Below are 72,089 nucleotides of genomic sequence, written 5' to 3' on the forward strand. Positions count from 1 at the left end.
GCTAATGATCGCGAGTGCCCGGACGATATATGGATGAGCACTTCCTGTTTGACAAGTCACTTCCTGTTGGCAATCTGCCGATCGGCCACCAGATGGCGCTCTTGAACCGCTAGAGAATTTAGTGGAGCTCAGCTGTACATCTCAGGTCCCCGGAGGAGAAATCTGATTTCGATCACAGATTTTTGAAATATTGACATCAAAGACGAGTTACGGCGTCTTCGGCAGAATGAGCATGGCTAGGAATGACGTCTAAACACGTCATCGGCGATTAAAGTGTTAACAAGCATAATTTAATGTTGCCCAGTTGTAGCCTGTTAAGGGGCAATACATATCAAAAGTTCCAAAACATCAATTGAGTTTGTATTTGTATGATCCACTATATAAACATAGTAATTATAATATCTACATACATGGCATTTGATTGGAGGCTAGTCTCACTTTGTGCCACAGCAACATTAAAATTGTTTAGATTTGTGTACGTTGTTTGTTAAAAATGTACTTGAAAGTAACGCAATAGTTACTTTCTGAAGTAACTAGTTACTTTTATATATTGTAACTGAGTAAGTAATTTAGTTACTTTTTGGAAGAAGTAACTAGTAACTGTACTAGTTACTTTTTTAAAGTAACTTGCCCAACACTGGTGATAACTAATGGGGATCTGTCCCGGTCAACACCACCATTCCTCCCAGGTGTCACCCTCCTCATTCACTTCCATTCATTAAAACAGCTTGAGTGCCAGCCTCTGTGTCCTATTTACCCCCTTGAGTGCCATCACCCACTTCAATGATAGCGCTCTCATATTTGTGAACGCATAAACGACATCTTAAATTATGGCTATGTGTCTAATCTGGCCGTCGCTTATCAATGACTTGTTTGCAGTCAACATTGTCGAAACGGATTGTTTTTTAATCGGTTAATTTCCGTTTTATACCATTTTGAAAAACGCTTGTTTCTTGAAACTTCCAGAAGATTTCAGAAGATTCTGTGATAAACACCCTTTACTGTAATACACAAAACACGTTGTAATTTTTCGGCCTATTTATGAATCGTTTTCAAATAAACGCTAGATTATCAATAGTATATGTGTATTTATGCACGCTATAGAAGCGGGCTGAAAAATCGATTCTCTTATTTCCTGATCGCACAGACACACACACACACACACACACACACAAACACACACACACACACACACACACACACACACACACACACACACACACACACACACACACACACACACACACACACACACACACACACACACACACCACGTTGATATCTCTGTGAAAGAAGCTCTGATTATCCTAAGATTGGTAAAATAGATTCCTTCCCTCAGATCAGATGTTCTCCAAAAAGATTATTCCAATTCCTGATCGCCATTCCAAATATCGATCGCGTTTATTGATCCAACACTGGGTGGTCGAAACACAGATTCCACGCTGTTCTGATGGTCCAGAATGAATCCGATCGTCTCGGGTGACTTGCCTGAAAAGCAAAAAGGTGGAAGTAGGATTTCTTTTCCCCCATGCGTTTCATTCAGTCTAATCCAAAGGGGTGCAGTACCACAGGGAGAGATGATAGGGGGCGGTGTTTTCCCAATAGACTCAGAGAGACTTCCAGTGGTAACAGGAGGCTAGATTGATGAAATATGAATGGAAATCGCTAATAAAAAAAACTATTAAAAACGAGATCTCTCGTTGGCTGGCACTCAACGGTTGGCATGTACTAACAAGATATCTCGTTGTTGGCACTGAAAGTGTTAAGAGGACAAGTCTAAATATCATTATGTCTTTAAATAGTCGTATAAACGAATAAAACAGACGGTTCTGAGTTAAAAGTCAATGTTTATTTTTACATTTGAAGTATTTGTACGTACATTTACAGGATTTTAACAAAAAGCCAACAGAAGTTAACATGGAGTTTGAATATCCTGGGGGCGTAGTCTTTTACCAACGCACTTGCAGTTCCGCGTTCGGGTTCCGCAATCTGATTGGCCAGTGACGTTTCTCTCAGAGCCAATCGCGTTACGCCTAGTTACGCCTAGTTACGCCTAGTTCTATCACTGGTTAAGCTTGGCGACTCCTTCGAAGTTGGTTAAGGTTAGAGTTTGGAATCCGGGCTGGTGGTCTATCGCCCTACTCTAAGACAAACTCTAACCTTAACCAACTTCGAAAGAGTCGCCAAGCTTAACCAGTGATAGAACTAGGCGTCACGCGATTGGCTCTGAGAGAAACGTCACTGGCCAATCAGATCGCGGAAAACTGCAAGTGCCTTGGTAAAAGACTACACTCGTTCTGATCTTGGGTTCTCCCAACACCCCCCCCCCCCCCCCCATAACACTTGACAATAAAGACCTTTCTGATTCTGATTCTTAATAAAACTCTAGTAACTGAAAATTCAGTCTGACTGATGGCCGAACTGATTTGAAATGACATTTCATTTTGAAAGAAGTGTTATGGGGGGGGGGGGGGGGGGGGATAATGAGGCGGTTTAGGGTATTTAATGTGAAAACCCAGAGAATGACAAAGAAGGCAGGTAGTGAATTGCTGGAGTGAGAGAAGACAGGCGGTGAAGTGTGTCCATGCGGTCCCGGGATAGTGCAGGCTGGTGAGGTAGATAGGTGGGGGTGCAGGCCGGAGGGGTGAGATCCTACACACAGGAGAACAAGGATAAATACGAAGCAGAGTACTGAGCATACAGATATCACAATGAGTAACAGTAATCGTGTATCAGGTAACTTGAGGTCGAGAGAAGGTCCTACTACCAAGGCAGGTGAAAACAACACTCTGACCAGGGGTGCAGGCCTCTTATCCTGGCTCTGTGATGATGTGATGGTTCACAGGTGTGTAGGCCAGCCCGCGTCTATTCGAAGCCCAAACAACTCCTGCTTCCGCGTTCGAGTTTTGCGCTCTCTGATTGGCCACTGACCTACGGTATTACGCCCCCCCCCCCCCCCCCCCCTTATCTACGCCAGTTCTGCACGCCCAACTCTACGCCTGCTCGCTAGTCCTGCCTCTACTAACAGCCTGCATTATCCAATTCATATCAATCGAAATAACGTATTGTTTTCATCTCTCTATATTAACGGCTCGCTAGTTCTGCTTCTACTAACAGCCTGCATTAATGTGATTCCATCAACACAACATAAATGTTCAAAACACGACAAGACCGTTTGCATCACTTCCCACAGTTCTCGGCACTTTTTCTACCGGTAGTGCGGTAGTTGTTGCCACGGTTGGTATTGGGTATTTGGGTGAATACTTCATTGGCGGGGAAGAAGAACACTGATAGCGGGGTGTGGACCGTCCCGCGATCCCCAGACCACCGCCCGCGAGCCCCAGACCACCGTCCCGCGAGCCAATGAAGTATTCACCCAAAGACCCAATACCGACGTGGCAACAACTACCGCACTACCGGTAGAATAAGTGCCGAGAACCGTGGGAAGTGATGCAAACGGTCTTGTCGTGTTTTGAACATTTATGTTGTGTTGATGGAATCACGTTAATATAGAGAGATGAAAACAATACGTTATTTCGATTGATATGAATTGGATAATGCAGGCTGTTAGTAGAGGCAGAACTAGCGAGCCGTTAATATAGAGATATGAAAACAATACGTTATTTCGATTGATATGAATTGGATAATGCATGGCTGTTAGTAGAGGCAGGACTAGCGAGCAGGTGTAGAGTTGGGCGTGCAGAACTGGCGTAGTAGATAAGGGGGGCGTAATACCGTAGGTCAGTGGCCAATCAGAGCGCAAAACTCGAACGCGGAAGCAGGAGTTGTTTGGGCTTCGAATAGACGTGGCCAGCCCAGGTAGGCAGGCTGATGGTGAAGGAACATGGAGAGACCCATATAAGGTAGTATAGGGACCTGCTGACAGACAGGGGACAGAAAGGCCCTGGCTGTGGCTGAAAACACCAAGTCGTTTTCACATACAAGGAATTTGATTTGGTTGTTTTTGGTGCAACATTGACTGGCAGACAATTATGGTAGAATAAGAAATAAAAAGGTGGAATCAAATAAAATGGAATATAAACTAAATGAACATAGAAGCACCATAGAATAGAATTATACAATTAAAATTTAAAAAATAATAATAAATAAATAGTAATAGGCCAGGGCTGTACAATACCAGTTACATAATACCCGTCACATAATAATTATGCATCTATCATTTATTACTGCTACGTATTGCTGATTAAGATCCCCGCTTATCACCACGGTAACAGCTATTCTTCCTGGGTGATCCATCCTGTATCTATCCTGCGTTAGCAGGCCTACCGTATCGCCTGTTCTCTCCACCAATGTAAAGTTCAGCTGCATGAGCGGCATCACAGACACCGGCGCTAATAATAGAAACCTACCCTGGAGCTGAACGCAGCAACACAAAGTGCACAACTCTCACTCAACCGCTTCCTTCTGACATCAGAGAAGAGAATAAGAATAAAATATTTCTAATCATTTTCATTTTTGTTTTGTTTTTAGGGTATTATGATTTGGGAGTCCTTGGGATTGACGTTTGACTGGGAACCAGTGTGTGTGCGTGTGTGTGTGTGTGTGTGTGTGTGTGTGTGTGTGTGTGTGTGTGTGTGTGTGTGTGTGTGTGTGTGTGTGTGTGTGTGTGTGTGTGTGTGTGTGTGTGTGTGTGTGTGTGTGTGTGTGTGTGTGTGTGTGTGTGTGTGTGTGTGTGTGTGTGCGTGTGTTTGTGCGTGTGCATGCGCGCGTGTGTGTGTGACCGACCAGTGCTTCTTAAACAGGAGGAGTTCCAGGGGGTCCCCCCCTGCAAAATAGAGCCAATAGCAATATGATAGACAAGATAAGATATTCCTTTATTGATCCCCTTGGGGAAATTCCGGCATCATAACAGCATACGGGAGGAGAGGTACAGGTACGGGCAGGGTAATAGAATAAATATAAAATATAGGCAATACAATTAAATCTGGATATAAAAAAATATTAGAAAAAATAAACAGTGTAAACAATATAATTAACTCTGAATATACAAATATGAGAAAAATGAACAGTATAAACAAAGGTGCAGATGAGGGTCTGTATGCCCTATCGGCTTTATTATATGTTACAATAAATATAGGCAATAAAGAATTTTAGTCTGAATATATAAGTAAAAGTAAACAGTATTGTGGAGGAATACCTTTGTTTGTCCTAACAATAGCTTGAATCTCACACCTAGAGAGCCAATGACCCCAACCCCCCCCAACCCCCTCCATTCTCTATCCACAAGAAAGCTAGATTCCCTTCTCCACCTCAGTGTCTCATAACTGGCCAGGTTGAGGGGACTCTTCCCAACCAAGCTTTAATCTACATGTATATAAGTGTTTCACTACTAAACCTATATTGATCATGAAGATCTGTCTACTCTACGACATAATTTAGTCCAGTTCCAACATAGTATACACAAGGTGTATGCTGATGAGAGAATGTACAGACTGGAGGTGGGCAGTTCCTGACTCATCCAGGTTAAAGATCCGAATCTTTGGACAAGGTCTCCATTGTTTATTGTTTATTAAAAGGATCCCCATTAGCTGATGCCTTCCTGGGGTCCGAAGTCCCACATATCAATATATACACATTGTTAGAACTCTGTAACAGGTGGGCTCAAATGCACAGGGCATTTATTAAGAGGGGGAAAAAACTTGCGGAATGTGTGTGCGTCTTTTAGCATGGGGGGCGGATGACAGTGGCCGGTGGAAAGCACTGGGGGTAGTGAGCTGTGGATGACACAGAGATAAAAACAAGAATAAGCCTTCACAGGGGAAAAAAACAGCACACAGGAAAACACGACGACAATGTATTCAGGGAAATACTACGGTAAGAGAATTCACACCATATACAAGAAAAAACATCATTACGAGAAGTAATATAGAGGATACTTGCCAGGCCATTCTTAACACATTGGGCGCCATGCATTGTGCCCATCATTATACCCTCTCTGCCACCGCTGTAAGCCTATGGAGATGTTTACCTTCTTTGCAGGGCTATAACTTTTTAAATATTATAGCTATATCTGCATTACTATGGCCCATTCAACATCGGGTATCTATCGTTCTGGATGTGGGAACGTTATATTTTTTTCATTCATACATTGTTGTGTTAATACCGTCGAGAATATAAGTATGTTTTTAAGCTTTTCTGCTGTAATTCCAAAAACGCTAGTTATAGGCCCTGAAGCATTATGATAGATTATCGATTGGCGTTTCTTTTCTATACACGCTATATTAAACAATTCAAATGGATATGATCGGTATGCATTATGCTTCATCGTGCGTGAAGGAAAGGGGGGGGGGGGGGGGGGGTCGTTTATAATTCCTTGATCGTCAGTACCGTTCGCCGATGAGACTGGAGGAAAAAGATCCCAATTATTTGACATCGATCTGCTAGATCCATTTCCGGTTTGTATGACGCAATAAACGCCGAAATCATATTGATTATTGCGTTTCGAAGGCGATCCAAATGCACTCGAGTGTGTATATTGATCCACGCCACAATATATCTCTGGTGGAGGAATTACCTCGATGCACCGATCGCCACTTCCGGTTTGACGTGAGTGTAACTCGCCCGACCATCCACCAGGCGGCGGTATTGAGGCGTTGAAACATCAGAACAGGGTCCGGCTGCGATCCGGAGGGAGGCTGGATGAATTATGAATGCCATGGTGAAAAAATTAAATATTGATCCCAAACACGTGATACGCCGCTGTTGGCATTCAACGCATGGCGGGCAATAACGATTTACGCCGTTTATGGCGCACAATGTGTTAAGGAATATCTGACACTGATGAACGGAGACCCAGGTATCTTGTAGTGTAGAGTAGGGGTGTAACGGTATGTGTATTCGTCCTGAGACTTCACGGTACAGACCTCACGGTTCGGTACATCCAGCCATACGGCGAATACGTCACTAGTTGAAACTAGGGTTGCACATTTTACAAATGTATGCTCAATATCTACTTTACTTTACACTGGCTTACTTTGATCTTTAACATTTAGATGATGAATACAATGTTGAAGCTTGTAAAGGTATGATGACAAGCCGGCAGAACAAATTAACAACCGCGCACTCTGCACTGGGCTGTTTCTCCTCATCGCCCCTCCCCTCCCCTTTACCATAGGTGTCCCTGAAGCAAAACCATGACTGAATGATATGATGCTATGATGCTATGATGATGATGATGATGATGATGATGATGATGATGATGATGATGATGATGATGATGATGGTGATGATGATAATGCATACTTTTTGTAAACAAAACAACAACAAACTATAGTTATCTATCATTATTATAATTGTTAGATAACAGACACAAATAGGCTTATAGGCTACTTTACCTAATCGGGGGGGGGCGGGGACTCAGTGACTCAAGTGGCCCAAGTAAACCGGATCACTTTAGTGAGTGACTCGGACTAACCCGAGTCTATACAATTAACCGGACTTAACACCACTAGTACAGACTGAGATAATACATAGAGGTTGATCATAGGTTTAACTTTCTACTGTTATCTCTGCTACAGAATTCTGGACTAAATCACATCCAACAACAAACATCTTGTCAGATGTGGGGGGGGGGTCCCTGAGACTAAATCTAATCAAATAGGGTTAGACCACCTCGTTGCCAGGCCACACACACTGCAATGTCAACCGACGCCTAAAATGGGACAAGTGGAAAGGCTCTGTCTGGCAAACCCCACATTGGGCAATTTAGATGTAAGCCAGAAAAGATTACATCTCTAGATCTATTACAAGACCACTTTTGCATAGTCTGGCATTACAATGAGAGACCTAGAAGAAGTAATACAAAACAATCTATTATTCTCTCTAGTTCTTGGCATTGTATTGTTGTGTGTTGCATCACAAGCACTGATGTTGCACTTAATGTCCCCACGATTGCACGTAATGCTTTAATTGTAATTCCAACTATTAACTTTGAATTGAACTATGACCAGCGGTTTGTGAATCATGACTCACTGTTTTGCCGCATTAACAAAAGGACAATGATGTTTCACTCCCGTCTCACCTCTCTCCACATGAAGCGAGCTGGTGTCACATTCACTTAGGGGGCAAGTCTAAATCTTTTTAATTTTTTATTTATTTACACAGGCAAGCAAGTAAGAACTAATTATTATATGCAAAAGCAGCCTGACCAAAAAGCAAAGGCCTTTTCAGGGAAAGGTGGAAGGTTGCAACAAAAACAAGGTTATGTGTACATGCATACAAGTAAATAAAATAAAAATATTACAGTAGCAATAGTATACAAGGAAAATTACAATAAATAAGGGAGAGAGAAGGAAAGAGGGATAGCGAGACAGAGAAAGGGAGAGTGAGAACCAGAGGGAGAGACAAGAAAGGGGGATAAGGAAATATCACACTTCTTTAAGTAGGCCTATAAACCAATAAAACAGACAATTCAGGCTGTTAAAAGTATGTTTTGTTTCAGCATTTGAAGTATCTTGACATAAATGAACGCGATGTTAACAAAAAGAAGCTAACATAGGTTAGCGTGGCATTTGAATACCCTGGGGCCCTTGGAAGCCATTGAAAATGCATAGTCGTCAGAAGGATCCGCCCCTTCCTGACAAAAGAAGCCACCCAACTCCTCGTCCAATCAACAGTCATCTCCCGCCTCGATTACTGCAATGCACTGCGTGCTGGCCTTCCGACCACTGCCACCAAGCCTCTTCAACTTATTCAGAATGCAACCGCCCGCCTTATCTCAAACCTACCGAAGCCAGCCCATGTCAATGTCACCCCACTTCTTAGAGACCTGCACTGGCTCCCCATTGCCGCACAAATCCGCTTCAAGGCCCTCAACCTGGCATATCGTGCGGCAAAGGGAACAGCTCCCGCCTACCTCCGGTCAATGGTCTCTAACTACACACCCTCAAGACCTCTACGCTCTGCATCTTCTGGCCGCCTCAGACCTACTCCTATCCGAGCTCAGGGAGGGTCATCAAAGAGAAGCCGCCTATTCTTAGTCCTTGCCCCACAATGGTGGAACGAACTTCCCACCACAGTTAGGACAGCCGAATCTCTACCAATTGACCTTGACCTTGTAGCACTCAACACTTTGATGAACATTGTTACTCAGCTGATAGAGTTATACCCTTCCTGCTGACTTGTCGTACAAAACTTGTAAGTCGCTTTGGATAAAAGCGTCAGCTAAATGACAAAATGTAAATGTAAATGTAGTAAAAGTTTGGCCATCAGTCAGAATTGCTAAAAAACGGAACTTTCAGAGTTGCTAGAATTGTATTACAATACCAGTGGACATATTAATTCATCCAGTTATGACTCAAGATCAATTTCAGAATATTAACATTGATTTGATATTAAAATGTTCTATGATTTAGAACTGCACTTAGGCCTAGATCAATATGCAAACCTTTTCAATTAGTTTGAGCATTTATTTATGTCTTTCCGGAGAGTTGTTTTGAGAGTCTTTTGTAGTTTTGGGACAAATCGCGCCGGGGCAAGATCAAATAAGGCACAGGCAACTTATAGGCATCGGTTTATAAAATCATGACGTCCCAGGTTGCACTTGTCATCCTAACATGTAGATTTGTGTGGATCAAAATAAAGGACTCTCTAGCATAAAGACTTGCCTCAGAGAGCGGTCCCGGTGGTTCTGTACCAGCCAGGCGTGCTCTCCTTGGCACCGAACCAATCCAATCATCCCCAAGACGGATCGACACATTTTAATCACTCCAACGTAATGATTCTGAGTGATGACCTTCTGTCCACGTTGCATTTACGTCTTGAAGGGAGCCTTATCTTCTAGAACGACAATGGCCCCCGTCCAAGGCACAAGTGGTTACCCGGTGATTTGGAGAGCATAACAATTGCAGTAGCAATATGGCCGGGGCCTTACTCGATAATCAAGATAGGGTAACGATTGTGCGCGTGTACGAGATTCTGAAATTATGCCTGAGATTGTTTTCCCAATGCTATCGCTGGATAGTGAAAATCATTTGCTGTATGTTATAATTAGTAAATGGCATTGACCTTTCCCCACAGGAGATGAGTGGACTAACACATGCCTGAAACTGCAGCCCACACCATTAAACAGTTTTTTTGTGTGTGGCTGTGACCAGAAGCTCTAAAGCTCAAAGTGGCCACATTTGTCGCTCTAGTGTGTGTGTGTTTGTGTGTATGGATGCATGCACGTATGCGGCTGCAGCTATATCAGATGTAGCTAGTACTGTACGCTTGTTTTTTTTGTTAGTTTTCATCCGTTTCCTCAGAACTTTAGAACTCAATAGCTTTCAGTGTCCAGTGGCCTTTGCAACCTTTTAATGGTTCTTAAGTACCATGAAACCCATTCAAAACCGATTTTGACCGAGGATGCCCTGGCCTCGCTTGGTGAATTCAAATATTTATTGCAGAGCTCCTGGCAGGAAGAGTGTCGTTGCTTTCTGTGATCGTGGTCCCAGATGAGTACTTCTGTAGCGCCTTGAGCCATGCACTTTTGTTGTTCTGTATCACACTAGCTCCCGCTCTGCGTCTGTTGCATATATCTCGCTTCAGCATATATACACTGAATAATTTCACAAATGTACCTTTAAATGCCAGCATTAATTTGGCCACACCCCCATCCGCTTACCTATATAAGCAGGGGTGGTGCCACACACTCATCTCCTTCTCAAATTTCATCACAAGCAACGTGTTGCTCATATGCCCACTTGACGTGGAGAAAAATATTGGCTGGAAAAGCAATGTTTACAAGGAGAGGAAGAACAAGGAGATACGTTGACATCATATCTTTATTTTCTCTCTCACTATTTTCGAGAAAATACGGCGATGTTGTCTTCGTCACTGGAGTGTCTGGAAGATGGTGATCATTCTAAAACCCTCCACCGGTTTTCGTATTGGGAGCACGCCGCTGCATGCTTCTCAACTGCAGTTCCTTGCTGTGTTGGTTGGGGTGAAACCTTTCAGGCCACAGCTGAACTGTAAGACGCGCCGCTGTTGTCTGTTAGTGCTATGGGGGCTAATTGACAATGTTTATGAAAACCGGCCCCAGGCTAGGGTCCTTTGTTCAGCCACCTAGGCGACAGAAGACCTTGGTCTGAAGACCATTGTAGTTTTAACTAGTGGGCCGCGACCATTAACACTGGTGATCCCTGTGTTTTCTGGACGAGTGGGTATCTCCCTGTCACCGTGTAGCCCCTTCTTTCATATCCAAATGAGAGTATTCCTTCACGAGGAGATATGTGCATAAGATGTTCGATAGCGGAAGATCTATGTTAAAGTCAGCTACATAGGCCAGTTTGGTATTGTTCTGATTCCGTCGGGTGTTGGTAAAATCACCGTTGTAAAGCTGTGTTGACATCTTGTTTATCTTTTCTCTTAAAAAGTGAGGAGGGTTTCAGAACGGCGGCCTGTCTGGGTGAGTGTTATATCATTGTGTACAAGTTCAGGTGATAGCTGCTTAGCTTACGGTTAGCCAGTCAGCTGTTAGCTGCGGCGTTAGCCTGCTGGGATCACTGCGTGGCCTACAGAGGTTGGGCCTACTGTTAGCCAGTCAGCTGTTAGCTGCGGCGCTAGCCTGTTGTGATCACTAGGAAACGTTAGCTTGCTGCTATCGGACAAGGCCAGCGCGAGGTAGCTCCGGCTACTCGCGCGCCGCCGTGAGCTCCCCTCTGGTCGCGTGCGCCGTTCGCTCGCCGTCTCGCGAGCAGGGGCAGTAGCGACCGACGTTTGGAGCGGCCGTTAGCTTAATGCTACTCTGTTGAACGTGCTTTGATTATAACATGTTTTACACTCTTGACTACGACGTCATCTTTGACAGGGGATGTTCGTCGATCCTGCCCTGAGCCAGGACGGCAAGGATTGCGTCAACAAAGGGGACCGTTGCGACGGGTAGAGCGGCGACGCTGCCCAGATCGAACAACACAGGATGGCTGTGTTTTCTACGGTGTCTTAAGACTGCACTTCGCTAATCTACGCTCCGGGTAGGACAAGGTTTGGCCAGACCTTATACGCGTCTTTCTGGCTTTACCTTCTATATGTTTTGTAAATAACGCTGTTTTCCAAAAACGTGTGTTGCTGCAATACATTTGGGATACGACGCAAGTTTTGTGTGAACTGTCTTGTCACTGGTAAATAGCTTCTCCGGGCAAATCGGGTTGTTGTTACAGATGTGAAAATGATCTGGTTGTTGTGTGAGAAATATCATGTGTGTTGTTATGTACCGTGTACTCACAACTAAGGGGTAACTAACCTATGAAGCTATGCTTAGTGACAAATGAGTAAAGAATTTTCTTTTCTCAGCCTGTGATGACAATGAACAGTGTGTTCACATATTAACAGGTTTTCCTGTTTTAACTGGCCGTATTAAGGGTGAAGCAGGAGGATTGTGTTTCCCCCCCGGTTCCCTGGGACTTTTTCATCCTCCTATCAGACATGTTGTTGCACTACATTGTGTCTTTTGTGTGGTAGGGATGCGATGTAACCCTTAGCTTGATTGCTGAGGTTGTGCTAAAACTGCTGGAGAAACTTTATTTTCCTAAAAGAAAAGATTGTTTGGTCGCTGTCGTGTGTGCTTAGCAAGGCCTGTGGCCGATACTAATCGAGAATTATGTATTCTCTCATTATGAAAAACGGCGTTCCTCTGTAGAGTGTTTTTGCCATTTTTTGTAGGTGATGAAGGGTTGTGTGTGTCATGTGACCTACAACTGGGTTGGACTGGCCACAGAAGCACATGTGTATGTTGGACCGGGGCTCTTAGAGAGCCCTCTCTATTCTGTGTTTTTTCCTTAGTAAAAATCAGATAGCAGGTTAGCTCATGCGCTGTGTGAAGCTGTCAAATGCTTCATAGAGCTGACTATGACTGTGTCATATTCTCTTTTTGTCATTACATCGTATCATGGGTGTGGGGTCGTAAAGGGGTGTACTGGTAACCTTTCCTCTCCCCCTTGTTTCTGTCGGTCAGGGGTACACCCCCTGTCCTTCAAGGTTCCTGTCACGTTGCGGTTCGGCACGTTACGAGGGGGGGGGGGGGGAGGGAGTTTCCTGGTTCCACGGCCTGGAATATTGGGCGTGTGCACCGCAGAAATTCCCCCGCCATAGAGTATGTCACCGTGCGCGTCTCTGTTGGTAGGACTTCCATGTGCTGTTCAGGTCCATGTGATGGATCTGTTTCGGGGGGGTGGTCAGGGCTCCTCCTCACCAAGCGCCTTTACGGGCCTTCTGTGAGTTCGGACTCCTCCTTCCATGTGAGGGAGCCTCCATCAGAGTACAGAGCCTTCCTCCTCAGATTGTCAAAGTGAGTGGACCCTCTAGAAGGTGTCCTATTCTATTGTGTATGTATTCGATTCAATTCGATTATTGAGTGTGTATGGGTTCAGTGCCTCTTCCCCGGAGAGCCCTAATTCCAATTTTTTACATGGCTCAAGGTGCAATATATTATTTTCAATCTGTACAGCTCGCGTGGGAAGTCTCTCTGGGGATCCCCGTCTCCTTCCTATGGGAGGGTGGTGGGATGTAAAAAGGTGAAAAAAATTTACCCCCGGCTGTGTAGACTGGGATACATACTGTTGGTGCTTCCTTCTTTTCTATTCAAAAAGTGTTGGAGTTAGGAAGTGTCACACCCCTCTTGTCGTTCCCCTGGGCGCCTTGGGGATTCAATGACAGGTCTAAATAGCCTGTTCATTGATGGGGGTGTGTCCTGACGCACGTATAGTGCTAGCTCACTGTAAACAGGCGACTGACTGGCACGCCTTGGTTGCTTGAGGTTAAAACAGCGTTTTTATAAAGCAACTGAGATGGGGGTTTTTCCTCTTCCGACGACCACATCCCACGACCTGGGTTGGTTATCGACGGATTCTCGTTCATGTCTGGGGGATGATGACGGAATGGATCTGAACATATGTAGAGGGGTCTCACGCCCTTGGGGTGGGCCACCAGGCGCGGTTCGCCCGAACGTCTGGGTGGCGCCTTCTTTTCATGTTAAGATCGACACGCATATCTGCCCTTTCTCCTGGAGTAGTCATGTCGGCGTGGTTAGGGCACGGGACTGGTTCTGGTCACGCTGGTCCGGATCAGTTGAACCCGTTGTCCGCCGGGGATGCAGATCTGCTGTTCTGGTACCCTGAGGGACTTGGGCTTTTTTCAGGGGGAAAAATGCCAGGTCGGTCCGGGTGTCACAGGGTTAAGCGCTATGGAGACCCTGGTTGGGTACGTTTTTTACTCAGCACTGTCGTAATGGCTTACGGCCATGCCGACCTGTACACGCTCGATCTCGTCGGATCTTGGCCGCTACACAGGTTGGTCCTGGTTAGTACTTGGTTGGGAGACCGCCTGGGAATACCAAGTACGGTGTGCTTAGGGGCTGGTTCTCCATTCTTTTTCGGTCCTCTCTCATGCATGGCGAAGAGGGGCCTGTTGGGGTGGTCTTTGACCTCCTCTGGTGACCCTGTGCTTCCCGTATCGCCAGGCCCGGTCCGAAGTAATGTTTCGTCGACCCGTAGGCCTGGGTTAACCTTTTTTTGAAAACTGAAACACTTGTACTGCGGTATAGCCGGTGTATACCCGCAGGTGTGTTTTGGAGTTTTTTCTTGAGGGGTTATAGGAACAACCACCGCATTGGGTAACACCAAGGTGGTTGATTCCCTGGTGTGTTGGAGCAGTGTCAACTCCCGGGTTCACTGTTTGAGGGTGCCCCTGCACGTTCATGACGTCTGCCAATCGTGTCAGCCTTCTCTGCCTCAACCCCTCTGGGTGGGGGTTTTTAAATGGAGGCTTGATCATGCAACACCGCCAGCTTCCGCTCCTTCCGCCGGAGCGGCTGTGTTCAGCTGTCCCCTCTGGCGCCTGTCTCGTCCGAAGTCTCCAGGCTAGGGTTGATAGCCTGTTGCCTGGTTTTTCCCCGGTGCGCTGCCTGCTTCCGTTGGTTAACCTTTTTTGTGTGCTTATGGCCATGCTGACTGCCTGTTGCAGGGTCAGTGTGCCAGGCGGTGTACTATTGGGGGCAGTGGCGGCTCGCCACTGGTGGCGCTAGGGCGCCGACCCACCTGTTAAATGAGAGAAGAAGAAAAAAAAAAAACTTTAACGAGGTTGTTTCCTCCGTTCGTTCCCGGGTGGCATGCGGGTTGTGCGTGTGTGTAGTCGTGGGGTCAAGCCACGGTCTGCTCACCCTGTGCGTTGAGTTGCTTGAGTGCCTCTTCACACGGTCGGGTCCGTCGCCCTCCCGTGAAGCCACCAATAGGGGGGGTGCCCTCCATTAGGGTGGGTCGGGGGGGCTCGGCCCTCCCTGATCTGATGGCTGTGGGGGGCCTCAGCGGGGTGTATTTGTCGAGCTTCTAGCTCCCGCTCAGCTCCTATTATGCAACAGACGCAGAGCGGGAGCTAGTGTGATACAGAACGTTAGGTTATGACTATAACCAAGTTCTGTTAACACTAGTGGACGCTCTGCGTCTAGACGCCGCTGCGGCCCTTGATTTTTCATTGTGATGAAATTTGTTGGGAAGGAGATGAGTGTGTGGCACCACCCCTGCTTATATAGGTAAGCGGATGGGGGTGTGGCCAGATGAATGCTGGCATTTAAAGGTACATTTGTGAAATTATTCAGTGTATATATGCTGAAGCGAGATATATGCAACAGACGCAGAGCGTCCACTAGTGTTTACAGAACTTGGTTATAGTCATAACCTAACATTATGTATACTCTATGTTTTTATGTTCTGTATGTACTGTATATTTTATTACTGCTGTTGTCTTGGCCAGGTCTCCCTTGCAAAAGAGATCTCGTATCTCAATGGGACTTCCTGGTTAAATAAAGGTTAAATAAAGAAAAAAAGAAAAATTATATATTCATGCGACTTGGGGGTCGATTAGAAAAAGGAGGTTAATAATAATGCAGGACCTGTTGCGGAGGTCTTTATTCGGCATGCAACGACACTCAATGTTTTAGCGGTACACACAGTGGTTAGTTTTTTTAGCACACACACCGGAACACACACGCATGCATTGTCTCTTTAGAATCGCCGATGCGATTCGTCTCTGCGATTAACCCATCCCGTCGTCCTTCCCCCCCAAGGGCAGCCGGGAGCAGACAGGCGTCAACGTGAGCTGCGCCAGGGGACCAATCCAAGTGCTCCTGTCCGTCTTCGTCAAGGATGCCACAGCGTTAGCGATCTGTTGTTGTGCATGTTTTTCCATTGGGTTTATCTTATCGGGGGGGAAACCCTTGCGAGCACGGGGAGAACATGCAAACTCCACACAGAAAGGCCTGGGAGATACCCCACCTGGGTACCTGGCATCATGGAAACCTGGTCCCCAAGCGGGAATCGAACCCTGGACCTTCTTGCTGTGAGGCGACAGTGTTAACCACTACACCACCGTGCCGCCCGTTGTTTTCCTTTCAAGAAAAGTTTACCCATTCATGGATCCGATAGTTCTTTCGCCAGAAATAATACAATGCTATGTACATTTGGTCATAGGGTGATTAGTTAATTCTGCACACAAGCCAACCGCTGCGCTGACAATACAGTCTTCAGTGACTAATGACATGCAAAGGTTCGACATTAATCCCAAGCCCTCTGTGAGGCTGCTTCACCCCATTCACCCGAGCCTCCCGAGGAAGACAATCGGGTCCGAAACCTATTAGCATGAACATGATTGATGCGTGCGGATGAACAACCCCCCCCCCCCCCCCCCCCACACTGTAAGTCGCTCTTTAAAAAAGTTTGCGCAAAGGGTCACTGTGTAATTACACGATCATAAATGACACCTGTGTTGTAGAGTACTGTAGTCACTGAGGTTGTCCACTGGAGATAGTGCTTCACAGTGATTTATGACGTCCCTGACGCCGGAGACTTTCAACTTCTCAATGTGTCCGACCGCTGGGCAGTCTGGGGTGGTGACACATGTACATAGGGCTTACAGTTGTACAGCCCTGGCCTATATTTGATTTCATAATTCTATTATATTCTTAATTTAGTCAATATTTCATTTCATTTTACTTTACTTCATTTATTGTATTATCTATCTGTTAATATCTTTAATATACCAAAAACAGATGGTAAATTAAAGACTGCATTATACTACCTTAATCCAAAGCACTTTACAGTGTACGCCTCGCATTCACCCATTCACTCGCACATTCACTCACCGACCGGAGGTGACCGCCCAAGGTGACGGCCTGCTCATCGGGAGCAGTTAGGGGTTAAGTGTCTCTTGCTCAAGGACACTTTGACGCCCTGCCGGGAGGAACCGGGAATCCTCCGATTACCTGATGACCTGAATCTACCTCCTGGGCCGCTGTCACCTCCCCTAGTAACATATTGTATGGACATACATACAGCCTACACACGGACAGACGGAGAGAGGGACAGGCTCACGGCTAACAGGATACTTTACAGAACAGACAGAAGATTAAATTAGATAATAATTTATTGTATATATGGCATCCAACCATAGTGCAAATGTAACAATGAAGTGCAATAGTAATGTACAGGAGATTAAAGTTTAAACTGGGTATAAAATATATTAATTAGTACTACTGAGTATATACCCTATGGCAGTAAGTCATACTGGCCAGCAGCTAGTAAGAGTAGGTAAGGATTATGTACAGATATAGTATCTACATATATATAAATTAGAATTATATGCAGGTACAGTATGTACATACATATGTGGAAAGATATATATATGGTAAGAATAAATATATATATACATGGTATATCATTATTGTACATACAGAGTTGTGTGATATGTTATATGCAGGTGTATAAGTAGGTATATAGAATGATTGTGTGCAGGTATATTCAGACAGATATGGACATGTAGGCAGATCAACCAAATAGCAGAGAGATTGACAGGCGGGACGACAGGAAAACAAAAAAGTCAGTCAGTGAGACAAACAGACAGAAAGACAGGCAGACAGACAGACAGACAGACAGACAGACAGACAGACAGACAGACAGACAGACAGACAGACAGACATGCAGACAGAGAGAAAAACAGGCAGACATACAGACAACAATAATACAGACAGAAATACAGGCAGACAGACAGAAAAACAGGCAGAGGACAGAAAGACGGGCATGCAAAAAGACAGGCAGACAGAAAGACAGACATACAGAAAGACAGACAGAAAGACATGCACACATACAGACAAAAAGACAGGCAGACAGACAGACAGACAGACAGACAGACAGGCAGCCTAATTGTAAAGAGAGGGATACAAACAGATGGGAAAAAAGGCAGACAGACAGACAGACAGACAGACAGACAGACAGACAGACAGACAGACAGACAGACAGACAGACAGACAGACAGACAGACAGACAGACAGACAGACAGACAGACAGACAGACAGACAGACAGACAGACAGACAGACAGACAGACAGACAGACAGACAGACAGACAGACAGACAGACAGACACACAGAAAGACACACAGAAAGACACACAGACAGAAAGGCAGGCAAACAAAGGCAAGAAGGTGGGCAGGCAGACAGGAACCTCTGCTGCTGGAGCCAGTGGGAGACGTTCTAATAGAGAAGATACCGGCTTCCTCCGGATGCATGGGGGACTCTGATAACAAGGCGGTCAGCCTCAACTAAATCAGGAAGGAGGAACGAGGGGAGAAAAGAAGAATGCTCTGCCCTCTCCTATTCAACTCTAGATTGAGTCCTGTGCCAGAGGAAGGTATTTGGAGAGAAAGAGAGAGAGAGAGAGAGAGAGAGAGAGAGAGAGAGAGAGAGAGAGAGAGAGAGAGAGAGAGAGAGAGAGAGAGAGAGAGAGAGAGAGAGAGAGAGAGAGAGAGAGAGTTCCTGCATGGGTCCCCTCTCCTTGCCTCGTGCGGACACGATGGAGCAATATTGACTTAGCCGTTGTACCAGAAACAAACTGTGTGTGATAAAAGCATTAGCTCTGCTTCCCTGGCAGGGATCCCTCTCTATTGCTTTTAGAGAGAGAGGTGATGTACTGAAGTAGCCCGTTGCAGTGTTCACAACCTGTGCACACCAACGTTTTTTATTTATTTATTTTATCCACAACAACAATGCAAACACGCTCACGTGAGCTGACCTGATGGCAGACTGCAGGGAGCTCTCCGTGGTCCTGATGGCAGAGAAAAATACTGCGTTTTCAAAAACATGCAGTGTGGACAGGGGCCACGTGGGTCATGGTGTTAGCATTTTCCCAAACACTTTTTTCAAAAGCTTTCAGTGACCTAAAACTCAGTTTTCCATCGTTTTCATGTTGATGGGAGGCAAAAATTACAAATCCATTAAAACGCATGAAAGTGATGATAATATAAACTGCAACAACTATTAACCATATTAACGATGCTGCATACTGTCTTTTCTTGAATAAAAGACAACTTAATTAAATACATTTCAATACTTTAATTTTATGGTTTCTGTGTGAAGAAATAAAATATCTAATATTTTGCACATTGCAACAGTCACATAGACAAGAGTTGTGTCCTTGGCTGGGTGAACTCAATACTCTTGGAAGCCTTGGCATGGAAACAGTATACACAGAACAGTGTTCCAGAGACATGCTTTTATTTGTCAGCTGCCTGTCTGTAAACACTTGAGTGACATTCTCTGTGGAGCCGACGTGCAGTGAATGCTTTTACAGTAAGAAACACGTTTCATAGCTAGGAGTATCATGACCATAATCCCTGTTGTGCAAAGTGATTTAAAATCCCATAGCCTAACTGTGAAGCTATTATATAGTCTACTCTATATGCTGAATACTATCTTTTCCGCAACAAAATAATGACACTAATCATGTATTTATTTGTTATGTTTGTGGAAGGCAAGGCATGAGCATTCATGCAGGCACCTGACGTTGTCTTGTATTTTATTCAGTGGTTGTCATTGTGTCCAACAGGCGTGTTTTTGAACAAATAATGATCAGTCGGAAAATGTTGATCTGCGATTATGCTTTGATTATACTTTTATTAGTAGCAGCTGTCTATATCCTGCTTTTTCCCCCACTTGATTAGTTCAGACATATAGAAACATGAGGAACACTTTCATCCACGACATATACTTTTTTCATATAAACCTACTGTGCGGATAAGTAGTCCTGCTATAGTATCTGACGTGTGTAAACATTGTTTTTGCATAATACGTTGGGATGGTTGTCTCTAATAATAATGTGAGGGCAGGCACTGGTCTGAAAGACAGTACCTTCATCGTCATCATCATCATCATCATCATCATCATCATCATCATCATCATCATCATCATCATCATCATCATCATCATCATCATCACACTAGTTAGCTTAAGTGAGTGGTTTTAATGTAGAGTGGTAATCATTGCATGTGAATGCATAAATGGACCAGATCTGGCTCTGGAGGAAAGTCATTCACACACCCCTAGGTACTAATGTGCAGTGGCGCGCTGTGGCAGGAAAGGGGCTGTTTGAGTGACACAAAGATGGTAAACATGTCTGTAACTATTACAAATAAAAGTTTGCATTTTTTTCAGAAGTGTGAAAGTGCCGGCATTTAAATTATAATTATCTAGGAAAAGTTATGAAAGGAGGAGACTGTTGGATTTATGTTGATTTAAGAGTTGGCTTATTTAATTAAAAAATCTCAACTCCCAGTGGCTTAGGCCTATGGTGCTTGTTGTGTGAATCAAATAGTTTTTCATATTCTCCTTCTTAATCTCGTTTGCATTTAATCGTGTAGGCTAAAGCATTACTAAAATAATTACATCTATTAAACATGAACTTGGTGCAGCCTTCTTTTTGTGAGCAGGCTGACTTTGTCAAAAATCCAACTTTCCCCTTGGTTGAATTCCTTGTCTGTCCCGTATTAGTAGTCTAGCTAGATAGACAGTTCATACATCTTAGTTTAGATACAAATTTTAAATTAAAAAGGGAGAGATGTTAAAACAGGCAAAACCAGGTGGTGGGGTTCAGACAGTTCATAAAACTTAGTTTAGTTAAAAGAAAGATAATCAGAGAGAGATTAAATAAATAAAACATTCAATAAAACAAAACAGGTTTGTGGATTCATGTTTTGTATTTAATACAAGTTAATTAAACCTAATTGAGATAGAATAAAGAGAGAGAGAGAAGAAAAGTACAGTATGAGGAGATTTTTTTTTAAATCAATGATATGCCAATATTAAAAAACCCTTAATAAGCCCAAGCGGTCCGGTACCCTAACCCTTTCAAAATAGCAGTCAACGTGTATATTTTCATCACTACGTTTGTTTACCAATGATTTTAAGTGTTATTAGCGAAATATGAGTGTATAAATATTTCGGCTCTTCCCGACAGAAACCTGATGAATTTGATGCGATGAAATTATGCCGCCATTTTGTTTGTAGTCCTATGAGGAGAGGATACCCAGGGCTTTCGAATTTCTTAAAACGACACTTCCCAGCTCACGCTGTCGCCAGCCCAATCATCTGACTTACAACGTGAAGCTTTTATTTTTGTATTTGTTGCCGTTATTTTCGAGATCATATCTCACGGGTGCCATAAAATAGAACCTGCAAACAGTGCTGTACATGGTTCTGAATTCATACAATACACACACCCGCTAGGCTACTACGATGAGCCTCACTCATTTAATATATAGTGCAAATTAAGTGTTCAAATTAAGGCCTCCAATATGATTAACCATTGTCTTACCTTAATGCTGCAATATGCGACGTTTCGTCTTGGCATCGTAGGCATCAATGATCTCTTCTGCTTTATCTTTGTCTATGAGATCACTTTGAATGTGAAGCAGACTCAGAGTTACCAGTCTCTCCTGGTGCATTGTTGTTCTTAGCCAGTTTTGGATGCGCCTCATTGCTGAGAAAGACTGTTCACAAGTTGCTGTGCCGATGGGCAATGACAGAGCCAAACGGAAAAGTTTTTCGTAATTTGGATCTCATCATGTTTTGAAAACAATGTACATACAGGCGCTCTAAAAAATGTCCACGATTTGATTAACTCTGACTCTCATCATGCCCTCGTAGAGCAAGCCCTTGTTTGCCAAGATAAAGCAACATCTCAACAATAGGTTGCAGTGTTTCCCCTGAAAACAAATTCAACAGCGGTGCAGTGCTGCGCACACTCTGCCGGAATCCATATTAGCGCACGCTGCCGGAGAAATAACTTAAAACTACCTTAGAATTGTTCGAGATAGGTTATTCATGTTCATGGAGTCATGTTCGTGTGAATTTGCTAGGATGTTTTTGGTGTGTCCGCTGACACTAGAAGTGCTCTGGAGGCCCAGGTAGCTGCATATTTGTACACTGCAAAAATAAGTCCAATATTGAGTAGAATTATCTTGAATTATCTTATTCCACAGATAATTTAGCTTATTTCTTTCTTTCTTTTGGTCAATTTAATCTTAAACAAGATTAAATTGACCAAAATCTGAAAAAAGCGAAATGATCTGCCAGTGGGATAAGATAATTCAAGATAATTCTACTCACTATAGACTTATTGTACCAAATACAAGATATGTTCACTTGATAAGATAATTTTTTTGCAGTGTAGTTATAATCAATGTAAATGTCAAGATTAATGACATGCCTCAACACTTGTACACTATTTGTATTGAACATAGATATAGATGATTTAATAGATAATATAAATACTAACATACTAACTGTCTAACATACACAAATCATAAAACTACAACAGCACTTTACACCTAAGAAGTCTCAGTGGCATAGGCTACATTCTGCCTTAGAGCATTTCATTTTCCTGGGCTTTTGAAAGAAAAGCTCCAGGGCTCTTTGGTAGGGGAATTCACTGGTAGGGGGCCCATTGATGCTGAGACGCATACAAGCGGCCAGATGGTCTCCCTGCAGATCGAAATCAAATAATTGCAATTTTTTTCTCCAGACCCATCGGCCACATGTAAGAGGAATCTAATGTTAATTCCAGCTCGATTGTGGATTTATTTCATTGCAATCCATCTGATCAACGTATGATGTCGTACTAAAGAAAGCCGTTACTGACAATCAAGGAATCATAAACGACCCCCCCCCCCTTTCCTTCACACATGATGGAGCATAATGTATAGTGATCATATGCATTTGAATTTTTTAATATAGTGTGTATAGGAACGAAACGCCAATCGATTATGTATAATATGCGTCGGGCCTACAGGCACGTTGGAACTATAAAACGGCAGGGGGTGCTGGGGGGTCGCCAGATGAACTTAGAAGCAGGCCAGGCCAGTGTTTCTAGTTGCACCAGCGCAATAGTTAGATAACCTAGGTGGGGACCAACCAGGAGATCACTGCAACTCAAACAAGTTGGAGAACTATCTCTCTCTCTCTCTCTCTCTCTCTCTCTCTTGCTCTCACACACTCCTGCTCCTGAACATTGGTAAAACCAAGGAGCTGATCGTGGATTATAGGAGAGGACAGCAGGAGACGCACACACCACTGATGATTAACGGGGCTACCGTGGACAGGGTGAGCAGCTTTAAGTACCTGGGGGTCCACATCTCAGAGGACCTGACATGGTCAACACACATAGACACAGTAGTAAAGAAGGCGAAACAGCGCCTCTACCACCTGAGACAGTTAAGGAAGTTCAGAGTATCGGGGAAGATACTCCAGTCCTTCTACTCAGGAGCTGTAGAGAGCATCCTGACCGGAAACATCACTGCCTGGTATGGAAACAGCACGGCACAGGACAAGAAGGCCCTACAGAGAGTGGTGCGCTCAGCCGAGCGTACCACGGGTATTGCACTACCTCCCCTGCAGGTTCTATACAACAAGAGGTGCAAATCCAGAGCCTGCAGAATAATGAAAGACCCCCACCACCCCAATAACAGCCTGTTTCAGCTGCTGAGGTCAGGCAGACGCCTGCGAACCCCAGCTACTAGGACAGAGAGGCTTAGGCTCAGCTTCTTCCCCCAGGCCATCAGAGTCCTGAACAATGAACATTGAGTACCACTGTAACACTTTAGCATGAGCGGGCACACACTCAGGCCGCACGCACCCTCACTTATTGCCAAAAGGAAAGGCCACTTTAAATTAGTATTAGCAACAGTAACAGTGTATTGCACTACTATTACTACTACTGTTAACTGTTAACTGTTACCCGTTATTGCACACATTTATTGTTACCTGCTACCTGTTATTGCACAATTTTATTGCACAAATTTTTTGTATTGGATTCTATTATATGTTGTACCAATTGCACATCGTTGCGGGCAAGACCACCCGCATTTCATTGTATATCCGTATGCCGTGACAAATAAAACTCTTGACTTGACTTGACGCACAAAGGGAGCCGCATGTGATTGGTGGAGGCGGGATCCTAAGAAAAACTGCTAATCATTGACACATGCTAGCCTGTAATAATCCCCCCCAGAAAAATGTACTTTGCATTTGATATATTGCAAATATATGCCATCACACACACTGGCATTTAAAGGGTTAGAATTATAAAATGAATATGTGGTGTTATGATCAGGGCTGAAGTTGAATAAAATATTGTATTTATCAATAAAAAAAAACAGAAAATCCTCAAAAATCTGTGTTGTTGCTAATCATACATATGCTAGCCTGTTTTTTAACAATAATTTGTGATGCCATCACAAACACTGGCATTTAAAGGGTACAAATAAAAAAAAAATGCCTGCACCAGAATGCAGGAAATGAAGTCTTTGTAACAAAAGAAATCCTAGTGGGGGACCCCCAGACCCCCTGCTTAAAAAGTGGCCTGACTGGGGCTATATTTCCTGGCCTGAATGATTTCCCCAGTCCGGCCCTGGTTAAAAGCCTCCAATGCTTATTAGTGTGTGTGCGTTTGAACGTTTGCATGTTTCAACCATACATTTCCATTTAAAATATTTTTTTTTTACCTCCTATAATAGCGGGGGTCGCGGCTCTCTGACACCGTTTTTTTTGGGTCGCGGCCTGAAAAGTTTGGGAACCCCTGGTCTAGCCTGTACCCCCCAGACATGTTGCTGGCCCCGTTAAAACAGTATCCTATCAGCCTCTCCATGGGCAGGTCGAGGCGTAAAAGTATTTTATACACAAAAACAGCGTCTCGGCTGTTGTGTCTGGGCCGGGCATTGTAAAAACCCCAAAAGAAGTTCTGAGCTTCCAAGTTGTCATCGGCGAACTGTATATTACACGAGAATTGTTCTTTTCCAGTGAGTGACATCAGTGGTTCCGTCAGCGCTCAAGCCAAAGAATGGCCTTTTGGATGCTTTGCCTCTAATTTGTCGCTGAATATCATGGGCAAACAGCTGTAAGATTTCGTTTTGGATGTTGTTGGACATCCAGTTGTCTCTCTTTTGGAGCCAATTCTTCAACTCGGGATCAGACTCGGTGCGCACTCTTTCCATCATGAGCTGCCATAACACCCCATCCCTATTTGCATCACCCCTCAGTGGAAGCCCCTGGCGCCCGAGGGGGGGTATAGGGGAACAGACTCAGAGACGACAGGTTCAGCCTCAATACCTGATGCTGAGGCTGAACCTGTCGTCTCTGTCTCTCTCTGACGTTTATCAGATTTAGTGGGACTGTCACTGGGACCGGCGGGACGTTTCGAAAATAAATCTGATATTTTTCTTTTCTGCGAGTGAGACATTCTGTGCTAGCAAAGTCTGACTACTAGCTAAAATCGACTGACTGCGCAAGCACTGTATCACAGTAGCTCAGTGGTTCGTGGCGCGTGGGAAGGGCGGGAGACGGGAGGTGAATACAATTAGTTGTTTCACCTGTCATTCAATCAGTCTGTGACAGTCTGTCATCACTCGAAAATCTACTCGGTTTTACACGTATGATTGTGTACATACAGTAGTGTAATGAATGAATGAAAACTTTATTTAACAGATTGGAGAATGGCTACAATACAGTACGGCTCAATACACACAATATTAAAATGGTGAAGTGCTTTGAGCAGGATAAACTTATAATATACAGTGTTACAGTTATACAGTTACAGTATATACAAATATATAAATACTGTCATAAAAAAAAAAAAAAAATAAAAAAAATAATATATATATATATTTTTGTGCAATAATTGAGAGGGGGTGCTGCAGCCCCCCCGCCCCCCCCCCCCCCCCGCACCCCCCCCTTGCAACGTCCCTGCGGGCCTATAACTCGCATTCTAGGAATTACTGCTCTACACTCTGAAAACATACTTATATTCACGACGGTACTAACACGACAATGTATGAATGGAAAAATATAGCGTTCCCACATCCGGAACGATAGATACCTGATGTTTTTTTTTTATCCACCTTTTCTCCCATTTTCTATTTTTCTCCCATCCCAATTTCGTATCATCCAATTCAACTCTCCCCTGTCTCGAACGCTGTTTCTTGCTTCCCACAAGCCAGCTGCAATGTGGACTAAGTCATACATAGCACGAGTCCCCTCCGATACTCGAGGTAACAGCAGTCGCATCTTTTCACCTGCGCGGTGCGATCTTTCAGCGTCAAGGGTCTGCGCTTTGGAGGGGCGCCGCCCCCATCGCTTCCTGGTTCTACTGCGCAAACGCACCAACCGACCCGTAGGAGTCGCTGTCCACACCGCCCGATCCCCACCCATCAGTTTCCCACCCCCTAATACTGCCAATGTGTATTAGTACGGACGACCAGCTAAACTGAAAGCAATGTGGAGCACTGGGCTCGAACAGGTGAACCCAGCGTCTCCAGTATTCGTGGTGAGCGCCTTGTCCACTGCACCACGTAGCCGCCCGGGGATAGATACCCGATGTTGAATGGGCCATAGTAATGTCGATATAGCTATAATATTTTTAAAGTTATATCCCTGCAAAGAAGGTGAGCCACTCCATAGGGTTACAGCACTGGCAGAGAGTGGTATAAGATTGGCAAACTGTGTGGCAGACAATGTGTTAATCACCCCCCACAGCCCAAATGAAATGATAAAAAAAAATTAAAGTATAAAAAAATGTATTATTATTATTTTTTATATATATTTTTTTAATAGTCTAGTTCATAGCAGCGGCGGTCCTAATTCATATGCATATAATGCATATAAGGGAAACACTGAGGTTGTGATCCGGTGTTATGCACAGGGGCAGCCCGGGCGCGTGAACACTTAAGGTAACCTACTTGCGTTCAGCGTGTCTCTGATTGGCCACGACGCCAACGTGACAGCGCGCTAGCTCGCCCCCTTAGCGGCAGAGGTCCCTCACGGAAATGAAATGCGGAAATGTAATGTTATGTTCGAATCGAATCGCTAGAATACACAACATATTTATCAAAACAACTACCAGATTCACTCATAACGTTATTTCGCGTGACAACACAGCCCAGCTGTCAGAAACTGTACATTGTAACGTTATGACAACACAGCACAGCTGTCAGAAACTGCCCATTGAGGGGTTTTGAATCACTGTACATCAGTGGAGGCTGCTGACTGATTAACTAGAAACTGTACATACAGAGTTAAGTGTACTGTACTGTACAATACAGAGTTAAGTGTGTACTGTACATACAGAGTGTATTGTACAATACAGAGTTAACTCTGTATGTACAGTACATACTTAACACTGTATGTACAGTACACTCTGTATGTACAGTACACAATTAACTCTGTATTGTACAGTACACTCTGTATGTACAGTACACACTTAACTCTGTATTGTACAGTACAGTACACTTAACTCTGTATGTACAGTACTCACTTAACTCTGTATGTACAGTACACACTTAACTCTGTATTGTACAGTACAGTACACTTAACTCTGTATGTACAGTACACACTTAACTATGTATGTACAGTACACTTAACTATATGTATTGTACAGTACACTCTGTATGTACAGTGCACACTTAACTCTGTATGTACAGTACACTCTTAACACTGTATGTACAGTACACTCTTAACTCTGTATGTACAGTACACTCTTACTGATTAACTAGAAACTGTACATTGTAACGCAACGTTATATAATGTTATTTCGCGTTTTTATTCATAACATTATTTCGCGTGACAACACTGTACATCAGTGGAGGCTGCTGACCAAATTTTTAGGTGAAGCACAAATTATTATATTATATTATATATTAAATATTATTTTTTTTAAATCCCCAACGCTGCAACACCCCCATTCCTCCCAGGTGTCAGGCTCCTCATTCGCTTCCATTCATTTTGGGGACCATGTTTAAATATCGGAGATGAACGTTATTTCGATTGATATGAATAGCTAGTTACATTTATATAGAGAGATGATAAATTAATTAAATGTAAAAAAAAAAGAAAAAAAATTTAAGTGATTTGAACTTGTCACCGACTGACCATAGGCTCTACAGCAAGCTGACGAACGAGTTGAGCTATCCGTCGATATTAAAACTGAGTGACGAATGTATAATTTACACTTTTTTTTGCCAATTGCCTACTTATTATTAAGCTAGGTATTGCGCGAGCGTTGCTTGATTAACCTGCGTGGTTATTATGTAGGGGGGATTACGAATGCATAATGCCGCTGCAACCTATTAATATTACCTATGCGACCTACAGTATGTGACACATTAAAGATGGTGGCTTGCGTTCTGAACGAGCGTATTCGCGAAGGAGAGCGATCTGCCGCTCTGCCGCGGGGGCGTGCTAGGCGTGGTCACGTGGGCGTCGTGGCCAATCAGAGAAACGCGGAACGAAACCCTGAACGCAAGTAGGTTAACTTAAGTGTTCACGCAGCCCGGGCAGGGCTCGCTGTGGCTGCCTGCAGGGGTGCGGTCGCTGCTGCTGGCAGCTTCTGAATTACTTTGTTTATCGTTTGCCTTGAAAAAAGACTGTGTCCATTTAGCTTTTTGAAATTTGACTCAAAATAGCGTGCTGGTGTTCACTACAAAGCGATTGGCGGGTGGAAATTCCGAATGCAGATGTTTACAAAAAATAAATGATTGGGCAGCTAAGTGGCGCAGTGGGCAAGGCGCTCGCCACTAACGCAGGAGATGCTGGGTTCGAGCCCAGCTCTCGGCGTTGCTTCCGGCTTGGCTGGTCGTTCATACTAATACAATTGGCAGTATTAGGGGGTGGGAAAGCCAGTGGGTGGGGATCGGACGTTGTGGACAGCAACTCCTACAGGTCGGTTGGTGCGCCTGTACAGCAGAATCAGGAAGTATCGGGGGCAGCGTGAGCCTCCCACGCGTTACTCCTCGCCACTGAGAGATCGCACTGTACAGGTGAAAAGATGCGACGGCTGCCTCCTCGTGTACCGGAGGGGACACGTGATGCAAGGCTTCGTCCACATTGCAGCCGACCAGTGGGAGGCATTGTCTAACAACGTTCGAGACAGGGGAGGGAAGAATTGGATCAGACGAAATTGGGATGGGAGAAAAATAGAAAATGGGGAGAAAAAGTAGATAAAAAAAAATTATGCTTTGCGGTGGGATCAGGATGTGATTGGCTACATGGAATGCCTTTTTTCTTTTTTTTTTCTCTAAGCCTACCCATAATCACCTTGCTGAATTACCACCTGCTTGTCACCAGGGGGCTGCCGCAACAACACACACAATACAGTAGCCTATATAATGCTGCGCATATATATTATATATAATTTCAAAATTCCCAGCATAAAATGTGGGTAGACTTAGCCTACCCTACCCTAGCCTGATAAGCTGTAAGCCGTATTTCGCCTAAAGGTACATGCCTAAGTAAATGGAAGATTGCTCCACTTCTGCAACGTCAATATGCATGTTCTTGGTATCTAGGAAGATCTAGGGACCTGGGGGTATGTATTTCAGTGTCAGAAATATTGTGTCTGTTACTAGGCTTGAGTAAATTGTAATGAAGAAAAAGAGAATATAAATTATGATTTATGATTTTGCATCTTGATCATAAATTGATACAGGTAGGAGAAAATGCTCACTGAGCTCATTCACCACCTTATTGAGATGTGTACAAAAAAATCTAAGCAAATGAACGGCGGAAGATGATATAAACAGAAGGATTTGTAGTTACAGTAATTAATGATAATCGATTTTAATTATAAATTCATATTTGACCTTGAACTTGACCTTGACCTTATTATGGGCCAAATCATACATCTATGGATAGGAAAATGCTCCTCTTTCAAATGGCAGGGGTTGAATCTGGATTTAGTCATTTCCATGCGGTTTTTACGATAATTAGCATTTTCCGATACATTTGTATTTCCGATAAATCGTATAAAACATCGGTAAAAATTAAATATACACTTTGACTGTTTTTGATAGGGTTATGGTCTTTACTCTTGGCTACAAAAACATATTAAAAACATTGACCTCTTAACATCCAAGGGCCCACATGTGGACGATTCTTTGCCGACCTCTAGTGGCTCGGGTGTGCATTTATTTTAATACAATATATAGATATAATTAAAGCCCTATTTGTTGCCTGTCGATTGCCCTTTCAGGTGACAAAATCCGTTCAGCGGTTCTCGAGTTACATGCCGATATGTGAGGCGTGTCCCAAAGTACGCAAATGTACACATTACCACCCCCGACTCCCGGGGCTCTAGCTCCGTCAATCATTTGGCGATCTCGAATATCTTTGCACAGGGTTGTAGCCAATGAGTGTGGCTTTCCAATGGTACCCCAAGATATGATAATTGGTGATCTACTACGGTCTCTATTGATCGATTTATGATAAAGAAAAGAAAAGTCCCCTATAGGGGGACCTTAATCAAGTGTTGTACATTTTATGATTCAGGGGAAACTACACTTTATTTTGATATTGTTCTGGGAATTTTAAGCAGACAATGTGAAAATATTAAGGGTGTCAATCTATAAAAAAAAATTTAATCTGATTAATCACATGATTGTCCATAGTTAATTTAAATTAAATTAATCGCATATTTTTTATCTGTTCTAAATCTACCTTAAACAGATATTTTTCAAGTTTTAATACTCTTATCAACATGAGAGTCGACAAATTCTTGCTTTATGCAAAACATGCATGTTTATTAATGAGAAATACTGTCCAGAATCTTCAAGTAACTAAGATTTGCAAACTGCATTGTACATTTTTATTTTTTTTATAATAACAGATGGGCATACCAATTTACTAACTGTAACATTACATAGTAATGATTACTAACACAGTAGTGTGTTGAACTTTACACTTGAACTATTCATCCCCATTTTTTTTGTTGAAGCAGCCATTTAACACAAAAGGATGACCCTCATGCATTGCAAATTTGCATCAAATTCAAAACAAACAGAGTGATGCACAAAATAACTTGAAACAACGAATAAAGTGTGCATGAAATAATAGGGAAGAAAAAGTTAGGAACTTGTTACATTCACCCACACAAGGGCTGAAGACTCACCCCCCCCCCCCTGCCCTCGCTCTCACACACACACTCTTCCAGCTCTCTCTTTCTCCCTTGCCCCTGCCTCATCTCTCTCACCCCCCCTCTCTCTCTCTCTCTCTCTCTCTCTCTCTCTCCTCTCTCTCTCTCTCTTCTCTCTCTCTCTCTCTCTCTCTCTCTCTCTCTCTCTCTCTCTCTCTCTCTCACTCTCTCTCTCTCTCTCCTCTCTCTCTCTCTCTCTCTCTCTCCTCTCTCTTGAGTCCTTTACATTTATATTATCTGGATCATCCACAACAAGTTCCAATGCTTGTTATTATACCTCTTTTCCATTGATCCTCCCAGCCCACATGACCATTTCTAGCAATTTCCATTGGCTATAGGCTAAAAGCTCAGTGACAGATCGATATATACTACAATGGGGTGGGTGGGGGGTAATGTTTTATTTAAATGGTTATTTGGGTAATTTGGGTTGTCAACAAAGACAACACCTGAAACATAAATGTGGGTAACAGTTTTGATTATGATTATTCTGGAGGTTTAAACTGCTGGGTCAAAATGACCCCAAGGATAAAGGGTGTAAACACTCGGCTTTAGTGTTATTACTTGCATTATTACTATGCAAAGGTGATAATTGTGAATGATTTACTGTAATGAGTTGTATGTGTTGTTTTTCAAGCATCCTTGACATCCAAGGACAACAATGTAAATAAGTCATTGCGCCTTTTCGTTCCTATCCTTGACAAAAGCAAATATGTGATGTAATAATCTGTATATGTTTTGTTTCTAAAATAAATACCATACCATACCATACCATACAGCCGGATTTCACTCTTTGGCGTCGTCCGCACATACAAGGGTGTTTTTGAAAATGTATCCCATCCACACCAACTGTGTTTTAGGAAATCTCTCCGTCCACACAATGACGCAAAAAAACACTCACATGCAATGACCTAATGGCGTTCCAATATCAGTGCATGGTGTCCCCTTGTTTTCATGTGGACGGGGGCTGCGGAGAGTTCTCCGTGGTCTGATTGCAGAGAAAATATCTGTGTGGACGTGGCCGCCAGGCATGTTGTCAGCTTTTCCTTAAGCTCCGGTTTAATACTGTGTAAAAATCTGAAATAAGAGTTTCTGAAAATCTCCACCTTCGCAGGAAAGGTCTGTTTTCAGTGACAAAAGCAAAACATATTTAGTGTGGACTAGGCCTCAGACGAATGTGTTTATAATGTGTTGTATTTAAATGTATGTCTTGCTAATGACTGAACCTGCTTCTCTGACTGCAGATGATTATTCTCTGAATATTCAACATTTTTCCCGTGTTGATAATATGGATGAGAAAATAAAACTCATCGACTTACATTTAGATGGCGTGAGCTAATTTCCATAATTAGCCAATTGTGTTTGGAGGGTGAGTCATCGGGATCTGCTCACACTGTTGGAATGTGCATTGCCTTTAGTCATTTAAAACAAGGACATATCTCTAATACGTATGCATGCTGTGGCTCCCATTACGCTAATGAGATACTATTGTGTTAAAGCCCATTAAAGATGCCACTGTGATGTGTGAGCAAGTTTAAAGGCCCAAACGCACGGAAAGTGATAATTGACACGCTTCATTTGATGCTATGGAAAACTGTTGGCATCAGATTAGTAATGCCAACAGAACTAGCAGTGGGTTTGGTGTTGCTATAGCGATTGTGCAGCAGAGGGTGCTCTTCTGTAGGCAAAGTTGTATTTACTTTAACTTTCACTTTCGTGCGGCCCTAGGACATTTACACGAGTGTCTTATTTGTATCCAGCCCGATCTTGCTTAAGGGTACCTAATGTATGTTATGTTCTAGCCATAAGTAATATATTTAAGTATTGTATAAGTCATATATTTATCGGCAAAAGTCCACAAAAAAACAGCACAATCTAGAGTCAAACTAACAATGGACCTCATGATCAAAAGTGTATGTAAAATGATCTCAGCTGCGCTCCCCTGAATGAAGTACAGTATCTCATGGAATGTTATGAGAATGTTATGAGATATGAAATGTTAATACGGTCTATTCCACTATAGCTATAATTCTGCATGATTGGGTTCAATTCTTATTTATTTATTCACTGTCATTTGCAGTGTTTGTGTAGTGCTTTTATTTATTTTCGGACATCGCAATGTCTGGTTGAGTCATGACTATAAATGTAAAACGTAATTGTTAATGATACAGATATAGTCGTATGTATTATTATTATAATTGAATCGACGTGAATGCAATCACCAATGATTTCTCCTAAATTAAGCCATTAAGAATACGGCGGACACCAATACATACAGATATAGTTGTATTTAATATTATTATAATTATTTAATTCCGAGGATGACTGTAGAATCAACGTGAACTCAATCACCAATGATTTCTCCCAAACGAAGCAGTTAAACGAAGACATTTGTTCATAACTTTCTTGTAAGTCTGTCCGAGCATGAGGTCCAATTGCGGTGGGGGTTGAGTGCACTCACCACTGGACCAAGCCACCCACCCTGATACAAACACAGCAATACTATGATGATGGTTCCTTTTAACGTTAAGATAGACATTTTGCGTTTTAAGCGAGATTGGGCTGCTCAAGACTACAGAGACTTTTCGGATAGCCTAACCCTAACCTTAACTACACTGTTACCTTAAAGTTTAAACTAACCATAACCATAATTTTAACCCTAACCATAACCTTAACGGCACTGTTACTAACCCAAACCCTAACTTTATATCATCATAGTATTGCTGTGTTTGTATCAGGGTAGATGATATTGTTTATTTATAAGGCCTTGGGTTAGCAGTGACACTTTTGGTAGACTGTAGTTTAGCAGTATATATCACCGCTAGCCTGGGCTATACGTGTTGATGCAGGGAGAGGCATCGACACATAGACTAGCGGCAACACTTTTAGCTCGGCACTGGCTCTTGTTTCCTGAGGAGATTGAGAAAGTTTGGCATGAACACCAGCATCCTCACGAACCTCCATACAGTAGGTACAAAACATCAATAGCTTGCTTACACGGCCTGATAATAATAATAATAATAATAATAATAATAATAATAATAATAATAATAATAATAATAATAATAATAATAACTTGGTTTTGTATAGCGCCTTTTATAAAACCCAAGGTCGCTTTACACTTTACAAAAACAACAATAACAAACATGGTAGACAGACACACAACATTCAATGTAGGAAATTAGGGGTCAAAGGCCAGGTTGAAGAGGTGAGTTTTGAGTCCAGAGTTGGGGCGTTGCAGAGTTCTGCGGGGAGGGAGTTCCAGAGGGTTGGAGCTGCCACGCTGAAAGCTCTGTCCCCAAAGGTCTGCAGTCTATTTCGGGGAATGGAGAGCTGACCATTGTCCATGGATCACAGGGACCGTGACTGAGTGGGAGGGTGGAGGAGGTCAGTGAGGTACTGAGATGCCAGAGCATGGAGGGACTTGTAAGTCATCAGGAGAGTTTTGTAGGTGATGCAGGATTCGATGGGGAGCCAGTGAAGGTGGATGAGGGTGGGGGTGATGTGCTGATACGGGAACTGTTCTGCCCACAGCCTCAAATCACTAGAGAGCAGCGGAGGCAGCGCAGCACATCACTGGCAACAGATTCGCGGCCATCCAGGATATCTTTCATCAGCGATGCCCGAGGAAGGCAGACAGCATCATCAAGGACCACAGCACAGCCACCCAGCATGCTGTTCTCCCTGTTACCTGGCAGATGGTACAGTGGAAGGGCTGCACACACCACCAGACTTAAGGTTTTTACCACCAGGCCTATCAACTAATAAATCTAAATATTCAACTTTGCATAATCTGCTTACCTGCTGTCTGCACTGTTTACATAAAAATGCACCATCAACTATGACTGTTGCTATTGAACCTGGACTGCTACATACTCAATGTGTAATACTGTTGTATACGCTTATCACTTTTACTTTTACATACAAATCATCATTGTCATATACAGTACAGTATGTATGTATATTGTGTTATATTTTATTTATCTCATTCCATTCTCTCATATCCCTTTCAATTTGTGCAATACAGTTGTATACACTTATCATTTTTACTTTTACACACACATCCTCATTTTCATGTACTGTACAGTATAAGATACGATAATATATTAGTTTATTGATCCCCTTGGGGACATTCAGGCATCATAGCAGCATGGGGGAGGGGAGGTCCAGGTAGTAGAAGACATACAGGTACAGGTCACAGAATTATAGTACAGTGGAGAAGTAAAAATAGAATAAAAAGTCAAATTAATTAACTCTGGACATGCGCATATGGGAAAAAAAGGTGCAAGATGAGGGTATGTATGCCCTCTCAGTTATATTTGCCCTACAATAAATACAGTTACAATTAGGGATGTCCGATATTATCGGCCTACCGATATTATCGGCCGATATTGGCATTAAAATGTGATATCGAAAATTATCGGTATCGGTAAAAAATAATAAAAAAAAATAAAAAATTACCTTTATTTACCAGGCAAGCAAGTAAGAACATATTCTGATTTTTTTATTGTCAAAAGTATGCATAATGTTGTGTTAATTCCACGACAAGAGATATGTAATGTTAATTACCTGAAATTATTCCGTTTTTTGGGGGGGGAAACCCTGCATATATCGGTATCGGTTGATATCGGTATCGGAAATGAAGAGTTGGACAATATCGGTATATCGGTATCGGTAAAAAAGCCAATATCGAGCATCCCTAGTTACAATATATAATCTAATAATCTAAATATAAAAAAAAATATATATATATATATTATATATATGCTAAAATATATATTATATGCTAAAATACTAAATATATGCAATATATAATCTAATAATCCAATTGTCTAAATCGAATCTAATATATAATCTAGTTATAGGTATATAGTGGTGCTAAGGTACTAGCCATCAGACTTCAAAAGCATATGACATCTTTAGTTCATCCTGATCAGACAGGCTTCATAAGAGGCCGCCTGATCACGGATAATATTAGACGGTTACTACATGTGATAGACGACAGCAAGGATGCCGTGCCTCCTACAGCTATATTATCCTTGGATGCGATGAAGGCCTTTGATAGGTTGGAATGGTCTTATTTATGGGCAGTACTCGGAAGGATGGGGTTAGGAGTAGGATTCATTAATATGATTAAAGTACTATACACAGAGCCATCGGCCATGGTTATAACAGGTAAATTCACCTCCCCTCTCTTTCCTGTCTCGCGCTCGTCCAGACAGGGTTGTCCTCTTAGTCCCGGACTATTTGCTCTAACCTTAGAACCGTTAGCACAGTATATAAGACAATCCCAATCCATAGAGCCGATCTCAATTAGGGGCACACAGCATCATATTAGTTTATATGCGGACGATGTAATATTGTTCATGCAAAACCCTACCACCTCACTGCCTCATCTTCTCAAGCTGATAGATGATTTTGGCAGTCTATCGGGATTTAGGATAAACTGGCCAACATCGGCCTTCCTTCCACTTAATGTCACTACCCTCCTTCCAGAAAATATACAAATGGTAGAACACTTTAGATGTCTTGGAGTTGAAATATTCCCCACTATATGCCAAACAGTGAAGTATAATTATACAGGAATCCAAGATAGGATCACAAATGACTTTGACAGGTGGTCAAAACTTAAAAACTCAGTACAGTCCCGAGTATCAATAGTTAAGATGGATATTTTACCTAGAATCAACTTCTTCAGTTCAATGCTACCGTTACCCCCCCCCCCCCCCCCCCCCCCCCTCTGCTGGCTACTGGAAAAAATTACATTCCGCCGCATATAAATTCATTTGGAACAACAAACCTCCATGAACAAAAAGATCCACCGCACAGAGAAATAAAGCCGACGGAGGTCTAGCATTTCCAGACTTCTACTACTACTTTAAAGCGTACTCTTTAAGACCACTGATCACCTGGTTTGATTCTCAAGCATCCGGATCCTGGAGAACATTAGAAGAAAACATTGTGGCACCACATAGACTGCAGGATGTAGTATACACCAACCTATCAATTAAGCAATGCAACTTGAAATTTGGCCCTATTATTACACATATGATCCGGATATGGCGTGAAACACAACACATTTTTACTAACCTCCTGATTGCACAACAACCTATCAGATTTCCCAAATGGGAAAAGAATGGCATACATACATTGGGAGCAGGGCAGCCTGGGAGAAATGCGAGGCCCTGTGCGAGATTTAAACGCGAGCCCCCCCCCCCCCCCCCCCCCCCCCCAAAGGTAAAAAAAAAAAAAAAAAAATTATATATATATATATATATATTTTTCAATACAGTCAACAAATTCTTAAATAATAGCGCTGCCCGAGGCCGGGCATGATACAGTCAACATATAGCAAGAGAGAGAGCGAGAGAGAGCTCCCATTCTACAGTCAATATACAGTGTACAGAGAGAGAGAGAGACACATTGGAAAGAAATTGAAATGCTATTTGGCCCTAAACAGAGAGTACACAGTGGCAGAATACCTGAGCACTGTGACTGAAGATCCTTGACTAGGTACAGACTCAGCGAGCATAGCCTAGCCATCGAGAAAGGCCGCCATAGGCAGACTGTGTGTGTTAGAAAGAGAGAGAGAGAGAGCATGTGTGTTTGTCGTGTGTGTGTGTGTTAGAGAGAGAGCATGTATGAGAGATCCAAAAGGACAAAGATCAACACTTAAATCCAAAGAGAGAGAGAGAGAGACACATTGGAAAGAAATTGAAATGCTATTTGGCCCTAAACAGAGAGTACACAGTGGCAGAATACCTGAGCACTGTGACTGAAGATCCTTGACTATGTACAGACTCAGCGAGCACAGCCTAGCCATCGAGAAAGGCCGCCATAGGCAGACTGTGTGTGTTAGAAAGAGAGAGAGAGAGAGCATGTGTGTTTGTCGTGTGTGTGTGTGTTAGAGAGAGAGCATGTATGAGAGATCCAAAAGGACAAAGATCAACACTTAAATCCAAAGAGAGAGAGAGAGAGAGAGAGAGACACATTGGAAAGAAATTGAAATGCTATTTGGCCCTAAACAGAGAGTACACAGTGGCAGAATACCTGAGCACTGTGACTGAAGATCCTTGACTATGTACAGACTCAGCGAGCACAGCCTAGCCATCGAGAAAGGCCGCCATAGGCAGACTGTGTGTGTTAGAAAGAGAGAGAGAGAGAGAGAGAGAGAGAGCATGTGTGTTTGTCATGTGTGTGTGTGTTAGAGAGAGAGCATGTATGAGAGATCCAAAAGGACAAAGATCAACACTTAAATCCAAAGAGAGAGAGAGAGAGAGACACATTGGAAAGAAATTGAAATGCTATTTGGCCCTAAACAGAGAGTACACAGTGGCAGAATACCTGAGCACTGTGACTGAAGATCCTTGACTATGTACAGACTCAGCGAGCACAGCCTAGCCATCGAGAAAGGCCACCATAGGCAGACTGTGTGTGTTAGAAAGAGAGAGAGAGAGAGAGCATGTGTGTTTGTCATGTGTGTGTGTTAGAGAGAGAGCATGTATGAGAGATCCAAAAGGACAAAGATCAACACTTAAATCCAAAAAGAAGAGGGTCTATACCAGAGAAACCAAAGCAGCAAGGAGCCAATGGCCGACATCAGCTAAATAGCCAGGTACTGTGACACCAGGCCACACACAGCTTTGGCCAACTGCCCAACGCTACCCAAGCTACACAAACGACCAAGACATTCACACACAGCACATGTCGTATCTCCAAATGTTGTGAAGTAGCATATGTTTTGCCTGGAAAAAAACATCGTTATTAACAAAACATTCGGGAGAGGAAGGAAGGAAGAGTGGGGTAATGTCATGACATTTTCATTAATCTTACCTGCACCAAGGAACAGTGGCGTTGCGTGGGTAAAATAACAGGGGAAGCCAAAAAAAAATTATTAAAAAAAAATTATTAAATATTTGTATTAATATTTTTTTTTTATTTTTTTTTTTAAGTCAAGCAGTCACCATGTACACTACAGTATGGCTCGGCGGCCAGTCAAACTTTATTTTTATTTATTTAACAGATTGCAGAATGGGTACAATACAGTACGGCTCAATACACACAATTGTATAAGGGATGCAGACCAGAGAAAGACGTTTGTCTTGTTTACATCAGGGTCATTAATACTGCTGGAGCATTGGTTCATTTTTGGTCCGATCTTTCCTTGCACGATTTTGCGTGCCGCGTGGGAGCAAATACGAGACACATATTCGGTTGCAAAAAGGTGTCCCACGGTCTCCTCTATGGCCGTCAATATTTTCACGCGGATCGGAATCACGGCGCGCCCGTGGGACACTTTTCCGTTTCGGCGAGTTTATTCCACGCTTTCTGTTTTCCTTTTCTAAGCATTTTCGGGGCTACATGTGAATGAGTAAAAGTTGTGGGACGCCCAGATGTTTCCACGATAGAAAGCTCACGTGGATCCCATAATAGGCTCACTTAATACAGCGTTTTTAAAATCACGCAACATTTTCAGGGTCGCGAGCCGACCTTTTCCCCTCGTTTTCGATGATGGAAGTGATTTAGGAAAAGCTTCGGCACGCCGAGAGGTCCCCGTGGATTTAATCTCGCGAGGATCGGGGCAATATTCGGCTCGTGGGAACAGTTACGGGTTAATACAATGTTCAGAGTGCAGAGGGGAAAATATGCTGAGTGTTTTCCTCTCAGCCCCGTTTTAAACTTTTAGGGTGTGGCAGTCAGCTCGAATCTGATTGGCCAGGATCGGATTTGGACTCTATAATGCTGGAAGCCTGGAGAAAGAGACCTACCCCCTGCCTCTCTCCTATACTAGCTCCAGTGAGCACAGTGAGTCTGACAGTGTGTTAGAGGGAGTGAGAAGGAGAAGAGGGAGACATTTAAAAAAAAAAAAAAAAATTATAACACAGATGCACAGATGAAAAAGAATGTAAACTATATTAAAAAAAAATTATATATTTTTTATTTTTTATTTTTTTCATATTTCATATCTGATATTAATTCATATTTTAATATTAGGGAGGCATGGCTTCCGTTGGCTTCCATAAGGATTCGCCACTGCCAAGGAACGCAGGGCGAAAGGCCGCAACACAGGTCTCCACGTTGACGAAAGGCCTCTCGCTGGCGGGACAAAAATAAGCCAGAACCCCCTGCTATTCTCACGGCTAATGTCAATGGTCGTAGCACAAGCTAACAGCTAACTCTAGCCTAGGCTAACTGATAGCATCAAAGTAACGTGCGCAGCTGGCAGCTAACCCGGCTATCGCTAACCATTAGCTAACGCACTACCACTGAAACGACAACATGAGAAAAGCAATACAGGCGCTGACACCAGGCCACACACCGTTAGCTACTAACTCCATACTACAACAGGCTACAGCTAGTCGACCAGTTTGGCTCCAGAGAGAGAGAGAGAGAGAGAGAGAGATCCACGGCGGGAATATAATAGGTTGCATGAACTCACCATAACGCAGTATCAATGGTAAAGTTGGATGGAGACTTTCTTGGCCCACGGTGTAATTTCTTCTGATCCATGCTGCTTTTGAAAAGACATGCACTCGCTCCTCTGAATAGCGCTGAATTAGATCATCCCTGTACCTCGTGTGTCCGAGAAGAGCCCGGAAACACTATCCTAAAATCTATAGAGCAGCAAAGCCGCAGAAACCGGAACACTGCAGTCTGCAGAGCCGAAGAGGCAGGAACAAGTCAGACACATTCTACAAACGTGTCTAATGTGAAATATATAAGCATATACGCAAAACTAGATTTTAGGTCTGTGATGAAAAAGGGCCTCGCGGGAAGGGGGGCCTCGCAATTTTTTTTTTTTTTTTTTTTTTTTTCGAGGCCCCCCTTCCCGCGAGGCCCTGTGCGACCGCACTGCTCGCACACCCCCTGAGGCGGCCCTGATTGGGAGATATCTTCAACGAACGGGGTTTCTGTAGCTATCAAGATATACATAACAAATTTAACCTCACCAGTTCCACATACTATTTCTACAGACAGTTATTAGCATGTTTGAAGGCTCATGCAGTCCCATTAAAGGTACCACTGGAGCACCACAGATATCACAAATTATTTTATGAAAGGGAGACATAGAGAGGTTTTGTCTCTGACTTTTACCGTCACTTGCTTACATCCTCGTATGAAGTCCTTCCCCTAGACTCAGTTTGGAGGAGGGATATACCAGACTTGGAAGTAGATTTTGATTGGGCTGAAGTCTGGGCAAACGTTCGGCTATCGTCACGTAACCCGGATCATCAACAGATTAATCTTAATTTTATTCATAGGATTTACCTAACTCCTATTCGACTGAACCGTATGGGGCTTAAACAAGACTCTCGATGTTCCTTATGTACAAATGGTGATAGTGGTACATTTATGTGTAACACTTCCTCCGGTCCTGGCCCTGTGGGACCAGGACTCAGACAATCATATTATTCACAAGTACCTCCCATTAACAATAACCCTCAGTCTACAGGGCAGGACAGACAGGACTATATACACAAGACTAATTGACAAGACACAGAGGGTAATTTACAAACAAGACACAGGTGTGGTAGACAGAAACAATAGAGCACAGAGTACTGGGAAAACAATAACAAACAACCAGACTAAAACATAATTACAAACCACAGACAGGGGAACACAAGACTAACAAAGTGGAGACAACAGATAATAAACACAACAAACACAACTGACAATAAATAACAATAAGTTGGTGTGTGAGCTGATGCCAGATTGGCATCAGCCCACCGGGTGGAAATGTAGACTGAGGGTTATTGTTAATGGGAGGTACTTGTGAATAATATGATTGTCTGAGTCCTGGTCCCACAGGGCCAGGACCGGAGGAAGTGTTACATTTATGCATATGTATTGGGAATGCCCGCCTGTTAAGATATTTTGGGAAGAAATAACCACACTATTATCAGGATTTTTGTTTTTGACAATACCTGTAATGCCTTCTGTATTGTTGCTGAATGATGTCCCTCAATTATCACACTCTGTACTTATAAAAAGGATAATCTTGTCCGGTCTTACGGCTGCCAAAAAGCTAATAGCATCACGTTGGATTCAACCTGATAAAATGTGTCGGAGGGTATGGATTCTTACCTATCTTGATGTGATTTACCTAGAGATATCTACCGCACAAATGCTAGGTGTTAATGAAGCCAGCATAGCAATCTGGTTAGAAATGGTGGAGAGGATAAAGCATTATATGAACTTTTAATCCTTGGTATCAAGCGAAATAATGGATGTATTCAAGGGGGATCCGGTGGGGGAGGGAAGAACGAGCAAGAGCATTTATGTGTTGTATTGTATTGTAATTAATCTGTGTATATCTTTAATCTTTAATCTACATCTATTTTAATTTTAAAAACCGGGCTGTCATGATTGTTAGTATTATGTCGGTAATAGCCCTGTGATTTATACTGGATTTCTACTGTAAATGTTTGTATGTCATGTCAAAAATAAAAAATAAAAAAAAATTGTTAAAAAAAAGGAATATAGTGGTGTCTCATGTTATTTATGTTATTCCATTTATATTTATTCTACCTTTATATGACTAGTGATCTAATGCATCTAGCGATCCCACTGCTGAGCTGACCTGTTCCCCCGTCCAACACGTTCCATTGTACCGTTGACCTTGTGTCATATGACTAATAAAGACACTTGAACTTCTACTCGGAGAGAAGTCATTGTGGTGTGGTCAGAAGGGAGTGGACTCAACCGTGATGACTTGGACTCGGACTAGGGTAATGGGGAATCGACTCAGACTCGACTCAGGCTCTTCTTTGGTGACTCAGACTTGGACTCGGACTCGAACACTGGGGACTCGAGACTCAACTCGGACTTGAGATTTAGCGACTCGACTACAACACTGTCTATAGCACCTTTAAAATTATATTTGAAAACCATTTTACTCCAATATGTGTAACGGAGGTCTGTGAGTATATCCACAATCACAATGGACTTCAAGTGTTGTGAAGTGACTGTGGCACGTAGCAGTACTGCAAGTAAACTCATCCACCCATGAAAGGCCTGCACACATGTTACCAACAGGTGAATTCACCTCTTAGTATAGTGGTCTGCGATGTCGCCCGTGGTGCGGGAGACCCGGGTTCGAGACTCACTCGGGGCAATCCCTTAACAGTGGTCGAACTTTAACACAACGCAGAGATGGCAATACGTGCCCGGCTACATATGCACATTTCTCCCTGATCTTCTAGCCCAGGGGTGGCCAACCCGCGGCTCGCGAGCCGCATGCGGCTCTTTGCCCGTCAATGTGCGGCTCTTCCATCCATAAAAAGATTTTTTTTTTTTTTTTACTTTTTTTTTTTATGTCACTCATTCCATAAGGACGTAGAATAAACATTTACAATTTTTTTTAAATGGTCCATTTGCATGTTCTTGGTATCTGAATCTAGGGACATATACAGTATGGATCAGTGTCAGAAATAGTGTGTCTGTTACTAGGCTTGAGTAAATTGTAATGAACCAAAGGAGAATATCAATTCTATTTAAAAAAAAAAAATTATCTTTGACTGTAAATAACACCATGCTAAAATTGACCAGACCTGAAAAATCTAAGCAAATGAATAAAGGGAAGATGATTAAACAGAAGGTTTTGTAGATACAGTACTGAATTCTGCCATCTTTTTTATAATGTAAATTTCTCCACCATTTTTCATCATATTGCAACACCGTTTTTTGCAAGACGTTCACAGAAAGGTAGAGAAACTAACTGCGTTCTGTTTTATGGCAATAACGTTCAGGTTTGTGGGAGATAATCCCAAAAAATAAGAGAAAGTAAATCCAGAAGTCGGATGATTGACAGGGGCTGGTGTGAGCTGGGTAGGGTCGTTTTTCGAAATTTGAAAGCCCTGAGTCTCTTCCTTCAAAAGACTACACTCACTTTTGGCTGTGCCACTTCCTCCTGTCAATATGCGCCGGTTTCCGACTCAATGCCCTGAGATTTCTATAATCTTATATTTCACTAATAACAGTTAAAATAATTGGTAAACAAACATAATGCTGCAAATATACACTTTTACTGTATATCTCGGGCTTAAGAGGTTAACCCTGTTAGGCCCAAATTAAAAAGAAATTAGCAACTTCAGAGGCCAGAGGGTGGGACATATAAACACATTTACTATCAAATAGCATTGTGAGGCTGAACAACAGGACCAATTGACTATACATGTGCTTAAAGGGGAACTATCTTATAAATGGCTTTTTTCAGTGTTTACCATTGTTTCTTAGCTATGTGGACTTATATTAATAGGATATATGTCTCTAATTCTCATATTGGCGAATTCTTCCAATTCTGCATATCTGTGATGTCAGAGATTTCTCAGCTGCATAATAATGTGGCAGTTGATGTGGCAGTTGGCACCAGGCCACACAGTGGTTGGAGCCCAGCCTCAAAACGGCTTAAGATCTTGAGGTAGAAAAATGCGGTTTTTAGTACTTGATTAGAAATACAAAACAATGCATTTTTTTTGAAAAAAACCTAGGTGTTCCATAGACTCACAGGAATTGTGTAAAAGTGCCCAAATAGTGAAAGAAATAGTAAAATAGTTCCCCTTTAACATTTTTTAAATAAACATTGTTTTTTTAAATGGCTAAAAGTGATTTTCTTATTTTGCAACCGTGGGTCTCACAGGGTACTTTTAACCCTGTGAGGCCCAAATAAAAAAGACATTAGCAACTTCAGAGGCCAGAGGGTGAGACCTATAAACACATGAAGGGTGCCGTGACTGAAAAAAAAGGTTGAGAAACGCTGGTATATGGTGTGGCTCTTTGTGGTACCACAGTCATTTTTTTGTGGCTCTTAGTCTCTGACTGGTTGGCCACCCCTGTTCTAGCCTATTAGGCAATGATAAAGAACTACTGTAGATGTCTTTTTACATGCCTGGTTAAAGGCCTTCTGGCTGTAATTTGAGACATGTTTTTTACTAATTTGTTAGGGCAGTCGTTACAAGCTTGTTTAAGTGTCAGGGTCACTGAATGAAATTTCCATCCCTGAATAAATAAATTGGCTCAGGCTAGAAACAGGTCAGTGATTACTGAAGCCTCAAACAGTCTATTTTCATTAACAGAAGGATTGTGTGCACAAACAAACAAGCCAAGTAATCTCCCCAAACAGCCTTGATTTGGTCGCTGGGTCCTCATCTGACGCTCCACAATGAAAACAAGTTGGGAGTAGTAGTGATTTGGTATGCATTCTGCCATTTGGCGTGGCTGCGGGTCCTGGGGCGCATGGCCTGTCATTCCTCTGTGGAGTTTGGGGGTGGAGGCGTGGTGTTCGTAGGGATGGGTACCTTTCACATTTGAACCGGTACCGGTACCGGTACCTGTGAATCGATACCGGTACCCAACGGTACCTTTTTTCGGTACTTTAGTCTCAAGAAATTGAATTTACCTACCTCAGTCGTAAAAAAAAAATCCAAACTTCAAATAACTACAATTTCGACAGTTTTCGGCTTGTCATTGCTCCGACTGCTTTGTTGTTGAATCAAGTCAAATCCTAGGTAAGCATATATTGTGCGTGTGAATGTTGACATGAAAAAAAATAAAAATAAAAAAAATAAAATAAAAATAAAAATAAATATTAATAAAAAATATTTTCTTTTATTTTTCTTTTATTTTTTTTTCGGTTTCTCACTTGATTCGATACTCGGTAGTACCGACGTTGTAATATTCATGCTTTGAATATATCATTTACGCCAGGCGCGCCAGGCGCACCTTCCTATTATGTATACCTGACAAGGGGTCCTGACAGCCAGTTGGCTGCCAGCCGTGGATGGAGTTACACTCATGCTTAACGAGTACTTACCTTTGAATAAATATCTAAATGCAATCTCCTCGTCCTGAAGATTATTCTATATAAATCAAATACGACATGGTGTCAGAAGCGGGATGAACATGGATATCAACGGAGTCCCGTCGCCACGGATGAATTGGGATTCTCTGGACTTACCGGGAGAATGGAAGAAGTTCAGGCAGCATGCAGAGCTAATGTTTTCGGGCCCACTCAAGAAGAAAGGAGAGGACGAGAAATGTAGCTACCTGCTACTGTGGAGCGGAGAAAGAGGGAGAGACATTCACAACACATGGACTCTCAGTGCAGATGAAGCAAAGGTATTGAAGAGCTACTATGACAATTTCGAAGCATATGTACTTCCAAGGAGGAACACGATTTTCGCTAGGTACAAATTCCATGAGAAAACCCAGCAACCTAGCGAGTCATTTGAACAATTTGTCACTGCATTGAAACTACTCGTGAAGGACTGTGCATATGTGAACAATGATGAGATGGTTAGAGACCGCATTGTGTTTGGCATACACTCAGCAAAAGTAAGAGAGAAACTATTAAACGTTGGATCAGACTTGTCGTTAGACAAAGCGGTAGAGATAGCTAGAGCCCACGAGCTAGCACAATCACAGATAAAGAGCTTTACTGGCGCCACGAGCAGCGCGCAGGAGCAGCTCGTGCACGAGGTACACAGACATGAACAGAAGTATAGCGCACAGAGATATCGCCCCAGAGCAGAGTGGACAGAGAGAGCGAACAGAGCGAGCGACACAGACACACGTAAGAACTGTGGATACTGTGGGGGTAGAGCTCACAAGGAAGGGGATAACTGTGTAGCTAGGGGGAAACAGTGCACAGAGTGTGGAAAATGGAACCACTTTGCCAAAGTCTGCAGGGCCGGTAGTTTCCAGAAAAAGTCAGTACACGAGATTAGCATGCGCTCTGAGTCAGGAGAAGAGTCAGACGAACTGTATGTAGACACCGTGACAGACAGACGATTTGATGCAACAGAACAAGCGTTCGCAGACATACAAGTAGGAAAACAGGGCACAGAGCTTAAATTTAAGCTAGACACAGGTGCACAAGTAAATGTAATTCCTTTGAGAGAGTATCACAGTTTACAAGATAAACGCAAAATACAGCCTACTTCACGCAGACTGACAGGATATGGTGGAGAGAAGCTAGTGGTAAAGGGCACATGCACATTAAAGTGTAAATACAAAGAGCGTGGCATGTTGTTAGACTTTTACATAGTAGACACTCAGGCACCCCCAGTTCTAGGTTTACAGGCATGCCTGAATATGGACCTCATTAAACTAGTGTTGTCAGTAAATGCACACACAGATAAACAGACCATCATGGAAGAATACCACGACGTGTTTAAAGGGATAGGACTATTCCCAGGAGAGTGTCACATCCATATAGACCCAGACGCCACGCCAGTAGTCTGCCCACTGAGAAGGACACCGATCGCCCTGCGTGGCCGACTAAAGAAGAAGCTACAGAGTATGGAAGACACACAGATCATCGCTAGAGTCATCGAACCAACGGAGTGGGTCAGTGCACTGGTCATTGTTGAGAAACCACGCACAGGCAAGCTCAGACTATGTTTGGATCCTAAGGAGCTAAACGAGGCTATCAAGCGCCCGCACTACCCTCTGCCGACACTAGAGGACATCACACCCAGACTAACAGGCGCACGCTATTTCAGCGTACTGGATGCAAGGTCGGGATACTGGTCCATCAAGCTCTCCACAGAATCATCGAAGCTGACGACGTTCAACACACCGTTTGGACGATACAGATTCCTACGATTACCATTTGCGCTCGCTTCTGCCCAGGACGAGTTCCAACGAAAAATCGACGAGACATACGAGGGACTGAACGGAGTAGCAGCTATAGTAGACGACATCCTTGTATATGGTGCGACCAGAGAAGAACACGATAAGAACCTACATGCAATGTTGGTGAGATCACGGGAGAGAGGCGTTTGGCTCAACGCAGACAAGTGCACCATCGGAGCCACCGAAGTGAGCTACTTCGGGCACATCCTTTCAGCTGACGGCATGAAGCCTGACCCAGGCAAGATAGCTGCCATCAAGGAGATGGAGGCGCCAAAGAGCCGTGCAGAACTGGAGACCGTGCTAGGTATGGTCAACTATCTGGCGAAGTTCGCCCCGAGCCTCTCCGAGATCAACGCACCCATGAGACAGCTGCTTAAACAATCAAATGAGTTCCTGTGGGACGCGCAGCACGACGCTGCATTCCAAAAGATGAAAGACATACTTACCAGTGAACCTGGGCCAGTCCTCATCTACTTTGACCCAGATAAGGAGCTCAGCCTACAAGTGGACGCATCAAAGTATGGTCTGGGTGCTGTGCTGATGCAGGAAGGAAGGCCCATTAGCTACGCATCCAGATCACTCACGGACAGCGAGGTCAACTACGCACAAATCGAAAAGGAGATGTACGCAGTCCTTTATGGATTCAAACGCTTCCACCAATATGCCTACGGTCGCCATGTTATGGTACAATCTGACCACGAGCCCCTGGAGTCGATCATGAAGAAGCCGATCGCCGCAGCCCCACCGCGGTTACAGAGGATGATACTGCAACTACACAAGTACAACTTCACGATCGTGCACCGCCCTGGGAAAGACATCCCAGTAGCCGACACGCTGTCCAGGAAATCACTCACCTCTCACGACGACGGTCTCAGTGAAGGGATGGACCTTCAGGTACACATGGTATACAACAGCTTACCTGTACACGACGACAGGCTACAGGAGATCAGAGAAACAACAGACAATGACACACAGCTAAAGCTGCTCAGCCAGGCTATCCTGGAGGGATGGCCTGAGGAAAGAAAACAATGCCCCCAGAACATCACCGAATACTGGAATCACCGAGATGAACTATCCAAAACGAATGGAATAATTTTCAAATAGTCATCCCTACCAGCCTCAGAGGAGAGATGCTGATCAAGATCCATGCAGGCCACATGGGAATGGAAAAATGCAAACTGAGAGCACGAGACATCATGTTCTGGCCTGGAATGGGTAGACATATAGAGCAAGTCGTGGAGAAGTGCTCAATATGCCAAGAGCGCCGCCCATCAAACACCAAGGAGCCCATGATGCCTCATCGTATCCCAGACCGCCCCTGGCAGGTTGTAGGGACAGATCTCTTTAACTGGAACAACCAGGACTATGTTGTGACCGTCGACTACTACAGCAGATTCTTCGAACTAGACAGACTTCACAGCACCACATCGGCAGCTGTTGTCCACAAGCTAAAGGCAGCCTGTGCCAGGCATGGCGTCCCAGAGACCATAGTCTCAGACAACGGACCACAATACAAGTCTAAAGAGTTCGAGGCATTCGCCAAGTCGTGGGAGTTTACACACGTCACGTCAAGCCCACACTATCCGCAAAGCAACGGACTAGCGGAGAGAACTGTGAAGACGGCAAAATCACTCATGGACAAGGCTAAGGCAGACGGAAGAGACCCGTACCTAAGCCTCCTGGAATATCGTAACACCCCAGTCGACAACTTCAAATCGCCGGCACAGCTGTTGATGAGCTGCAGGCTACGCTCAACCCTCCCGAGCACCAACCAACAGCTGCGGCCAGGGGTAGTAAGCCCCAAAGATGGACATGACAAGCGAGTGCAGAGACAACAGCACCAGAAGAAATACTATGACAGGTCAGCTAGACCGCTGCCCCCACTACATTGTGGTGAATCTGTCAGGCTACAAGAACATGGACGCTGGAGGCCAGCAGTAGTCATACAACCAGCCGACACTGCGCGGTCATACCACGTTCGCACCCAAGATGGACGCAAATACCGCCGCAACCGCAGGCACCTGAGGGACACAAAAGAGGAACACTTCCAGGACAGCGACGGTATGCCAAGTCCAGAGAGCGTCGATCAACCGCCGGAGACCAATGACCCTGAACTGTCAGAGGACTCGGAAGAGAACTCAGCTTCATACTACACCAGATCCGGCTGAGCAGTGAAGCCTCGGGACATTTTAGACCTATAAATGTACAGGGTGCAGGCGGATCGCTGCCCTATTATAACACCATTTACCCCAATGGAAAAAAAAAAGGGGTGGTGAAATGTAACAAAATATTAATGTATGCTGAAATGATGACTTACTATATGTGTTGAATCTATGACCTACTTACCTTGCTTAATTGTCGATATTTTCCCATTTTGTTAGCAAGCTAATTCTACAAATAAGAACTGCATATGGTAAGAGTGTTGAGACACACGACCAAATAAGCCATGAATACATACCTTTTCACAGCTGAAGTATTCAAATATTAAAGCAGACTTTCCAGAATAAGAGGGCACACAATACGAACTGTAATACCTTGATACATGAATCTTTTATGTTTAACATATTAATCCTACCTGTTTACATTGCCTGGTCCTGACACAGGTAACGCACTGGTTATTGTTTACAAAGAAACTCTTACAGAGTATTGCACAACCTTTCTTTATTTCAATTTTGTTCATAGCTTATAAAGCTTTCTTTAAAAGAAGGAGGATGTAATATTCATGCTTTGAATATATCATTTACGACAGGCGCGCCAGGCGCACCTTCCTATTATGTATACCTGACAAGGGGTCCTGACAGCCAGTTGGCTGCCAGCCGTGGATGGAGTTACACTCATGCTTAACGAGTACATACCTTTGAATAAATATCTAAATGCAATCTCCTCGTCCTGAAGATTATTCTATATAAATCGAATACGACAGACGTGTTTCGGTTCGGTACCTCAAAAGTACCGAATTCGGTACCCATCCCTAGGTGTTCGCTGGTTTTCCTTGTGGTGGCGGATGTGCCGGGGCTGGGGTAGATGGAGCGGCCCATGGGGTTGGCATTCCCATCGCCGTGCATGGCGGTGTGAGTGGCACGCGGGCTGTTTGTGTTTTCCTTCGGTCATGGCGTGCTTTATCGGGGGTGTGTCTTGGATGGGGATGTGGTGGGGATTGATGTGTGAGGTGTTCGGGGGACTGACTGTTCCGGGGGGGGGTTCACATGCCTTCGAGCGACATTATACTATTGTACCTATTTTATGCCTATTCTTAAATCTGCACGTCTACATTACACTATTTGTATTGTCTTTTATACCTATTATTATGTCTGAAGTTTATGCAATTTTTATTTTGTCAATTTGTGTGCTGATTTTATGACCATCTTCATTTTTATTTTTATTTTATTTTAATTTTTTTATACTAATTGCTGTAGGTGCACTCTGGATTGAGAGTACTATGTAGATAGCTATTCATATTTATTATAGTTATATTGTAGAAATGTGTGCATTGAAATGTCTGTAAAGTCTCGACGATTGAAAATGAGGGTGACCTCAATTGTAATTTCGAGAATAAATAAAGGTTGATGATGATTTGGTGTACTAGAAAACGTGCACATCAGACTCTTCCGATGTTGGCTCAGATAATTCCCATGCTGTTATAGGTAGACAGATGAAAAAAGAGTTGTGAAGAGACAGACAGACAGACAGACAGACAGACAGACAGACAGACAGACAGACAGACAGACAGACAGACAGACAGACAGACAGACAGGCAGACAGGCAGGCAGGCAGGCAGGCAGGCAGGCAGGCAGGCAGACAGACAGACAGTCAGACAGACAGACAGACAGACAGACAGACAGACAGACAGACAGACAGACAGACAGACAGACAGACAGACAGACAGACAGACAGACAGACAGACAGACAGACAGACAGACAGACAGACAGACAGACAGACAGACAGACAGATATACAGACAGAGACTGTAACTGTAGATATATATTGATAATGTACACTCAAAAAACTGGGATTGGGGTTAATTAATATTTATTAAATAATTATTAGTAACTTGTACATAATAAAAACGATGTGCCATATGCAATAAAATTGGGCTGAATTCAACGAATTTGAACAATTTATTAATTGCATTTTACACAATTTTAGTTGAATAAAATTAGCTGTGATACATTGAGTCGAATTTTATTATATTTTATCAGCAATGTCAGAGATGCAGAACATTGATAGATTTTACTCATTAGGAGGTCTTTGGTTTTAATTACCTGGCACTTTCGCCCAACTAATGGGACTTTATTTTGACACCACGTGGATGATGCGGCCAATCACATGCAAAGATCATGCTATTGCCATTATATCCAAAGACAGCGAGTGTGGTACATGCACACGGACCCAGGTGAGTAATAATTACGAGTACATTTAATCTGTTGCCTGTTCTCAAGTTAATGCAGTACCACTATGTTTTTATTCATGTAACATGCTGCTAAAAGTAGCCTATTAAGTTTTACATTTCAGGAGAAAATGTTTTTCCGACTGTTGTAGGAAAGTGCATGCAATTCCGACTCCCCCTTCACTATCTTATCTTGGTTCGCTAATGCGTCTACATGGCTTGCATGCTTGCTATAGCTAGCCTATACTAGCCAACCAGTTCTTGCTAAAAAGACGCTTGCCTGACATCGTCATGTAACTCGAGAACCGAGGCACGGAATTGGTAGAGTGAGGTTGCATTAGAACGGAAAAAAATAGATCTTTCGAACAGTATTTATATGTTGGGCGAAAAATGCAACCAGAGCCTCTAGACGCTCGCAAAGTGCCGCGACTTGTGTGTGTGTTCAGTGCACGGGCCCAACATGGTAACCCACCTGTTAAGATTAAAACGTGGCAACAGCCAGGCACCATGCTGTCGGCTCGCATGCTAGCTAGCTAGCCTATACTAGCCAACCAATTCTTGCTAAAAAGACGCTCGCCTGACATCGTCATGTAACTCGAGAACCGAGGCACGGAATTGGTAGAGTGAGGTTGCATTAGAACGGCAAAAAATAGATCTTTCGAACAGTATTTATATGTTGGGGCGAAAAATGCAATCAGAGCCTCTAGTCTAGACGCTCGCAAAGTGCCGCGACTTGTGTGTGTTTTCAGTGCACGGCCTGACACGGTAACCCACCTGTTAAGATTAAAACGTGGCAACAGCCAGGCACCATGCTGTCGGCTCGCATGCTAGCTAGCTAGCCTATATTAGCCAACCAGTTATTGCTAACTAGCTATCGTGCTAGCTAAGATGTAACGTTATCAGCCACAACACAGTGTAAATTCCCTATTTTCTTTTTGTGAACATGCAAATATTTCTTGTAGAAGTGGCACAATCTTCCATTTACTTGGGTATGCAAATTAATTTCCTTATCTTAGGCTTGGACTATGAGGTGGAACTGTAAGATCTGCAAATCATTGTCTACTACAAGGAGGAATCTACTGAAGCATTACAGACTACAACACGCAACATTCGGTAGTGCACAACCCCAGCCATGTCTACATGATGGTTGTCCTTGCACATTCAAAACACAGGGTGCCCATCGCACACATTTATCCAGATACCATGCAGCAGGAGAAAGTTCAAGGCCAGGAATTATTAATTTTAAGTGTTTAGTTTGCAGTCGCCATTGTCCTACAGTGAAGGACTACTTTCAGCATATTGGAAGGCATCTGAAGAGGCACGAAACTGTCTTTTGTGTATTTAAAGGTTGTGACTTTTGTACAAATATATACAATACATTTCTCAAACACAAAAACAGAAGCCATATAGGCTATTCGTTGAGTGATTTTAAGCAAGACGTGTTTGCGAGTCACCATAATCAGACTGTTGACCATTCTGATGTAGGCCTACCAGAGGCCAGTGATGGTGAAGAGGATGGATTTTGTGTTTTTATTTATTTCATGGTTATACAGTTTTTAGAAATGTACTTGTACCATTTGAGGCTTCAATGTTCCTTTTTGTCTTTCAGCTCCAGGATGAGTTTCAAAGAATCACAATGGTGCACCTTGAATCACAGTTCATGTCCAAGCTGGATGAATACACTCCCAAGCTGTTGGCCCTCTTCCAGTCCAAGGGTGGCGCCTTGGGGATGAGGTTGAAGGCTATCCTACTTGAGGTATTCTTCAATGACTTTTCTGTTTGCTAATATTTTCAGGGATGTTGTGGTCAAACTGCTGGAATATCATTGCTTATATGAAATATACAGCAGGTATTGTTCGCTTGTCATTCTCTCTACAACAAAGAGTATGAAATAGTTGCACACCTTTTAAATACACAGTTGGCGGCTGGTTAATGTGGGGCACCTGGTTGGAAAATAGTTTTCAAATTGTATTTGGTTAATTTCTGTTTATTTTGAGATGGACTCTTATTTGACCAGCTTATTGAGAACTCCACTGGTTTGGATTCATAACCAATTGCAAAGTTTTGGTGCTCGGAGTTCTAATAATAATTACTGGACCATGGAAGGTAATTACACACAACACACATGTGTGCGTGAGGCGACAAAATACTCATTTCATAATTATGTACTCTGAAAATATGTGAATGTCCCCGAGTTTGGTGACTAGTATGGGCGGTTATGGTGTTAAAAGCTGAACTAGTCAATTAACAGTAAGGAAGTAGGTAAAGGCATCCATAGGCCCACAGTTGATGCAGTTGCTCACATCCTCCACACTGCAATATACTGAAGAATAATGATTATTTGTGTAATTTCAGGCTCCGAGCATCAACATCACCAGAGATGTTGCCATTCGGGGCTTGGTGATGTACCTTGGGGAATCTACAGATCAGCTCTTAAAGGAGTATGATGTAAGTTGAAGCACATGTTAAAAGAGAGAAAAGGGTTGGGGGCAACTTTAAGCCTGAGGATGTTTTGTGAATACGGCCATTGGTTTTCTTGTCAAAAGGTTGGAAGGAAGGAATTTGGGAGATGTTCAATTATAGGACCGTCTCCTGTGGCTGTACAGTCTAAAGTTTCTTGCCCTTTCAGGATGCTGATGGAGATGGTGTGTCGCAAGACCTTGCTGTACAAACAACAAAAATCTACACGATCAAGAAGGAAACATCAGAGGGTCCCGACGACATCGGTATCGTCATAGAGGGCGTGAAAGTTCTGACTGCTCTGGGTAATTTCCCATGGGCTTGCTCCATGCTAGTTGGGTTGGCATATGCAGTGAATCTTGCCTATCCCAAGGAACTAAGGTACACAGAATTAAAGACCTTTACATTTTTCTAACCTACCTTGAGTGAACCTGTATTATTTATGCCATTTTCTTTGGTTTTCTTCCTCTCTTTGATCTCAGGTACACATTCGAAGTCTTCCAGAAACTCTTCCTGGATCTGGATTGCACAAGGCTGTCTCCAAAAGTGACCAACCTCAAGAATAAGATACTGGTCAGCAAAACAAAAGAGATGATTGTGGACTTCAGGAGGTCAGGGGTCAAGGACTACAGCCCCCTCAGCATCGACGGGGCACCAGTTGAGAGAGTCAACAGCTTTAAGTACCTCGGAGCCTACATATCCGAGGACTTGACATGGACCACACACATTGACAGTGTTGTGAAGAAGGCACGACAACGCCTCTACTTCCTCAGGCGCCTAAGGAAGTTCCAAGTCAGTCAGAAGATCCTTAAGAACTTCTACTCATGTACAATAGAGAGCATCCTGACTGGCAACATCACCTCCTGGTTTGGGAATAGCACTGCACAAGACCGTAGCAGACTACAAAGAGTGACACGTTCAGCCGAACGCACAATTGGAGGGGGGCTTCCCACCCTCCAGAACATTTACAACAAGCGGTGCAGGGGGAAGGCTAAGAGAATCGTCAAGGACTCCAGCCACCCGAACAACTGCCTCTTTGAACTGCTGCGGTCAGGCAAGCGATACCGGAGTCTTAAGGCGAGCACAGAAAGACTCAGAAGAAGCTTCTATCCCCAGGCCATCAGGCTGCTAAACGAACAATAAACTCTATGCAACAACCATCAAATGCACACAGCACACACACCCACACGCACACACTCACTTAAACAAACAACACACTGCAGCACCCACTCTCCACACTTTAGATCACACAAACACACTTTATATTTATTGATAAAGGATTTGCACTACAACTCGTACACCTACTGTAAATTGTACCTAAATTGCACCTCATCCCATTTCTGCCTTGCACTATATAGTATTGTATATTAGTACACTGCATAGTATATTGTATATTATATGGTAACTCAGTTACGTCTATTCTGCATCGAACATTGTACATATGTCTATACTGAACACTGTGACCTCATTTTTTTTTCTTCTAATTTACATGCTATACTATGTTATTTTATTTCATACTTATCTTGTCTTGCACAGTCTCTGGAGCATAACAGTAAGCAGCATTTTGTATACAAGTATTCTGTACTTCTGTATGACAACTATTAAAGAAACTTGAAACTCATGGTTTTGAATATTGGCACAGAACAGTTCATTTATAATGTGCACCTTGTGTACACTTTACCTTGTGGGGTGAGGCAAGGTCAAGTGTTGGGGCATTTACAATGTTGTGAGACTGTTGTCCATTTCATTTTAAGCACCTGACATTGGTTTTCTTCCTCTCTTTGGTTTCAGGTACACATTCGAAGTCTTCCAGAAACTCTTCCTGGAGCTGGATTGGACAAGGCTGTCTCCAAAAGTTACCAACCTCAAGAATAAGCTACTGACTTAAGAAAGGTGACCCTTGCAGAGTGAAAGGGAAAAGTCACTGTCAAAAATAACATTGTTTCCTTCAAGTTTTGGTTAAATGTGAGTTTCAGTGATCCGGTTACTGTAAGTAGTTGTTTCATCTCAGATTTGTCCAAATAGCCATACTCAATTGAGCGGAGAGGCTTCATGGTTTTGAATATTGGCACAGAACAGTTCATTTATAATATGCACCTTGTGTACACTTTACCTTGTGGGGTGAGGCAAGGTCAAGTGTTGGGGCATTTACAATGTTGTGAGACTATGCTGTCCATTTCATTTTAAGCACCTGACATTGGTTTTCTTCCTCTCTTTGGTCTCAGATACACATTCGCAGTCTTCCAGAAACTTCCTGGAGCTGGATTGGACAAGGCTGTCTCCAAAAGTGACCAACCTCAAGAATAAGCTACTGGCTTAAGAAAGGTCAATCAATTGACAATAAACTGGACGACATCCGAGCAAGGATTCAATTCCAGAGAGACGTTAGAGACTGCAATGTTCTCTGCTTCATTGAAACGTGGCTGTCGCCAGAAACCCCAGATCACGCCATACAACCGGCCGATCACTTCTTCATCCACCGCAAGGACAGATCAGCAGAGTCCGGCAAACAGCTTGGAGGAGGTATCGCCTTCATGTTTAACAACAATTGGAGCGATCCAGCTAACGTGAAGGAATTATCGAACCACTGCTGCCCAGACCTGGAATATATAACCATCAAGTGTCGTCCTTTCTTCCTCCCGAGGGAGTTAACGGCGATCGTCCTGGTCGGAGTGTATATTCCACCGCAAGCCAGCAATAGTGTCGCGCTCTCCAGACTCCACGATGAGGTAAATAGAATCCAAGCCGCGAACGTTAACGCCGCCATTGTAGTAGTGGGTGATTTCAATAGCGCCAATCTGAGAAAGGTTTTGCCTGACTTCTATCAGCATGTGACTTGTAACACCAGAGGCGGTAACATCCCAAACCAGAAACCTTGGGTGGACAGCACTATAAGAGCAGCCCTGAACTCACGCACCACGGCTTATAACCTGGGCAGAGAGTCAGGAAATATGGAAGAGTACAAGGCTTCAGTCTACACTCTGCGCAAGGCTGTTAAACTTGCTAAGAGGACATATGCTGAGAAACTGGAGACACAAATGGCACAAAACGACACAAGAGGCTTGTGGAGGGGACTGAAGACAATAACTGACTACAAAGTCAGCGCCCCCTCAATGGGGAGCGACGACGCCTCTCTCGCGGACAAACTCAACTCCTTCTACGCTCGGTTCGGTGTAGACAGTGTCGCCGCTAGCCCTCTGGCTAGTGACGTCACTGGCGCACCGGCTGTTGTGGAGGGGGGGGGGCAACCGCGGGGGGGCGGGGGCGCTCTCTCGTTGTCGGAACACAGTGTGAGAAGAGCATTTATGCAGGTGAACACCAGGAAGGCTGCGGGCCCAGATGGTATAACAGGACGCATACTTAAGTCCTGTGCAAACCAGCTTGCCCCGGTGTTCACCGCCATATTTAATCAATCCCTGGCGGAGTCAGTAGTCCCTGCCTGCTTCAAGATGTCTACCATCATCCCTGTACCGAAGAAACCCTCCCCAACATGTCCAAATGACTACAGACCGGTGGCACTCACCTCTGTGGTCATGAAATGTTTCGAGAGGCTGGTCAAGGACCACATTTGTGCCTCTCTCCCCAGTGATATGGACCCTATGCAATTTGCATACAGGACAAACAGGTCCACTGACGACGCGGTCTCCCAGGTACTGCACAGCACTCTCTCCCACCTTGACTGTCAGAAGGGGGGCTATGTGAGACTGTTGTTCATTGACTACAGCTCAGCGTTCAACACCATAGTCCCCACCAGACTGGTGGACAAGCTGATCGAGCTAGGTCTGAGCTCCGCCCTGAGCGCCTGGGTACTGGACTTTCTGAGTGAAAGACCCCAGGCGGTCAGGGTGGGGGGTCAGACCTCCAACACCATCACCCTGAGCATCGGGTCCCCCCAGGGCTGTGTTCTAAGCCCCCTGCTGTACTCACTCTACACACACGATTGTGTGGCCAAGTTCAGCTCCAACTCCATAGTGAAGTTCGCAGATGACATGGTGGTGGTGGGGCTGATCTCGGACAACGACGAGAAGGCCTACCGAGAGGAGGTTGAGGTACTGAAACGTTGGTGCCAGGACAACAGCCTGCTCCTGAACATTGGTAAAACCAAGGAGCTGATCGTGGATTATAGGAGAGGACAGCAGGAGACACACACACCACTGATGATTAACGGGGCTACCGTGGACAGGGTGAGCAGCTTCAAGTACCTGGGGGTCCACATCTTAGAGGATCTGACATGGTCAACACACATAGACACAGTAGTAAAGAAAGCGAAGCAGCGCCTCTACCACCTGAGACAGTTAAGGAAGTTCAGAGTATCGGGGAAGATACTCCAGTCCTTCTACTCAGGAGCTGTAGAGAGCATCTTGACCGGAAACATCACTGCCTGGTATGGGAACAGCACGGCACAGGACAAGAAGGCCCTACAGAGAGTGGTGCGCTCAGCCGAGCGTACCACGGGTATTGCGCTACCTCCCCTGCAGGCTCTATACAACAAGAGGTGCAAATCCAGAGCCTGCAGGATAATGAAAGACCCCCACCACCCCAATAACAGCCTGTTCCAGCTGCTGAGGTCAGGCAGACGCCTGCGAACCCCAGCTACTAGGACGGAGAGGCTTAGGCTAAGCTTCTTCCCCCAGGCCATCAGAGCCTTGAACAATGAACATTGAGAGACACAGAAACTGAACTATCCACACACAAGCACACACAAGCACATACACGACACGCACGCTGAGCACGCTCACACACTAGCAGCCACTTTAACACTCATGCCGCACACACGCACACTTATGGCCAGAGGAAAGGCCATAACAACAGGAACAGTGCATTGCACTACTAAAGCTACCTAGCATGTCCTATATGCTCTGTAAATACTATGTACAGATACCGAGATGGCACACCATGTTACCTGTTTATTGCACTGTTGTTTTTATTGGATTCTATTATATGTTGTACCACTGTATTTGTATTGGATTCTATTATATGTTGTACCACTGTATTGCACATCGTCGCGGGCAAGACCAGCCGCATTTCATTGTATACCTGTATGCCGTGACAATTAAAACTCTTGACTTGACTTGACTTGACTTGACTAGACCACTGTTACACGCAATTCAAGGGTGGCTACAAGGCTCATTGTGCTAGTGGCTTTGGTAAGTCTGATCACGCGGCCATTTTCCTTTCACCAAAGTACAAGCAGAGAATCAAGAGCACTCCTGTAGTCTCGCGAGAGGTGCAGAAATGGGATTTGACGTCAGAGGAGACGCTCCAGGCTGCGTTTGACTTCACAGACTGGAGCGTGTTCCGCGACACAGATAACATTAATGTCTACACGGAGACAGTGCTGGACTATGTTCGTACTTTGGTGGAAGAAACAATCCCCACTACCACAATTAGAGTTTACCAAAATCAAAAACCCTGGGTAGACAAATCCGTCCGTGAAGCTCTGAGAGCGCGCACCAAAGCATACAACGACGGCCTAGTGGCAGGCAACATGAATGACCACAAGGTGGCGCGATACAACGTAAGGAGGACAGTGACAGAGGCCAAACGGTGCTACAGGGATAAAATTGAACTCCAGTTTGAACAGGCTGACTCTAGAGCTATGTGGCAGGGGCTCAAAACGATGACAGACTACAAAGGCGCCTCCCTCAAACTGAACAGTGACATCTCCTTAGCAAATGACCTCAATACCTTCTATGCAAGGTTTGATGCTGGTAATAACAACACCAGCCCACAAGCCACGGCAATGGGGGGGGGGGGGGTCTGCTGCTGATGGAGACTCAGTGTTCAGGGTAACAGAGCATGAGGTGAGGTGAGGCGGACCTTTAAAAAAGTGAATATCAGGAAGGCAGCAGGACCGGACGGCATCCCCGGCCGCGTCCTAAAAGTCTGTGCCGACCAACTGGCCCCGGTATTCACTGACATATTTAACCTGTCCTTAGAACAGGCTGTCATCCCCACCTGCCTGAAGAAGTCCACTATTATCCCTGTACCCAAAAAATCCAAGCCTGCTTGCCTCAACGACTACCGCCCTGTAGCTCTCACCTCCATAGCCAGGAAGTGCTTTGAGAAGCTAGTAAAGGGCTACATCTGCTCCTCCCTCCCCATCAACATGGACCCCCTGCAATTTGCATACTGCCCCAACAGGTCCACGGAGGATGCCATAGCCCATGTGCTGCACACAGCAGCATCACACCTGGACAAGAGGAAGGGGAACTATGTGAGAATGCTATTCATCGACTACAGCTCGGCATTCAATACCATAGTCCCCTCCATACTCATAGCCAAGCTCAGGGACCTGGGCTTGAACTATTACCTCTGCCAGTGGGTCTTGGACTTCCTGACGGGCAGACCCCAGGTGGTGAGAGCAGGCAACTGCACCTCCTCATCCATCACCCTCAACATAAGGGCCCCCCAGGGCTGTGTTCTGAGTCCCCTCCTCTACTCCCTGTACACACACGACTGTGTGGCTCAGCGGAGTAGCAATACAATCATCAAATTTGCTGACGACACAGTGGTGGTGGGCCTGATCTCTGCCAACGACGAGAGGGCCTACCTGGAAGAGGTCAAGGTCCTGGCGGGATGGTGCCAGGAAAACAGCCTCTCCCTGAACGTCAGCAAAACAAAGGAGATGATTGTGGACTTCAGGAGGTCGGGGGTCAAGGACTACAGCCCCCTCAGCATCGACGGGCACCGGTTGAGAGAGTCAACAGCTTTAAGTACCTCGGAGCCTACATATCCGAGGACTTGACATGGACCACACACATTGACAGTGTTGTGAAGAAGGCACGACAACGCCTCTACTTCCTCAGGCGCCTAAGGAAGTTCCAAGTCAGTCAGAAGATCCTTAAGAACTTCTACTCATGTACAATAGAGAGCATCCTGACTGGCAACATCACCTCCTGGTTTGGGAATAGCACTGCACAAGACCGAAGCAGACTACAAAGAGTGACACGTTCAGCCGAACGCACAATTGGAGGGGGGCTCCCCACCCTCCAGAACATTTACAACAAGCGGTGCAGGGGCAAGACTAAGAGAATCATTAAAGACTCCAGTCACCCGAACAACTGCCTCTTTGAACTGCTGCGGTCAGGCAAGCGATACCGGAGTCTCAAGGCGAGCACAGAAAGACTCAGAAGAAGCTTCTATCCCCAGGCCATCAGGCTGCTAAACGAACAATGAACACTACACAACAACAACCATCAAACGCACATAGCACACACATCCACACGCACACACTCACTTTAAACAAACACACTGTAGCACCCACTCCACACACTTTATAGCACACACTCACTTTAAACAAACACACTGTAGCACCCACTCCCCACACTTTATATTTATTGATGAAGGATTGCACTGCAACTCGTACACCTTACTGTAAATTGTACCTAAATTGTACCTCATCCCATTTCTGCTTTGCACTATATAGTATTGTACATTAGTACACTGCATAGTATTGTATATTATATGGTAACTCAGTTACGTCTATTCTGCATCGAACATTGTACATATGTCTATACTGAACACTGTGACCTCATTTTCTACTTCTAAATTACATGCTATACTATGTTATTTGATACTATCTTGTCTAGCACAGTCTCTGGAGCATAACAGTAAGAAGCATTTTGTATGAAAGTATTCTGTACTTCTGTATGACAACTATTAAAGAAACTTGAAACTTGAAACCTACATAGGTTGGGCCTACTGTTAGCCAGTCAGCTGTTAGCTGCGGCGCTAGCTTGCTGTGATCACTAGGAAACGTTAGCTTGCTGCTATCGGCCAAGGCCCAGCGCGGGGTAGCTCCGGCTCCTCGCGCGCCGCCGCGAGCTCCCCTCTGGTCACGTGCGCCGTTCGCTCTGCGTCTCGCGGGCAGGGGCAGTAGCGACCGACGGTTGGAGCGGCCGTTAGCTTAATGCTACTCTGTTGAACGTGCTTTGATTATAACATGTTTTAAACACTCTTGACTACGACGTCATCTTTGACAGAGGATGTTCGTCGAACCTGCCCTGGGCCAGGACGGCAAAGCCTGCGTCAACAAAGGGGACCGTAGCGACGGGTTGGAGCGGCGACGCTGCCCAGGTCGAACAACACAGGATGGCTGTGTTTTCTACGGGGCATTGAGACTGCACTTCGTTGATCTACGCTCCGGGTAGGACAAGGTTTGGCCAGACCTTATACACGTCTTCTGGCTTTACCTTCTAAATGTTTTGTAAATAACGATGTTTTCCAAAAACGTGTGTTGCTGCAATACATTTAGAATACGACGCGAGTTTTGTGTGAATTGTCTTGTCACTGGTAATTAGCTTCTCTGTGCAAATCGGGTTGTTGTTACAGATGTGAAAATGATCTGGTTGTTGTGTGAGAAACATAATGTGTGTTTATATGTACCGTGTACTCACAACTAAGGGGTAACTAACCTATGAAGCTATGCTTAGTGACAAATGAGTAAAGAATATTCTTTTCTCAGCCTGTGATGACAATGAACAGTGTGTTCACATATTAACAGGTTTTCCTGTTTTAACTGGCCGTATTAAGGGTAAAGTAGGAGGATTGTGTTTCCCCCCGGTTCCCTGGGGACTTCTTCATCCTCCTATCAGACATGTTGTTGCACTACATTGTGTCTTTGTGTGGTAGGGATGCGATGTAACCCTTAGCTTGATTGCTGAGGTTGTGCTAAGACTGCTGGAGAAACTTTTTATTTTCCTAAAAGAAAAGATTGTTTGGTCGCTTTCGTGTGTGCTTAGCAAGGCCTGTGGCCGATACTAATCGAGAATTAGGTATTCTCTCATTATGAAAAACGGCGTTCCTCTGTAGAGTGTTTTTGCCATTTTTTGTAGGTGATGATGGGTTGTGTGTGTCATGTGACCTACAACTGGGTTGGACTGGCCACAGAAGCACATGTGTAAGTTTGGACCGGGGCTCTTAGAGAGCCCAAGTTCAAGTTCAAGTTCAAGTTCTTTAATAGTTGTCATACAGAAGTACAGAATACTTTCATACAAAATGCTTCTTACTGCCCTCTCTATTCTGTGTTTTTTCCTTAGTAAAAATCAGATAGCAGGTTAGCTCATGCGCTGTGTGAAGCTGTCAGACGCTTCATAGAGCTGACTATGACTGTGTCATACTCTCTTTTTGTCATTACATCGTATCATGGGTGTGGGGTCGTAAAGGGGTGAACTGGTAACCTTTCCTCTCCCCCTTTTTTCTGTTGGTCAGGGGTACACCCCCTGTCCTTCAAGGTTCCTGTCACGTTGCGGTTCGGCACGTTACGGGCTGGGGGGGGGGGGGGGGGGGAGTTTCCTGGTCCCACGGCCTGGAATATTGGGCGTGTGCACCGCGGAAATTCCCCAGCCATAGAGTACGTCACCGTGCGCGTCTCTGTTGGTAGGACTTCCGTGTGCTGTTCAGGTCCATGTGATGGATCTGTTTTCGGGGGGTGGTCAGGGCTCCTCCTCACCAAGCGCCTATTCGGGCCTTCTGTGAGTTCGGACTCCTCCTTCCATGTGAGGGAGCCTCCTTCAGAGTACAGTGCCTCCTCCTCAGATTGTCAAGGTGAGTGGACCCTCTAGAAGGTGTCCTATTCTATTGTGTATGTATTCGATTCAATTCGATTATTGAGTGTGTATGGGTTCAGTGCCTCTTCCCCGGAGAGCCCTAAAACCAATTTTTTACATGGCTCAAGGTGCAATATATTCTTTTCAATCTGTACAGCTCGCGTGGGAAGTCTCTCTGGGGATTCCCGTCTCCTTCCTATGGGAGGGTGGTGGGATGTAAAAATGTGAAAAATGTTTACCCCCGGCTGTGTAGACTGGGATACATACTGTTGGTGCTTCCTTCTTTTCTATTAAAAGAGAGTTGGAGTTAGGAAGTGTCACACCCCTCTTGTCGTTCCCCTGGGCGCCTTGGGGATTCAATGACAGGTCTAAATAGCCTGTTCATTGATGTGGGTGTGTCCCGACGCACGTATAGTGCTAGCTCGCTGTAAACAGGCGACTGACTGGCACGCCTTGGTTGCTTGAGGTTAAAACGGCGTTTTTATAAAGCAACTGGGATGGAGGTTTTTCCTCTTCCGACGACCACATCCCACGACCTGGGTTGGTTATCGACGGGTTCTCGTTCATGTCTGGGGGATGATGATGGAATGGATCTGAACATATGTAGAGGGGTCTCACGCCCTGGGGGTGGGCCACCGGGTGCGGTTCGCCCGAACGTCTGGGTGGCGCCTTCTTTTCATGTTAAGATCAACACGCATATCTGCCCTTTCTCCTGGAGTAGGCATGTCGGGGCGGGACTGGTTCTGGTCACGCTGGTCCAGATCAGTTGAACCCGTTGTCCGCCGGGGATGCAGATCTGCTGTTCTGGTACCCTGAGGGACTTGGGCTTTTTTCAGGGGGAAAAATGCCAGGTTGGTCCGGGTATCACAGGGTTAAGCACTATGGAGACCCTGGTTGGGTACGTTTTTTACTCAGCACTGTCGTAATGGCTTACGGCCATGCCAACCTGTACACGCTCGATCTCGTCAGATCTCGGCCGCTACACAGGTTGGTCCCTGGTTAGTACTTGGTTGGGAGACCGCCTGGGAATACCAAGTACGGTGTGCTTAGGGGCGGGTTCTCCATTCTTTTTCGCTCCTCTCTCACGCATGGCGAAGAGGGGCCTGTTGGGGTGGTCTTTGACCTCCTCTGGTGGCCCTGTGCTTCCCGTATCGCCAGGCCCGGTCCGAAGTAATGTTTCGTCGACCCGTAGGCCTGGGTTAACCCTTTTTTGAAAACTGAAACACTTGTACTGCGTTATAGCCGGTGTATACCCGCAGGTGTGTTTTGGAGTTTTTTCTTGAGGGGTTATAGGAACAACCACCGCATTGGGTAACACCAAGGTGGTTGATTCCCTGGTGTGTTGGAGCAGTGTCAACTCCCGGGTTCACCGGTTGAGGGTGCCCCTGCACGTTCATGACGTCTGCCAATCGTGTCAGCCTTCTCTGCCTCAACCCCTCTGGGTGGGGGTTTTTAAATGGAGGCTTGGTCATGCAACAACGCCAGCATACGCCCCTTCCGCCGGGGCGGCTGTGTTCAGCTGTCCCCTCTGGCGCCTGTCTCGTCCGCAGTCTCCAGGCTAGGGTTAACAGCCTGTTGCCTGGTTTTTCCCCGGTGCGCTGCCTGCTTCCGTTGGTTAACCTTTTTTGTGTGCTTACGGCCATGCTGACTGCCTGTTCTGCAGGGTCAGTGTGCCAGGCGGTGTACTATTGGGGGGACAGGGCCCGCTCGGCTGAGGGGCCTTTGTCCGAATACGCTGGCGATGTGGGGGGCGGGGTCACTAAGTGCCCACCTGGTGGGGTCTTGATGCTGGCATCATGGACTTTTCCGGGCCCCCGTTCCAGGGGGTCCAGTCCCTTTGGTGGGTCTGGGTCTTCCTTCGCGCTCCGCTGCTACGGCCTTGCCACAGGGTTGGGTTTGCCCTTGACCCCGTGATTCTGGGGGCAGTAACGAGGTTGTTTCCTCCGTTCGTTCCCGGGTGGCATGCGGGTTGTGCGTGTGTGTAGTCGTGGGGTCAAGCCACGCTCTGCTCACCCTGTGCGTTGAGTTGCTTGAGTGCCTCTTCGCACGGTCGGGTCCGTCGCCCTCCCGTGAAGCCACCAATAGGGGGGGTGCCCTCCATTAGGGTGGGTCGGGGGGGCTCGGCCCTCCCTGATCTGATGGCTGTGGGGGGCCTCAGCGGGGTGTATTTGTCGAGCTTCTATCTCCCGCTCAGCTCCTATTATGCAATGAGACGCAGAGCGGGAGCTAGTGTGATACAGAACGTTAGGTTATGACTATAACCAAGTTCTGTTAACACTAGTGGACGCTCTGCGTCTAGACGCCGCTGCGGCCCTTGATTTTTCATTGTGGTGAAATTTGTTGGGAAGGAGATGAGTGTGTGGCACCACCCCTGCTTATATAGGTAAGCGGATGGGGGTGTGGCCAGATGAATGCTGGCATTTAAAGGTACATTTTGAAATTTATTCAGTGTATATATGCTGAAGCGAGATATATGCAATGAGACGCAGAGCGTCCACTAGTGTTAACAGAACTTGGTTATAGTCATAACCTAACGTTAAAATGTGTTGGATTTAGTAATAACATGCCAAATCATGAGTTAATATAGCCAAATTTCTTTTTGTAAGTACAACTCAATTTCACAAGGGAAATTGATTTAAATTTACTTAAAATGTTGGGCTATATTAACTCATGATTTGGCATGTTATTACTAAATCCAACACATTTTAACTGTTATTATTATTAACCTGCACTTAAGTTTTTGGTTTAAATTTAGTTCACTTATTCAATCAATTTTAATCAAATGTATGTGATTAAAATCTATTCAATTATATGACGTGTCCCTTTGTTGCCTTAATTTTTTTAAGTAAACACTAGTCACATTATTTACATGTAGATAGATAGATACTGTATATAGATAGATAGATAGATAGATAGATAGATAGATAGATAGATAGATAGATAGATAGATAGATAGATAGATAGATAGATAGATAGATAGATAGATAGATAGATAGATAGATAGATAGATAGATAGATATGTAGCAGGGTGGATTATCCCTGCTTCGTGGGAACTGTGGGGTGCGGTCAATAGGTAGCGAGACACAGTAGCACCCTGGCCAGCTGCACCTCCGTCTTTGGGGTCCGGAGCGTCAACTGGAGGCTGGCAGTGGGGGTGAATGAGGCCCAGGGTTTACAAACCTGGTCCGGTACTCTGGTCTTCCTCCCTCTCTCTGGAGCAGTCAGCAGTACTCCCCAACACACCCTCACCCTCCACAGTTGCCCCTTTTTCCCTCCCACACCTACTGACCGGATGGTAGAGAAATAACTGGGTTCCCCCCGCAAGCAGTACCCTCCCTTAGTGACACCAGAACCCTTACAATGGAAATGGAAAAGGTGGAATAGCAAGGGGTTACGATCACATATATTACCCGTAGCAAAGGGTCAGGGTTAGGGTTAGAAATAATGAAAGACACACACACAAGACTCCCATCTACATCCTTTACTGTTATTTAAAGACTGGTCATCTACAAATATTTAATAGCAATGGGTCAAAAGGAAGGTAGTTCTACTATTACTCAAGTTGTAATTCAATACCTTGCAAACACTTATATTGTACACCCACACAGTATAGACTCAGGTATTGCCGACCCAAAGTTAATAGACCCAGATATTGTAGACTTCAATATACTTGACTCCTTACCCACGTCTGGGCTAGTACCAATAATAATACCTCTTCTTAGGCTTTACTTATATGGCAGCGTTACGTTTACCCCCAAGAGGGGAAGGGTTAAATAGATGGGAAAGTAATATTACACACACATTGTATCACGCTCAAAGAAAAAGAAATAAAACCAAAAGTGTGGGCCCACAATTACCAAAACAAAAGCCCTATGCTAATGCCGGCATGTAATGTTTATGGGGTACCCCTATGCACTGTGGTTAGCAAACACCAGCTTCGCCCGTAGGCTGCGACACACTGTGTAATGCACGATAGGATCCTGGTCACCGAAGTGCCAGTGTACTTAGCCAAGATGGCCGCCTCGCCACTCCGCTGTTGTCCGGGAGGCAAGATGGCGTCAAACGCTCTCGCTAGGATGTCGGCAGGCGGAGCTAGCAGAGAGGCAGCGCTGGCTGAGCTGGTGCCGGCGATGACGACCTCTGCTGGTGGTAAAGAACTCCCCGTGTCCTGCAGGCAGCCTGGAGCAGGTGTGCTGCTGCTCTCCGGTGCAGACAGCTGTTGACGCCCGGGCAGACTGCTTGGAAGTCCCGCACGTCTCTGGCACGCAGACTATACCGTCACTGTAACTAAGTATACCACGAGCAATGCTACTGTGATCCTTAGCCGCACGCTACCTATACCGCTCACTGTAACTAGGTATAACTCGACTGTTAGTGCCTGACTCTGCACTTATTGTTCATATCATAACACTGGTACTGCTAGGATATCGTATCCACTAGCCAGTACTTCCTATCACCCGTTGTCCTCTCCCGGGGCACTCCGGCATAAACGTCAGCAACGGGGCTGTCTAGAGCTCCCCCGTTAGACGTGACTTCTCGTTGTCAAGTTCACTGCCGAGAAGAGAGCGACTTCCGCTGGCCTCCTCCCTTTATCATCTCTCAGCTCTCTCCGCCACTCTCTGCCTGCTACTGCCCCCTGCTGGTCCCGCCTGCCAGTCACAAGGGGGACGCACTGTAGAATATTATGAATCAATACTGTAATTCATAATCCGTGTTCCAATGCTCTTTGGACGGGGACGTTTGTGTCATTGTTCGTGTGAATCAATGACACTAGTTAGAATGTCTTTGTGTACAAAAAGGGATATAAACACAGTCAGCAGTTCTGAATAATATACCATATTTTCCAGACTGCTACAGATAGATAGATAGATAGATAGATAGATAGATAGATAGATAGATAGATAGATAGATAGATAGATAGATAGATAGATAGATAGATAGATAGATAGATAGATAGATAGATAGATAGATAGATAGATCGATCGATCGTTTGAGGGACCCCAGCATTTCCATGCAATAACAACAAGATTATATTAACACTGTTGGTGGTCGTTGAATGGAGTAATTTACAAAGTTCCTTGCAATATATATAATTATCCCTCCTTTTGTGGAAAACATTTTAAAGCGTATCCACTCGGCTGAACATCAAAGTAATGCATCGATGAACACATTGGATACTGTGGGTCTTATGCATTATCAAGGAGAATCAGCTATCATTTTGTTTTAACTGTATTTCCAATTAACTCTCTGGATGATTTCTTGTTTAAAAGTTTTACATCTCGCCTTATCCTTCTGTTTCGTTTTGTTTTTCTCCTGAAGATGAAGTCACTGTTCTTCTGTTTTTCATTACCCTTTCGCAAATGCATTGTAATTGATTGATTGATTGAAAACTTTATTAACAGATTGCAGAATGGGTACAGTACAGTACAGCTCAATACATACATAACCTCAACAAATCATTAAAAGTAGTATTGTGTAACATTAGACTACCCACTAATTTTACAGAAATTGATTAGTTTGAAGGTTAAAACTCAATGAGTGGTTTCAAACAAATGCCCGACAAGAACTAAACCGCAGGGTGAAACCGCTGCACGTGCCAATTTGAGGACACAAGTACAGATGGATCTTAACATCTGTTAGATTTCCACTGTGGTCCTTTTTAACAAGGTTTTGGACCACGAATAGCTTTGGCCAGAGTGGCTCGGATGCGCTTCGGCATAGATTCCACAAGTGACTGGAACTATTATCAGAGAGATACACCCCCTGCTCTTCCGTGAGACATTTTATAATTTGACACTTTGCTGAAAAAAAACTTTGGTGGAAAAAGCAAACCGAGTGCTGGTCCAGAATCTCCTCCAATCCGGGAGTTTTAGTTTTTTTAACCATATGAATTCCAGTTATATTCACATGCATTCTGAATGAGTTTTTTTTGGAGACGGGGGGAACATACTATGTGAAACTCCATTATGCCTGCATGAGTCAAAATGATAAAGTACAGTATGTTTTCTCAGACATTACACGTGTAAATAAAGCTTGTCTTTTTTTTCTCTTGGCGGGGGGCTACACATTTGTTCATAATTATTTTGATCACAGATTGGGACTTTAAATTGACATCACCATGGCATAGTGTTTGCATGCTCAATCCCAACAAGTGACCACTCACCCCCCTGCGGTTGGGGACATTGCCAGCCTGGAAGAGGCCATTCTGACACAACGCGTAAATGCTTCAGTGGGAGATGAGAGTGATCACTGGGAATGGGTTTGTCTGCCCTGGCATTTCCCTTTGTAAATGTGGCTGAGTGGACTGAAATAATGTGTGAATAAAAGGCACCCAATCCATAACAGAATAGCCAGCCAGAGCAGTGATATACTTTGTATATTTTACAGGGTATCTGCAGGTTTCAACAAATTCAATTTAATACCTTTTAAATACCGCTTACAGTGGTGGTGGGCCTGATCTCTGCCAACGACGAGAGGGCCTACCTGGAAGAGGTCAAGGTCCTGGCGGGATGGTGCCAGGAAAACAGCCTCTCCCTGAACGTCAGCAAAACAAAGGAGATGATTGTGGACTTCAGGAGGTCGGGGGTCAAGGACTACAGCCCCCTCAGCATCGACGGGCACCGGTTGAGAGAGTCAACAGCTTTAAGTACCTCGGAGCCTACATATCCGAGGACTTGACATGGACCACACACATTGACAGTGTTGTGAAGAAGGCACGACAACGCCTCTACTTCCTCAGGCGCCTAAGGAAGTTCCAAGTCAGTCAGAAGATCCTTAAGAACTTCTACTCATGTACAATAGAGAGCATCCTGACTGGCAACATCACCTCCTGGTTTGGGAATAGCACTGCACAAGACCGAAGCAGACTACAAAGAGTGACACGTTCAGCCGAACGCACAATTGGAGGGGGGCTCCCCACCCTCCAGAACATTTACAACAAGCGGTGCAGGGGCAAGACTAAGAGAATCATTAAAGACTCCAGTCACCCGAACAACTGCCTCTTTGAACTGCTGCGGTCAGGCAAGCGATACCGGAGTCTCAAGGCGAGCACAGAAAGACTCAGAAGAAGCTTCTATCCCCAGGCCATCAGGCTGCTAAACGAACAATGAACACTACACAACAACAACCATCAAACGCACATAGCACACACATCCACACGCACACACTCACTTTAAACAAACACACTGTAGCACCCCCTCCACACACTTTATAGCACACACTCACTTTAAACAAACACACTGTAGCACCCACTCCCCACACTTTATATTTATTGATGAAGGATTGCACTGCAACTCGTACACCTTACTGTAAATTGTACCTAAATTGTACCTCATCCCATTTCTGCTTTGCACTATATAGTATTGTACATTAGTACACTGCATAGTATTGTATATTATATGGTAACTCAGTTACGTCTATTCTGCATCGAACATTGTACATATGTCTATACTGAACACTGTGACCTCATTTTCTACTTCTAAATTACATGCTATACTATGTTATTTGATACTATCTTGTCTAGCACAGTCTCTGGAGCATAACAGTAAGAAGCATTTTGTATGAAAGTATTCTGTACTTCTGTATGACAACTATTAAAGAAACTTGAAACTTGAAACCTACATAGGTTGGGCCTACTGTTAGCCAGTCAGCTGTTAGCTGCGGCGCTAGCTTGCTGTGATCACTAGGAAACGTTAGCTTGCTGCTATCGGCCAAGGCCCAGCGCGGGGTAGCTCCGGCTCCTCGCGCGCCGCCGCGAGCTCCCCTCTGGTCGCGTGCGCCGTTCG

The sequence above is a fragment of the Notolepis coatsorum genome (assembly GCF_963971535.1).
Source record: "Notolepis coatsorum genome assembly, chromosome: 1".
NCBI lineage: Eukaryota > Metazoa > Chordata > Actinopteri > Aulopiformes > Paralepididae > Notolepis > Notolepis coatsorum.